At 33.7% G+C, this 72089-nt stretch overlaps 1 protein-coding gene across 1 annotated transcript; it reads left to right on the forward strand.

Moving 5' to 3' along the window:
- Nucleotides 1-54368: 54368 nt before the first annotated feature.
- On the forward strand, nucleotides 54369-58333 carry LOC149551522 (uncharacterized). The gene is made up of 3 exons (XM_089787022.1): nucleotides 54369-54595; nucleotides 55943-57777; nucleotides 57909-58333. Exons 1-3 carry the CDS (start codon nucleotides 54538-54540, stop codon nucleotides 58017-58019), a joined length of 2004 nt encoding a protein of 667 aa, XP_089643148.1. The 5' UTR covers nucleotides 54369-54537; the 3' UTR covers nucleotides 58020-58333.
- Nucleotides 58334-72089: the final 13756 nt, after the last annotated feature.

Genomic DNA, 72089 nt, shown 5'->3' on the forward strand with positions numbered 1-72089 from the left:
GAAAATACAAAGGTAAAGTTCCTCTAATCTATTTTTCTTGTGAAGAAATTGGTCATATTGCAGCAAGGTGTCCAAACAAGAAAAATAATGATGAAAAGAAAGATTACAAATGGAATGGCAAGAAAGACTTCAAATCATCCAAGAACAAAGGTAAGAAATCATGCTTCATGGCTGAAAATTCTAAAGATTCTGGCAATAGTGAGGATGAAATTGTTTATATTGTCATTAAAGATGATTCTGACAGTGATGAGGAAGATAAAATGGAACTTGTTTCTCATATAAGTAAGAATGATACATGGATTATAGACAGTGGTTGCTCACATCATATGACTGGTGATAAAACTAAGTTTGATCAGTTTGAAGACTATGATGGTGGCAGTGTAAGGTTTGGTAATAATGAACCTCGTTTCATAAAAGGAAGAGGAAGAATCTATCTAACCAAAGAACTTTTATGTAATAATGCCTATTGGGTTGAAGGTCTTAAACATAATTTGCTAAGTGTGGCATAGTTAATCAATACTGGATTCAAGGTGGAATTCATGCATGGAAAGGAAAGACTATTGAATGAGCAAGGAAAGCTGATAGGATCTGGCACCCAAACTAAAGGTAACTTGTTCTATCTAGAACTTGGTGAATGCTCATGTTTTATTGCTCAAATTGAAGAAAGTTGGTTATGGCATAAAAGGTTGTGTCATGTCAATTTTGATAATTTGGTAAAAATAAGAAAATTCAAGAAAGTGAGAGGCATTCCTAACATTAAGAAACCTGAGGTTGGTCTATGCAAGAATTGTCAGATTGGTAAAATGGGAAAGACTAGTTTTAAAAGTAAGAACTATCAGTCTGAAGATATATTAGAAATTGTGCATACTGATTTATGTGGACCCATTGGAATAGAAAGCTATACTGGAGAAAAGTTTTTCATTCTTTTTGTTGATGACTACTCAAGAATGATGACTATCATGTATCTAAGGAATAAATCAGAAGCATTTGAGAAATTCAAATGGTATTTGGCAAGAGTAGAAAAAGAAACAGGAAAAAGACTAAAATGTTTAAGGTCAGATAGAGGTGGTGAATTCATCTCACATGAATTCAACAACTTCTGGTTTGAAAAAGGTATTAAAAGATAGGTCTCAACACCAGGAACTCCTGAACAAAATGGAATAGCTGAAAGAAGAAACAGATCCATCATGGATTGTGCAAGAACCCTGATGATAGAAAAGAACATTGCTATCAAATACTGGAAGGAAGCCATCAGCACTGTAGTTCATACCTTAAACTGAGTACAGTTGAAGAAGGACTCATTCAAAACTCCCTATGAATTATGGTATGGTTACAAACCCAATGTAAGTTATCTGAAAGTATTTGGAAGCAAATGTTATATTTTGAAAGAATCTAGAAAAGGAAAATTTGATGTAAAAGGTGATGAAGCAATATTTTTAGGATATTCTTGCAAAAGCAAAGCATATAGATGTTTAAATCTATCCACTCACAAAGTCATAGAAAGTGCACATGTGAAAGTTGATGAGTTTGCTGACAAATCTGAAGAAGAAAGCAAAAAGGCACCTGAAGATTACAAAAGATTTGTTTACATTGAACCAGATACTATACCAAGCATACCGTTCACTCAAGAATCCTCAACTCCTGAGTCATCAGTAACCAAGTTGCAAAAAGTTCAAACTGAGCCACAACAACATTTAGACATTACCGAGCAAGTGTTTACCGAGTCTGAAGCGCCCGAGCCAATTCTTACTAAGCCAGAATACCCTGAACATGAAATTGAATCACAAGGAGATAGCAATGAAACTCATTCAAGAGGCAAAGAACCTGTATTAGCTAAATATGTCAGAAGACATCATGCATCAGATCACATCATTAGAGACAAATCTGAAGGAACCTTGACAAGAAGCAAGCTGAAAATACTTGTTTACTTGCTGATTTTGAACCTAGAAGCATTAAAGATGCATTGGCAAATGATAGTTGGATTGAGGCAATGAACAAGGAAATATAACAGATAGAGAAGAACAAGACATGGACTCTTGTATCCAGGCCTAAAAATAAGAATGTAATTGGAACCAAGTGGGTATTCAGAAACAAGTTGACTAAAGATCGTAAGGTATCCAGAAACAAAGCCAAATTGGTATGCAAAGGGTACTCTCAAGAAGAAGGCATAGATTATGGAGAAACCTTTGCTCCTATTGCAAGATTGGAAGGAGTTAGAACCTTACTTGCATATGCTGCTCACAAAGGATTCAAGGTTTATCAGATGGATGTCAAGTCAGCATTCCTCAATGGAATACTGGATGAAGAGATTTACATTGAACAACCTAAAGGTTTTGTTGATCCAGATAAAAAGAACATGGTTTGCAAATTACACAAGGCACTGTATGGTCTGAAACAAGCCCCTAGAGCATGGTATGAAAGATTGCATAACTATCTTATTCAGATTGGTTTTCAAAGAACTAATGATAATAGTAGCTTGTATATAAAGGAAGGACCAGATAATAAGATTTTCTTGGCAGAAATATTTGTAGATGATACTGTTTTCACAGGGCATGATGATCTTTGCAAAGAATTTTCAAAACAAATGAACAACGAATTTGAAATGTCTATGTTTGGTGAAATAAAATTCTTTGTTGGTCTTCAAATTCAACAAAATAAGAATGGCATTTACATCACTCAATCAAAATACATCAAGGAGATATTGAAAAAGTTTGGTATGGAGGACTGTAAACCTGTTGGAACTCCTATGTGTATTGGATTGAAACTCACCAAAGATGATGAATCCAAAGAGGTAGATCAAACATTGTATAGATCTATGATTGGAAAGTTACAATATGTAGTTCATACCAGGCCAAATATTGCCCTTGCAGTTGGTATTGTTGCAAGATTTTCAGCAAAGCCAAGAGAAACTCACCTAATGGCAATCAAAAGAATAATGAGATATTTGAAAGGAATTGAAGATTATGGCTTATGGTACAAATTTGGAGGTAATTTGGATTTGAAAGTGTTTACTGATGCTGATTGGGCAGGAAACCTTGATGATAGAAAAAGCACAAGTGGAGGAGCATTCTTTCTTGGAAAAAGATTGGTTTCTTGGATAAGAAAAAAGCAGAATTGTACATCCCAATCTATAGCAGAGGCAAAGTATGTTGCTGCAGTAGTAAACTATTCAAATATTGTTTGGTTTAAGCAGTTATTGCAAGGAATGAAGATGGAAATCAAAGAACCAGTTGTCATGTTCTGTGACAATACTAGTGCAATCAACATATCTAAGAATCTAGTGATGCATTCCAAGACCAAGCATATTGCAATAAAATATCATTTTGTCAGAGAATTGGTGCAAGACAAGGAGATCAAATTGGAATATGTCCATACAAAGGAAGAAATTGCTGACATATTCACAACGCCTTTAACTAAGGATGCATTTTTGTATCTCAGAGGTAAGTTAGGGGTCATTCCCCTATCTGAAGTCCACTAAAAATAAGTTCTAGTGATGCTTCAATGCATACAAGATTGAAGATCTATTTGTTGATGCAGTTTAGTCAGAAATCATTGCATATGAATCAGTACTAAAGGTACATTACAATTCACTTAACTTCTATTGTCTTTGGCATGTGCTGTCAAAGAGGGAGAGATTTACTGTCATATCCTTTTAAAATTTGTGAGATTTGAAAAGTTTTCCATGAAGTCCCTTAACAGAGGGAGATTATTGAAGGAGGGAGAAGTCTGTTATCTTGTTGGACTTGTTTTCAAAATTTCATTTTGTTATGACATGTTGTGTTGCCATCAATGCCAAAGAGGGAGATTGTTGGATAATGTTGTCCTTGATGTCACACAAATGTCATATCAGTCATTAGTCTCAAGTTCATCGAGCTCAGACAATCTGCAATGCAATCTACAGTGCCAACCGAGCTCACTCGGTCATCAAAAGAAATGTGGAAGACAGTGTTAACCGAGCTAACTCGGTCAACAAAGGAAAGGTGAAAGACAGTGATCATCGAGCTCACTCGATCAATGAAGGAAATGTGGAAGTCATTGTTAACCGAGCTTCACTCGGTCTCCAAAGGGTAGTTTCCACTGAGCTCACTCGGTCATCAAAGGAATCATGGAGAAGTCAGTGTTAATCGAGCTTCACTCAGTCTCCAAAGGGTAGTTTCCACCAAGCTCACTCGGTTATCTCAGGAAACTCAGTACTTACCGAGTTCCTCGACGATTGAAGGATTGTCACAAAGTTTGTTGTATTAATCGAGCTCAGTCGGTTAACACAAAAATTATTTTCTGAACAAAGTTCACTGTGCAGGGTCGGCCAGTATAGGGATCTGCTAATTAATTACTTCTAGCTGACTGTTGTAATTATTTTTCTAGTCAGTGATTTGAGCTGACTAAGATAATCTGAAAGGTATATATGGTCATTCAAGTTATGAATTAAAAGGTGTGTGATTGTGAAAAAGAAGTTATGAATGTGAATTATAGTATGAAATGAAAAGGCGAATGTTGATCAAAGTCTGATGAAGGATCAGATGTGTTGAAGGAGCTGTAAAGTTGTATTTGATCAGTAAGGATCCAGTCAAGCATAATAGAGATCTGTAATCAGCAAAGATAAGTTGCACATTATATCAGGTCACTTCATTGTTGCTTTCTAACCATTGTAACAGTGAATTCAAAATCTCTTAATAGAGTTGGTTTAACAACCATTGAATAAATCCTCTAACAAGGTGACAATTCAGTTGAATTGTTCTAAAGACCTCTAGCAAGGCCGCTCCTAACAGGGTGATTAAATCCTTTAATAGGGTTACACCTAACAGTGTGTTTTTGTAACCTTTAATAGGGTTGGCTCCTAACAGGGCTCACTTCAGAAGAGTGAAAAATAGTATCTAGTTACATTGGTGGTTTTTCCCATATTGGGTTTCCATGTTAAATCTGGTGTCTCTTGTGTTCTTAATTTCTGAATTGCTTTGTGCATGATAACATATCAGTTCTTAATATTTATCATTTGATGCATTATCAAGTTTTAGCATTTTATATTAATCAGATCAAGGGTATATTCAGACATCTTAGGGATTGTGGAAAGTTTTGTAGTAACTGATTCACCCCCTCCCCCTCTCAGTTACTCTATTCTCATTTCCAATAGTATGTATGTATATAACTTCAAAAAAATGTGTAGACTCAATTAACAAGAGACACCAACCTCAAATCCTGCAATGCAGAAGGAACTGACCTTTGAAATGCAAAGTGTTTATAATGTAGGTAGATTTGCCTTAGATCTCCTTCAAGGTCTTCAACAAATCTGCCTTGTACTTATGAATAATCCACCAAGATTCGAAATATTATTTTTCAATAAATGCTCTAAACTTGGAATATACCTTCATAAAAATTCTACCTTAGATATGCTCATCATATTCAAAATAAGCCTTCACATGTCTGTTCACTTAGGTTTGATTTAGGTCTTCCACAAATTTGGCTTATAATTATGCTCTTGAATCTCTTAAAATCTTCTTTATATTCAAATGATATTTAATGAATTGATTGATACAAATTTCCTCATACTTGAATCCAAATATCATTGTCATTGTCAAACATAACATAGACATAAAATCATTTTGGTTATTCACTTGCTATACAAGTTAGTCTTATCTTTTTGGTTTTCACAAGTCGTGCACTTATGCATCTTTGGGATATCCACAAGCTATTAGAGATGTTTGGATGGTTCATGTCCTTATTTTTTTTGTGTGTTTTTTGTAGGGTTTTTGCCATGAAGTCTAAGGACAGACATGTCCACCTATAAGAAAAGTATCAAATGTAGAAAAAATGCAAAGAAAAGCTTGCAAGGGTTTTAGGTGTCTTTAGGCCTAGTACAGCTCGTAAGGGTTTTAGGTGTCTTTGGAAGGGTTAGTGAAGTTATAAAACCTTTGAAAAGGTTAGTGAAATATATTAAAGGCATATATGATTGTAAGTTGTCAAAGTTGGCACTTTGTGTCAACTAGACAACAAATTTCAGTTTATAACTAACTGGTAATAGTCAGATAGTTAGACAGTAGTGGTTGTTTACTGTTGTTTGGTTATTTAGGAGGGATTTGTTGAGTGTTTGGGGGAGAAGTAGAGTTTGGGTGGTGAGACAAGGCATTGTGAAAAAATTATAATCAATAAAATAATCTTGTTCTCTGCAATTCAGTCTTTGTCCCATGGAATAGTGAGTTCCTATGATGTATCAAATGCATTTTGACTAATATTTAATGTGAGAACATTTTATTATTATTTTTATCTTGTCCATGCATTCTTTTAATTTTCATTGCGGGTTGAGTAAGGAATAATAGACTAGTGCATTCAAACCAGTGACTAGTTAGGCACAATGAACTGTACTTATTCTGAAGTTTCCAATGTAGATTCTCTCCTACCACCTATAGTCACTGTTATTGGTGGGAGACAATGAGGTTGTGATAATTTATTTGTACTATATTAACCAAATTCAAGAGAGTGGGAAAACTTGGTGCAAGTGCAGTGTTGGATGGTAATTGCTGATGGAGGTTTAGCCTAGATTAGACACTAGTCTAATAGACAGTAAATCATTTCATGTTTGAAGATGTTTGGGGGGTGTCTCTGTTACCAAAAATGAGACAGTAGAGCATTGCTAGTGTTATGATGGGCAAAATATGTCTTTCATTGTGATAGACTATTTCTAAGTCATCTGTGTTGTTTCTTGCTATTGTCAAGTAATCTTTGTTTTCCTTGAGACCATGAACAAAATTATCTACCATTTTTGCTAATGATAAACTTTTGAATTGAACAATGATAAAATTTATTAGTAATCATTATAGTGGAACAAGTTTTGACTTGTTCAAAAATTTTAGTCAAAGGTGTTGGAATTGATAGTGAACCCCAAGCTCCTGGAAATCAACTGCAACCAAAATGCATGTTACATCTGTGTCTGAGAGAGAATATGATCCAAAAAGCATGCCTACTTTGGTGATTTGGCTATTATTGCAGCACTACAAAGTGTCTTATAGTGTTTCTCATTTTCTTAAATAATAGGCAATTAGTTCATGATTTCATCATATCTTATAGTGGAACAACTCCAAGAATCTTGGGTAAATTGCTTGCTATAAGACTTTCTTGTATAGGACACTCAATAATGTGGGCTAAATGGTGGGCACAAAGAGGAACAAGAAGGGATCTGTACAAGTGTACGGTGCAGTAGAATTCAAAAATGAAATTATCTTAGTTTCATTCTGATTCTCCTCTGTTACCCTCACATACATACACAGCTCACTTCAATTCTTCAATGCTCTCAAACTTATACACATCCCTTATCAGCAGATCTGGTCATAATTCTCCTAAAATTTACAAATATTCCTACAAATAGCAGCTACCTAAGACTCAAGAATTAGATATAAATGAGTTGAGACTAGCATTTATAATTCTTGAACATGATTGAAAATAATTTTGATTTTGTAAGATGATTTGATATGCAGTAGCAGAATTCATCCTTGTTTACTTCTGATTTATAGGACCAGTGCCTTATCCATTAGGCAAGAAATTGACTATTGGTGAGAGATCTAATTCAAATAACTTGTATAAGAATTAATCAAGTACAATCACCCATCTCCAATCTTATGCAATATCCCTTTTATGAACTCATAAACCCTACTAATTTACTGAAGCATTTATATAATTGCTTGAATTAAAAGCAACAATAAAACCAACATACAACCCATCCAGACTACATTCAGCCAAATAAACCTTATTTAAATGACTTCAAAGTAAACAAACCCATAAACTAGAGACAGAAATTGATGATCCACAGATATAGTGTAAATACCCCTTTGTATTATCCTTTTCATATGACTAATACAATAACCAATAGAAAACCAATTGAATGCCTAGAATAGATTGTCATTTCTGTCATTTCAATTTACTTATCAAAAAGTACAATGAAAGAAAACTCAAAACCTTTGCATACTATTGGACTGACTGAATATGTACTCTTCTTGAAAGAAACAAAAAATTGCACAAGTCTCGGACCATCACAATGCCTTGAAAACTCATTTATATAGCATGAGTTGCAACAAGCAAAGGGCAATTATGATCTGACAAGTGTCCAAGGAACAAAGTATCATACAAAAGACAAAAAAAATCACAACAGAATGCCAGGCGTATCAAATATTCCTTCAGGTAGGCCCGTTCTAGTTTCTATTATGAATCATCAACTTTTGATTCATCTCTCATTATTCTGGCTCCTCAGAATACGTGGCTACCAAGCTGGCCAAAGAAGGATGATCTTGTGATACCTCCAAATCGATTTTCTCCTGTGAGTTCTCACTGCTTTCACCCTAAGCAACCATTATTACATTTTCCCCTTCTTCTTTTTTCAGTTCTAGTGCAGAGGTGTCAATAACCTGCACCTCACCTTCTAGTTTCTCATCATGATTTGAACTGTCCTCCTCTAACTGCTTGTCCAACAAAATATCTTCCATCCAAGTGTCAAATTGTATATCATCCAACCAGCTGAACTGTAGGATATCATTTTGCTTTTTAAAAATATAACCAGCCTCCTTTTCAAAACCAACAAATTCTTGCTTCAAAGAATTAAAAAATAATTGGACTTTAACCAATTCCTCTGTCGTGGTGGCCCACCAGGCATGCCCCTTTTCATTAATAACTTTATTTATCCTTGTGCAGAAAAGGTCATCCAATTCTTTACTCCACTCTTCCTTATTTTTCAATTTCTTTTTTCTATCCAAGGCACAAGGAAATAGATCAATTTTTTTATTCTTGTACTTATTCAAATAAGAAACAATTTTTAGTTGCAGAGCAACTCTCCTATTATCAAAATCTGACAGGTCATTAGCAATATCATACAATTTTTCAACATGGTCATGGGAAGACTTTATAATTGAATAACATAGAAGAGTGATTTCCTTTTCCCTTCTTCCCCATTTATTAACAATAGGCTTTAGGGTATCACTCAATTTTGTCCACTAAATACACTAGAGCCTTTCTAAGCTTATCCTCATATTGCATATTTAACTCTACATGTAAGGCCCATAGTTTGCTCTTCTCTTCTTCAAATTCCTCAGCTATATATAATTCAGGCCTTTGAGGTGTGTTTGGTATCTCTACAAGGGGGGTGGATTTTAAAGGTTCCACTGGAGGATGGGGGTATGTTATTCTTGGCCTTGTGGATTTCCCCATTGCCTTGTTTTCAAGTTCAATTCTCCTCTTTACCTCCCTATTATAGGCCTCAAGAAGTGTTTCATATTTATTCTATAACTCAGACATAATCTATTCCTCCTTCTTAGCAGTGGCCAACACAAACTTAGAAGAATCCACATTCCAATATGTTGCCTGTACATGTGAAGTGCTAGCAACCCTTCTTACAAGTATATTTCCCATCAACCTAGACTCATCTGATTGTGATGGTGTGGCTCTAGATCCCTTTCTCAATGACCAACTGACCAATGCAGCTTGATCTTCAATGAATGAAGTGCCTTGGAAGTCTCTTCTATTTGGGTCTTGCAACTCCAATCTACTTGAAACAAAATTGAAAATTAATGCACCTGCAATATCCCAATTGGGCAATAATAAAATGTTAGATTCCTTTATTATTTTCCTCCCCTCCTCAGGGCTTATATTCTACAATTCCTTCATCATTTCTTCTTTAATTTGGTTTTGCATGGAAGATTCATCCATCTCTGGATGCTTTGTTTTCATCTTTTTACATTTCTCCTCGAAAACGTTCATGTTTGTCCTCCATGCAAACTGCTGAAAAGCCCTTGATTTCACAAAACTGTCATCAGTCAAAAATTGATGACTTGCCTACTCTAATATAGGGTCCAACTCCCTGCCTCTATAATCAGCTATTGTTAGATCCAAACTTGGGAGAGGAAGTTATGGAGGGTTACCCTCATCTAATTTTGCTTGAGTAATAAAAATATCTCCCTATGATCCCATTTGTTCAACCTGTTCACCAGTGAGCTGCTCTTCTCCAATCTTCAAAGGGGATTGGGTGGGTGAATATTCCTCATCTTGAGGCCTTTCTTTTGTCATTACCATTTTCCTCTTAGGACTAGGCTCTTCAAGTCTCTCCTCTTGGGCTATACTAGTAGATCCTATTATTTGTTTGCCCTTGTCTATACAAACCCTTTTATTCTGAATTATATTATATCCAGGCCTCTTTTGTACAATTATTTTATTAGTTCTCACATTTGGAGTGAAAGCCAACCTCCTCATGACCTCTCTGGCCTTATCAGGATATGAATCAATTAAAAAAAAATTATTTTCATTCATGACCTCCATTATTTCAGGGAAGGTATTCATGACCTTACTTATTTTGTCAGCCTCTGTAATAGGATTATCCAAAGGATCATATTTATTATCAAAACAATGAATGAATTCTAAGACCTGGGAATAAACTCTCCATTTTTCCTTTTTAGTTTCTTGCTCCTGCAATGAGAATTCATTCCTTATAATATCCTCTAGATAATAAGAATCATTCTTGACCAGTCCCAACTTGATTCTATGCCTCAATATCTTATTGAAAAATCCCTCAGAATCACAAAAACGGGGATGAGAGATAGCCATCATATACTGCTCCAAAATTTTATGCAAAAAGATCCATCCCCCTTTTGTAATCACAAACTGATGGGCCACTGTGTAGGTAGGGAAAATTGACCCTAATTTCCTTTTCAACAAAAACATTTCTTCCACTCTCCCTGACTTCCATCAAACTTCAACCATTCCCACCTTCAAAGGAGCTTGGTAAGGCAAAACATGAGGATTCCCCTTGAAACCATAGATTCTAAAAATAGTAGAAACAGGGTAGGGGATGATATCTCCCCAATTATGTGAAACTTTCAAGTCATGGGGGTTATCCATAGGCCTGATGAGACTCATTAGTACCCTAGGGATTTTGGGATTGTCACTCAATATGAGGCATCTCAATTTAGCAGCAAAATATCTATCAAATCTGACAAAACTAGCATTACTTGCATCCTAGGTCATATCTGCACTCCACAACTGGACTGGCAGTATTTCCCCATTCTCCTCTCTGTTTAGTTCCATCTCATTACCAAAATATGTCACTCCTTTGAACAAAAACATGTGCATTAATAGAGAGTAGTGACCAAAAGTTTTTTCCATCTTGCCCTTTGCAATCCCAACTAAACCAATGTGAATTTCTTCAGCCAAAAAGGAAGAAAAATAAAAAATAACATCTACACCAAAGGAAGCAATTTGAACAATCATGTACATGAAACCAATGGGCATAAATTCTTCCTCATCTTCACCAAAAACTCGGCATAAGGTCTTGTATATCTCTACAGCCCGGGAAGTGAAAAGACTCTTCTTAAAAGGCTCTCTAGAGGCTACAATAATTACTGGCAAAGTTCCTATTGTACCAATATGTGCCCTTAGTACACCTCCCCTAATTACATCCTTCTTTGCTTTATATTCATTCTCTAATTCTATCAGATTGATTTGCACATGGTAGTCTAATAATGGTTCCAGGTGAAAAACCTCTCTAATTTCTTCAAGAGTAATCGAGACCAGAGGCACACCATCCTTTCTTCTTACAACCCTAATGGCTTGGTCATAATTCTTAGCAATGGCTTCAAGCAAATCATAATCCATGAAAACACTTGGGACTACTAACTTTCCCAAACCAAAATTCCAGACATTAGCATGTGGGGCAAACAACTTTCTTTCCGAAAACCACTTTTTAAACAAGATAAGGCCAGTTTGAGTAGTTGTTGCATCCCTAACCCAGTTCCCCTTGTCATATAGGCCATCACCAATTTTAAGCCTAGGGTTTAAGGAAATTAACTTTTTAACTTTTGCAGGCTGTACAGTAGATTCTGGGAGTAATTCTAATAAATCATCGTGGACATTCCTATCCATATAATTAATTTTCCCAGAGAATGGTTTCTTAGGAGGCATTTTGATAGTATTGAGAGAATTGGAATGCCACAGAGGTTATAATATGAGTACTTACTTGACTTGCTGAACTTGTTCTTCTCTGAACTTCTAAAATTTCTCTCAAATGACAGAAGAATAGTTTCATGTCTTTATCAGGCTTAACACGACACATTCAATCAAGCTCTTGTGCTCAGAAAATTTGCAATCTCTGTTCATGTGGGACTGGAATTAATGAAAATATCTGTGTTATACTCTGTTTCTCCCACACGCGAAGATTTCACTTATCATAAATGTGTTGAATAGAAAAATAGAGTGGCGTTGCACTTTATTTTTTAAACTTGTGTCATTGATCCTTGAAAAATCCTACTATCTGGGAATGACAACTAAGCTAACTCAGCTTTCTTCTTAACACATTGGTAGTCAAGCCAATAAAACACCTCCACCTCTACCTTTCCTTCAAGGTTGGCGCTTCAAACCGGGCCCATGCATGACTACACACACATGTCATCAACTCACTAACTCGTTATACATAATTCTTGAGCACCTTTTCATAGCGAGCTAGCGATGATCACTGATCTTACTTCAATCGTGTGGTAGAAAATTGAAACAACCTTTAAGAACATGATGGTGGGTCCATTTCTCATTAACTTGCTATACCTAATTTTTGCACATCTCTTTATAGTGAGTCATTGAGCGTCGTCGATCTAGACTTGATCTTGTGGACAGCAATTTTACTTCAACAGTAGTGGGCCACACTCGCTAACTCACTATACTTAACTTCCGAGCACTTCTTCATAGTGAGTCAATGCCACCCTTTGATCTTGGCTAGATCTCATGATTAGAAATCTTCATACCTAGTACACGGGAAGTGGGTCCATGATATCACTATCCATGATATGGGCCCTACAGATTTCTACCAAGCATTGGTCGAAAGTTCGACCAATGAATATCAGAAAATGTGCTGACAATGCCAACATTTTTCGACCACCGTATTCATCAAAGTTTCGACCAACCTACTGGATGGTCAAATTTTTGAACAAAAAGTTTTCAACCAATGCCATCTAGTTTTCTACCATGCATTGATCAAAATTTTGACCAATGCCCCATAGATTTCTACCAAGCATTGGTCAAAAGTTTGACTAATGAATGGCAAAAAATGGCTCAACAACCTAGACATTTTTTGACCAACGTATTGGTCAAAATTTTGACCATCTAGTAGGTTCGTTGAATTTTCAACCAGAAAATTATTGACCAGTTCGTTGGTAAAATTTTGTCGAAGATTGGTCAAAAATGGGTCAAATTTTTGACCAATAAAGGTCAAAAAATGAGCCCAAATGTACTAGTGGGAATGGATACACTTTAATAGGATGTAGATCTTTGCTTTCCCAACCCCTAAAACATAAAAAAAAGGATAGGATAAATGAAAAGAGATAATTCCCAGCTATGATTCCTCTTTATAACCCAAATTAGATTGGCAACTAGGACCCAAAGGAGAAAGGTGCCAATTCTAAAGTTGAATTATAAAAGAGAATGGAATTCAAGAAAATGCACTCTTTGGACCTTATATGATAATGTGTAAAAATTAAACTAATTCATTAAATAATGTAGATCTAGATGCTAAGTGTATACAATCAGCCCAATTAAGATATAGATCTAGGATAAAGATATGAAATGAAATATAATAGAAAATAACTACCTTGAAATATGTAGTAGGAGAGGTATTTTAGCTTTGAACATCATAGATCTAAGTATATTTATGAATATCTAAATGTGGATTCCTAAATGAAATGACAAAATTGACAAAATCCATAAATAATTTTTCCACAAAAGTAGTAGGGTCCAAGTCAACTTAGAGAGTCAAATTCCTATGGGGTTGACATGTACTAGGGGCACTACAACAAAGTTGAACCAACTTTAACTATTGTGGAATAATTTCTAGATCCATGTGAAAAATCCTATTGTCCCATTCCTATGCACAGAAAGTGAAGGGTTTTTATTGTTTGTTGGATGAGGGCCTTCCTTGGTCAAGCCCTAGATTGTGGAATCAACTTTAAAAAGATAAATCTAAATTTAAATGAATGAAACAAGTTAAATGTTAGGATTCACCTTTTATTAAAACCTTTTTCAATAAGGATTATGCTTTGTAGTGTGTTTTAGATCTTGAATTAAATGTATGAATGTAGGGTATCTCCACAATTTGGAATGGATCTACCATAATCCCATCATAGTGCCATGGATGTAAGTGTGTTTCAATGTAGAAGATAATGAATTTTTCAATATAGATCTCCTCCCTTGATGTAAAAAAATAAACTATATCTTAAAGAGTAGATGTCCATAATGGATCTTTCAATGCTTGATACAAATCTCCTTTTCTTGAATGCTTTAAATGGTTGAACTCCTTGAATGAAAAGGAAAAATTTTGGTTCTTGTAGAAGTATGCTATGAGATATGATCTTATCTTATGAAAATAAAGCTTCCAAGTCTCCTTATATATGAGTTTTTGTGTGGGAAGAGAATACAAGCTCACCAGAGAACAAGATTAAAATAATTAAACCCTTGAGGCTCTTCGAGTTTTGGGCCCTGCAAAACTTAGGGTCAAGGTCAACTTAGATCGATCTTGACTACTCCAAGTTGACTTAGGTTGACCTAGTCCCAAAGGAGAGGAGAGGAGAGACACATAAATCTTAGGTGGAAATATAAGGAATAAGGAAGAAAGGGGAAGGAAAGAGAGAAAAAGGAGGATTGAGCATAGTTCCATCCATGGTCAGGGAAGACATTATGAAACAAGTACTAAAAGTCCTTAAAATGAAAGTGTGTCCATTTTAAGATGGTACAAATTAAATGTAGAATTACTATATAGGAATAAGGATAAGTAGGAAGCATAATGAGGTCATGCATAGGCACACAAGTGCTTCCATGTTGGAGGAAAAGAGAAAAATGATAGTACAAATGTATTCTAATCACTTTTATTTGTTAATAATGCATACTTGCCCCCTCTTCTTGATGATTTTTCTTTGCAAGGTTTTGCCCATGTAGAACTTGTGCTATGTAATTCTCTTATGTTTTTGATTTGTGTCTCTTTTTTTCAATCTTATTGTGATGTGATGCTTTATTGTTTGTAAAGTTCATAAGACGTCATGATAAGTATGATATGAAAGATAATTATTAGAATCACAAAGAATATAAGGATCTAAGTATGGTTATTCCACTTTAGTAACTTAATTTTAGTTTTGCATTTAGGTTTCAAGTTTTCATATAGTAGTTGTTCAGGCCTTGAATCTCATCCTTTGGTTATTTTGATAGAGGAAAAATTTCACAACCTTTGATATTATAACATGTATATTGCTCAACATTTGATATCATAGTTGAATGTTAGCTAGTTCTAGGTATTCCTTTTTAAAAAAAAATCTTAGCTCACTGAGCTTGGAGGAATCTAACAAAAGGAATTAATTATTGTTGAGGGCTTATGGGGTTGCAATAAATATTCTATAAGTTTTTTTTTGTAGAGATGTGATACTTGAAGCCATCAATTTTGTCAAAATGATCCTTTTTGGGAATTTGAAGCTCATGATTGTGGATATTTATGGAGTTGATAGATATATGTGTACCAAGTTAACTCATAATTATTGTTTCAAGGGTTGTGAAACTTATACTTTTAATTAAAAAGGTTTATTCTTGTCTTTATGATTAGAATGAATTAGTCTTGGTTGATGTGAAGCTAAACCTAGAACAAATACAATAATATTAAAAATTTAAAATCAATTTATAAAATGAAATACAATAATGAACAAAATGCTAAATAAATAAATTTAAAGGCAAGATATTTATGAATAAAAGTGAGAGTATAGACTAAACCCTTGATATATCAATGATCACTATATTATCATATTGAACATATTTGTATGAAACATATTCTAATGTGTGGCCACAAAACTTAGCCAATTACTATAAGGAAACTCAGGTGTGAAAACAACTTCCTACACTAATCCCTTAAGAAAAGTATTGTGAAAATTCTATTTAAATCCTTACAATTTCAGGTTCCATATTATGTAAACAACAATATTGCAATCAACCACGAAAACAAAAAATAGATAGAGAAAGAAAACACAAACACAAAGATATGTTGGTTTCAGTAAAACAACCCCACCCCTCCAAAACCTGCATAATGTATTATCTTCAACACAAAGGTTACAACACACTTGCAATGAAAGTTCTTTTAGGACGTGGAAGAAAAATCCAGTCACAACAAAACACTACCAACAACACACCTTTTCTTTCTCCTATTTGCAACCCTAAAGTTGCTTATATCATGCACTTTTCATTTTAGGGAAATTTCCAAAGAAGAACCGTATTAGGGTTTTACCATTCTTCAGAAAAGTAGGAACCCAAAAAAGTTATGGGGTGATGCCCTGAACCCCATGCGCTAGATGGTGATTCGAGTGTACAATACTTAATGCCAATTGTCACATGTCTTCACATCTTCACCCATCATCAAATCTTCCAAAGATAGCTCTTACACATCATAGGAATCCATCATAACCATTTTAGTCATGATCTCCTTACACACAATTCAAGATGCTGACACATACAAGTGGATTGACACATCAACATGCCAATTAGACATGTACCCTCACACTTAATTACATTATTTGCAAAAAATACATTTACAAGACAAATAATAAGAATAGGAATTATCCAAGGTTGACACACCTTATTCCTAACATTCTCCCACTTGTTGAACACCTTGTAAGAGCAATAGGAGCATAACGGGAACTAAACGCTATAGGTCAAAAGGCCCATAGACTTCAAATACCATCTAAACTTCTCTGTGCCCACTAGTTTCATCAATGCATCTGCAACATTCTTTATAGTATCTACCTTCTCCAAATTTACATTTCCATCTTCCACCATATCCCTTACAAAGTGAAACTACACATCAATGTGCTTTGTTCTGGCATGAAAAGTTGGATTCTTTGCAAGGAAAATAGCACTCTGACTATCACACCAAATAGTGATATGTCCTATATCAACACCAATATCAAAACACAATCTCCTAAGCCAAATGGCTTCCTTACAAGCATGAGTAGAAGCCATTTACTCAGCTTCTATAGTGGACAAAGCAACCACAAGTTATTGCTTACTCATCCAACTAATGGCACCAACAAATATAGTGAACACATGAGCACTAGTGAATCTCCTGCTGTCAATATCACCTACCCAATCTAAATCCACAAACCCATGAATACAAACTGAATGCAAAGCTCCAAAAGAGTTACAATGATAAAAAAAATGGAGAAATTTGATGTACCCCTCAAATATTTGAATACTCACTTAACTACATCCTAATGTACCCATCCAAGATTAGCCATAAATTGGCTTAGAACTCCCAGTGCTTGGGCAATGTCTAGTCTAGTACAAACCATAGCATACATAAGACTCCCAACTACACTAGCATAAGGCACTCCACTCATGTCCTCCACCTCACTAGGAGATTCTGGACAATCATCTATAGGTAAATTTGTTCCCATAGAAACATGAACATGCAATGGTCTACAATTTTCCATGTTGAACCTGTCCAACATAGACTTCACATACTTACTTTAACTCAACCAAAGCTTTTTGTTAGACCTATCTCTACTAATTTCCATACCCAAGATGTACTTTTTTTCTCTAAGATCTTTCATCTCAAATTGTGCTAATAACTAAGATTTAAAATCAAAAATCATACCCTTACCCTTCCCAAACAACAATATATCATCAAAATATAATGCAAAAAATAAGAAGGTGATCATTTTTAACTCTAAAATAAACACGATCTAATTTTGATCTTACAAATCCAATTGACAACACAAAGGCATCAAACTTAAGGTACCACATCTTAGGAGATTGTTTCAAACCATACATAGATTTCTTTAATCTAAAAACCAAAGATTCTTTACCATTAACAATGTGGTGCTCAAGATGTGACATATAAATCTCTTCCTCCAAATCACCATGAAGGAAAATTGTCTTCACATCCATCTGTTCTATCTTTAAATCATATGATGTAGCAATAGATAACATAAATCTAATGGATGTCAAATTTACAATAAGAAAGAATATTTCACCATAATCTATTCCCTCTACCTATGAGTACCTCTTCGTAACCAATCTAGCTTTGTACCTTTCAACACTGCCATCTACACAAAATTTCTTCTTGAACACCCATTTGCTACCAATAGGTTTCTACCCTTTAGGGAAAGGTACAAGGTCCCAAGTTTTGTTTTTATCCAGTGAAGCCATCTCATCATCCATGGCCTCAATCCAAGAACCTGCATCTTCCATACCCAAAGCTTCTTTCACAAATCTAGGCTCATTAGTGTTAGTAATCAAAGTGAAGGCACAAATGGAATCTAACATAGAATAACCAAACCTTTCTGGCTGCTTTCTTACTCTCATGGATCTCCTCAAGGGTTGGGGTTGAGGTTGTTCTTCCTCTTCTTCTAAACTATCAGAGCTACCAGAGCTCTCCTCATCATTAGACCTAACATGGTCTTTCTGTTCAGTCTTCTTAGGGGTAGGAAGCAACTAAACAATATCTTCTTTATTTTCTTTTTCATTTGGTTGTAGCATAATAGGAGAAGATGTTATCTCTAAAAATAACATTTCTACTCTACAACACCTTACTAGTCATAGGGTCCCAAAGCTTGTATCCCTTCACACGAACACTGTATCTAATGAAAATACATTTGATAGCTTTGCTTTCCAACTTAGATCTTTTCTCCTTTGGAACATATGCATAAGCTTCATAGCAAAAAAAAAAAAGATGTCTAATTGAAGGCTTCTTACCAGACCACGCCTCCATGGGTGTCTTACAAACAAGGGTTGATGTAGGAGATTTGTTAACTGGATAGCAAGTAGTGGCCATAGCTTTAGCCCAAAACCTTTTTTTAAGACATGCTCCACAAAGCATACTCCTAGACTTCTCCATTAGTGTCCTGTTCATTATTTCTACAATTCCATTTTGTTGTGGGGTATATGGAGTTATCTTATGCCTCTTGATACATTTTTCTTTATAGAACTATTTGAACTTTGATGAGAAAAACTCACCACCATTGTCACTTCTCACACACTTAATCTTCTTACTAGTTTGATTCTCTACAAGAGCTTTAAATTCCTTGAACCAACTAAAGACTTGTGTCTTATGTTTTAGGAAATAAATCCATTTCCTTCTACTTTAATCATCTATGGAAGATACAAAAAATACAAACTTGGAGATTGAAGGAACTTTTACAGGACTAAATACATCAGAATGAATAAGATTCAAAACATCAGAAGATTTGTGAGAACTAGAGTAAAATTGAACACGATTTTTTTTACCATAGACACAATATTCACAGAAGTTGAACTTGAGATTACAATCATTTAACCCCTCAACAAGGTTCTTTTTTTTAAGGTTCTGAGACCCTTCTCACCAATGTGGTCAAATCTCATATGCCACAATATTGTCTTTTCTATAGGAAGCTTGCCTTCCAATGTGTTTGCACCCTTTGGTACACATGTTGCATTACCATCAGAACCAATAACTACAATCTTCTTTACTACTCATTTAGATGGCGGGGATGAAGTGATAACTACTCTCTTCTTTGAAATAGAAGAACTATTGCACTGACAAATACATCCATCAAGCTGAAATAAAGTACCTCTCCTAGTACCCTTAGCAAGCACCATAGCTCCTCTCATAATCTTACATCCATCTTTAGAAAAAAAAACTTGCACACCTACATCATTCAACATACTTATAGATAATAGGTTTCATGCTAAACCAGGGATGTGCATTACCCCATTGATCCCTTTTACTTGTCCATCAAGGAATTTGATAGTGACCCATCCTCATCCAACTATCTTTAGGTGAGAATCATCATCCAAGTACACCTTTCCACCATCAAAAACTTCATACTTTGAGAACCAACTTCAATGATAGGTCATGTGGAAAGAAGCACCCGAGTCTATCAACCATAGATCATCACATGCATGTGCTACCAAGGCTACAATTAAAGCATCCCAATCTTCTTGAGATTTTTTTGAACCCGAATATAAGGCCTTCTTCTTCTTCTTTGGCTCTTTGCAGTCTTTATGAAAGTGCCCAGTCTTATTACAGTTCCAACATTTAGCCTTGGACTTTCCAGGAGTCTTTGATTTTCCATAGGATTTGGATCTACCCTTTCCTGACTTGCTATCATTTTGCTTCCCTCTATTGTTCGATCCACTACAAACAACAAGAGCTTCCTTAGCTGAATCTAAAGACTTTCTCTACATCTCCTTAAATAACAATGAAGAAACCACATCATTCATTTCAAAAGTGACTAAAGTACTTCCAAGAGCCATCACAAGATGGTCCCATGAAACCAACAAGGAACATAATAGGGTTAGACATCAATCCTCCTCCTCTATCTTGACACCAAATGATGTCAACTGTGCAATTAGTAAATTAAAAGCATTTATATGATCTATAACAGATCCTCCTTCCTCGATTCTTAGATAATACAACTTCTTCCTTAGGAACAACTCGTGTACCAAAGATTTGGCCTAATACACAAACCCAAGCTATGTCCACAAACTATTTCTTGTCTTCTCATCAAGAACATTTAGGAGAAATGAATTAGCTAGACAGAGTTTAATGAGAGTCTTAACTTTCCAATCCTTGAGATCCCAATCCACTTGAGATATTATTGTGTGTCTCACATCAAGTGAAGTTTCCTCCCATAAATCATGATCTTCAAGCAATTCTTCCATCTTGAGTTTCCACAACTTGAAATTATTGCCATTAAATCTCTCCACCTCCATTTTTCCATATGATGAACTAGCCATCTTAATCTACAAATAAGATTCAAAATGCTCTACAAAAGACTCCCACTCAACTTGAGATTAGCTCAAAAAACCCTACCCAAAAACTAGGATCAAACGTTGATCAAGCTCTAATACCACTTGAAAGGAAACTCAGGTGCAAAAACAACTTCCTACACTAATCCCTTAAGGAAAGTATTTTGCAAATTCTATTTAAATCCTTAAAATTTTAGATTTGATATTATGTAGACAACAATATTGCAGTTAATCAAGAAAAAAAAAATGGATAGAGAAAGAAAACACAAACACAAAGATATGCTAGTGGGAAAAACCTTTCGGTAAAACAACCCCACCCCTCCAAAACATGCACAATGTATTATCTTCAACACAAAGGTTACAACACACTTTCAATGCAAGTTCTTTTAGGACACAGAAGACTAATCTAGTCACAATAAAACACTACCAACAATATACTTTTTCTCTCTCCTATCTGCAACCCTAAAGTCACTTATATCATGCACTTTCCATTTTAGGGAAACTTCTAAAGAAGAATTGTATTAGGGTTTTACCATTCTCTAGAAAAGTAGGAACCCCGCTCGCTAAATGGAGACTTGAGTGTACAATACTCAATGATCAATTGTCACATGTCTTCACCCATCATCAAATCTTCCAAAGATAGCTCTTACACATCATAGGAATCCATCATAACCATTTCAGTCATGATCTCTTTACACACAATACAAGATGCTAACACGTACAAGTGGAGTGACACATCAACATGCCAACTAGACATATACACTCACACTTAATTACATTATTTGAAAAAAAATGCATTTACAAGATAAATAATAAGAATAGGAATCATCCAAGGTTGAGACACCTTATTCCTAACAATTACATCATGATAAAGCTCTAGGACCATATTGTTTTCCAACTAGCTTCTTCCAAAAGTACTAGCACACATTAGGAACAAAAATAATTGAGACCTTAAAATTTGCAAGAAATTCAAAAAGACTTTTAGAGAAATCAAAAAAACTTTCATGTGCATTGAATTTCAGGAATTAGACCAATATATTTGTGTAATACAATTTATAAGATTCTAGTAAAAGACCTTGCAAATAAATTGAAAACCAAAAACTCTCTGTCATTATTTTAGAGGAAAAACCAAGATGTGTGCCAAGAATATATATCTTTGATAGAGTTGTCATAGCTATATCAGCCATTCATTAAATCTACAATAATAATCATATGATAAGGTCAATTGGATTACATGTCTAGAAGCATTTGGCTTTTGTAAATCTTAGATAAATCTTGTGTTATATTGCAAATCTAGTCCAAATGTTTCAATTTTGATAAATGACATAACAAAAGGTATTTCCAAGATTTCCAGAGGGATTCAAAAAGTAGATCCGATCTCCCTATTTCTCTTTATTATTATGAAATAAACCTTAGGTAAGTCCCTAATTAAAGTACAAGAAAATGGTAAAATGAAAGGGATCAAGATTGCTGATATTATGGTGATTGATCATGTAGTGGGTGTTGATGTATAATGCATTGTAATAAGTGGCTGAGATGTTTAATGCATTGTAATGTTGGTGTACATTTTTGTTGGATAATAGAAAGGTTGAAGGTTGCGTAGGTAGATGTAGTCTAGTTTTTGGGTGAACCATGTTAAATCTATGCGTTATCTATGTTCTTTGTGTATTCTTCTTTTGTTTATGCATATAATTGTTTATTCTTATATTGTGTGGGATCTATCAAACCCTAACAAAGATAACCAACTTAGTTGGTGCAATCACTCAATAATTTATAGATGGCATGATGTTGTTTGGCCAGACAAATAATTATGAAGCTAAAGAATTCAAAAATATCCTAAGAAACTACTCTAAGGCCTTTGGTCAAAATATCAGCCAAAATAATTCAAAAGTAATTTCCTTCTTTGTTGAGCCAAAGGTTCAAAGATAAATTTTAGATTGTTTAGGATTTAAGGAGGGGAGACTCCCATGCATGGGGGGGGTTGGATCCATTATGTAGTTAGATCAAATCTCAATATCCTTATTAATCTTGAAACATATAAATAATAGATTCAACAATGATAGAAAATTAACCATACATAATAACACTAGATCTGTTAACTAGGGAAACCCTTGATCATAGGGAAAGCCCTATTGGGGATGGTACCTATTGTCACAAAAGTTTCCACCCTTTCCTAAATTTTTTACCTAAAGGAAACCTTGTGAAACATGGAAACAACCTCCAAACTATGGGACTTGAACTATGAGGTTGACTCTCTAGAGAAGGCTAACTTCCTTTCCCTAAACTACACTTTGAGAGGAAAAGGGAGATGTAATGCATGAAAGCAAGCTACCTAATCTATTCTAAGGAGGCGATGCACCAAAATAGGGTGTTTGATCTTATCTTTGCACATAAATGCACAATTAACCCATTATGATCTAAAAGAATATAGATTCAGACCTTGCTTAATCCAACAACCACATGTATATTAGACAAAAAAAGAATGCTATAGGAATAAAATTCACTCAATATTATTCTTATGTCAAAATTGATACAATCATATGGTTGCAAAACATAGACATAACATTAACTAGAGGTAAAAAAGTCTTCCACATACTATTAATGGTTGAAAGAGATACAACAGAGAATTACAATGGCTTAGAGGCATAGGAAATTATAGTAGCAAGCATAGAATACAATAATAGAGAATCAAAAAAAGATCAATCCTTAAAAAGATTACAAAATGTTCTTTTATAGCTCAAGCATAGCTCATAGATTGCTTTAGAACTTCATTCATGCATTCAAGACTGTCAGAGGGCAATTAGATGAAATCTGGATCATAGATCTGATCTAGTACACCTTCAGAGGCATGTAAATTGTCAACCCTAACTAGAAGAAACCTTGATCCTGACATAATCAATGTCATTGATGAAAAAATCCCTCAAATGGATAACGAGGAAAAAAACATGTCTTTCACGATCTTTTAGCATGGCCATAACTCAAGAGTGGTTGAGATTGATCATGGAGATAAGATCATGCAGAAAATACTTACTTCTCCTAATCTTGGCTCAACAAATTAGAGAAATCAACAGGTCAATTGGGTCAAGCAACCAGGATAAGCACATGGACCAATAGTCTTATTTCTTTTTTCCAACTCATAAAGTCTTTGAGTGTTGACCATCCTACTAGCTTTACTAACTATCCACCCCATGAAACCATGAAATTAACTACAACTGTTACTACCAAGACCTAATAGGACATGTTTCCTCATGTTGCTTCTCTACATTTTCTAAGATCCTCACAACTTCAAAATGAGGGAATGAGACGATTGTCAATCATCGAATAATCAATGATCATGAAAGATACTAGTTATTATGACACCTGCCTTTAAAACTTTCAGGCCCACTAAACACTCAACATCCACCTTCATAGACACATAGACTCCTAGTGAATCAACATAAAGAAAATGCCATGAAGTCCATCTCAGCATCACCTGAAACCCCTTGGAACAATAGACCCCACATGCCCATGCGTCAAAATGTTGCTTCCTCACATTGTTTAAAGTTTGTTCATCTTCAAAATGTGAAAAAATGACAACCATTGATCCATCAAGATTTGACGGCCTAGGTAAATCACTGAAAACTACATGCAAGACTTACCATATAGCCAACAAGGCTAGGCCACATATTGTTAGGATAAACCATGGACAGACATAAAAACTACATGCAAATATAACCAATAACATAAAATAATAGATCACATAGAAATGAACACAAGGCACCAAGATTTAACATGGTTCACCCAATCCCTGGGCTACGTCCACCAAATAGAAAGTCTGATCTTATTACAATCCAGTGATTACAACTTGATTACAATCTGTAATCCCTTACAGCTCAATATCGCCACAAGAAGAAATTTCGCATCACAACATAATGAAAATACCTAACCCTAAACCCTTTTATACAAGTATTTTATCCACTTTAAGGTTACAACATGTCAGCTACAACGTCGACCACTAATTATGAAGTATGTACAGTACTTTCTTGATCAATCACCATAATCTAACAATCTCCCACTTGGGGACTAATCAGGCTCCACATTAAACAACAATCTCCCACTTGGAGATTGATCCTGTGGCAATACCACTACCACATGGGGCTCCCACTAGATCAAACCACCCTAGACTCTATTGTTCTTTGATTCATGTTCAGTCTAAAAGACCAACCGAAGCTAAAGAGGAGTTCAACTTCTCCCTTGTTACAACCTTTGTCAACATATCTACTGGATTATCATTTGTCTGTATCTTCTCTAGCTTTAACTGTCCATCCTCCAAAACTGACCGAATGAAATGGTAATGCAATTGTATGTGTTTGGTCTTTGAATGCAGAGCTAAATTCTTTGCAAGATGAATGGCACTCTGACTATCTGTGAACAAATAATTATCCTTCTAAGGATGTCCCAATTCTTCCAAGAAGAATTGAAGCCATATCGTCTCCTTGGCTGCCTCTGTAGCAGCAACATACTCTGCCTCTATAGTAGATAGAGCATTAATCTTCTATAACCTAGAAACCCAGCTCACAGCTACTGCACCAACAGTAAAGACATAACCTATAGTACTCTGCCTAGTATCGATATCCCCTACCAAATCTAAGTCAACGTAGCCTTGTAAATCAGTAGTAGAGCCCCCAAAGTGTAAACAGTTATTGGATGTTCCTATAATATCTCAGAATCCACTTGACAGCATTCCAATGCTCAAATCCTGGATGACTAATATATCTGCTAACAACTCCCACTGCATGTGCAATATCAGGTCTTGTACATATCATAACATATATTAAACTTCCTATAGCTAAATCATAGGGTACCTTGGACATCTTATCCTCCTCTTCCTATATCTTAGGACACATCTCCTTAGTCAACTTCAAAGGACCAAGTAAAGGTGTGCTGACAACTTTAGCATTCTCCATAGAGAAACGTTGTAACACCTTCTCAACATAATTAGCTTGAGATAGCATCAATGTTTTGTTCTTCATATCTCTACAAATCTTCATACCAAGGATTTGTTTTGCTGCCCCCAAATCCTTCATAGAAAATGCATGTGCTAATTGGCATTTTAGCCCCTTAATATGATCCATGTTAGACCCAGCTACAAGCATATCATCAATATATAAACATAAAATAATGTAGCTATCATCATCCAACCTCTTAAAATAAACATAGTAATTTGAATGACACCTATTATATCCATGCTCATGCATAAAATTGTCAAATTTTAGATACCATTGCCGAGGTGCTTGCTTCAAGCCATATAAACTTTTCTTCAATTTGCACACTAAGTTCTCCTTACCTTTGACCTCAAAACCCTGTGGCTAAGCCATATATATGTCTTCATCCAAATCACCATGAAGAAAGGTTGTTTTAACATCCAACTACTCTAAATGCAAATCTTCAGTAGCCACAAGACTTAAAACAGTACGAATAGAAGTCATTTTAACAACAGGAGAAAATATCTCATCAAAATCAATTCCCTTTTTCTGTGCAAATCCTTTTACAACTAACCTGGCCTTAAATCTTTTCTAACCTCCTTCCTCTTCTTTCAACCTGTAAACCCACTTATTTTGTAAAGCCTTTTTACCTGCAGGCAACTTACATAGATCCCATGTCTTATTCTTTAGCAAAGAGTCCATTTCATCTTTCATTGCAAACTCCCACTGAATCTTAGTATCCACCTACATAGCTTCATCATAACTTTCAGGTTCACCAGCATCAGTAATCTAAAAGAAACATTTCTTTGATTTAGCTTCTAGCTTGGTTCTATTTTTAGAGTCTATATGAGCAAAAGCTTCACAACCGAAGGTCTTGAGAAAAGAATAACTCACCTTCTTACCAGTCCATGCCTCCTTTGGAATACCACAGCCCAAAGGAGTAGAGGGACCTCTATTAATCAAATATACTATAGTATTGACAACCTCCACCCACATGTGTAAGGGCAACCCAGCATGCAACCTCATGCTCCTTGCACACTCCATTATAGTCTTATTCATGCATTCAATGACTCCATTTTCCTATGGAGTCCTTCGAATAATTTTTTGTCTACGAATACCATTAGAGGAGCAATAATCTTCAAATTCATGACTGCAATACTCACCACCATTATCAGATCTAAGACATTTTAATTTCTTACCAGTCTCATTTTCAACCAAGCATTTCCATTTCTTAAAAGTTTGAAATACATCAAATTTCTTTCAAAGGGAATAAACCCATACTTTTCTAGTTGCATCATCAATAAATGTAACATAATAATGAGACCCACCAAGGGAAGATACCTGAGCTAGTCCCCATACATCTGTATGTACAAGCTCTAATTTCTCCTTCTTATTTTCCTTCCTAGTCTTTACAAAACTCACTCTCTTTTGTTTTCCATACACACAACTTTCACAAAAATTCATATTAACACATTTCAGACTTGGTAGAAATTTCTTTGAATGAAGTACTTTCATACATTTCTCACTCATGTGCCCAAGTCTATTGTGCCACAGTGCTGTATCAGAATCTACAATAGCTATTTGTTCTTCCTGCTCAACTACAGTAATTGTTCCTGAACATTCATTTTTCTCTGAAACAATCAAAGTAGAAGGAACAATATGACCTGTACAAAGATATAAGGTGTCTACTTTCACACCTTTTTCCACTACAAGGGAACCTTTTGAAACCTTCCAATTTTTATCATTAAAAGTAACTACACAACCCTCATCACTAAGTTGCCCCACCGAAATTAAATTCCTACTCAGCCTTGGAACATGTCTTATCTCATGTAGTAGCCAATGATTCCCATTCTGCAACTTAATCTTAATTTTTCCCTTTCCAACAATTTGACAGGGTTCATTATCCCCCAAATAAACAAGCCCAAAATCTCCTTGGACATAATCAATGAAATAACCTCTATGAGGTGTAGCATGAAATGAAGCACCAAAATCTAAAACCCATGAATCATCTACACTTTCTAAAGATGGAAGCAAAGCATCCTCTTCAGATTTATTACTTACTACATTTGCCTCCTTGTCTCCATCTGATTTATCTCCTTCATTTTTCTTTCGATTCTAGCAATCTTTCTTTTTGTGCCCTGGTTTCCCATAGTACCAGCAATCATTTGGTCCTCTTGATTGAGACCTCCTCCCCTTTGACTTTCCTCTTGATTTCCCACAATTTCCAGAGTTACTTCCTCTCTCAGTCGTTTTGCCCTTGCTTTGTGCATTCAAAGAACTTCCTGATGTAGATCCACCTAAGGATTTCCTAAGAGTTTTCTCACTCAAAACAACACTAATCACATCATCATATTTTAGGGTACTAGATCCATGAACATAATTACTCACCGCCATTACCAAGCCATTCCAGCTTTCAGGCAAAGAACACAAAATCAAGAGAGTCCTAATTTCTTCATCAAAATTGATACCCATAGAAGATAATTGACTAGTAATAATATTAAACTCATTTAAATGATCTACAATAGATCCACCTTCTGCCATTTTCATACTAAATAAACGCTTCATGAGAAATACTTTGTTTGAAGTGGAGGGCTTTTCATACAGTCTCACTAGGGTTTTCATCAAATCTTCTGTCGTCTTTGCTTTTGTAATATTAAATGCCACTGATGGTGCCAAGCATAACCAAATGCTTCCAAGTGCCTTTCTATCCAAAAGATCCCATTCAGCCTCTAACATAGTTCCCTGATTCTTGGCTTTGCCTTCCAATGGCTTCCATAAATCCTTCTAATATAGATAGTCTTCCATTTGCATCTTCCATAACTAGAAGTTCTGCCCATTAAACCTATCAACCCTCAACTTACCCTCATCTATCATTGCTACCACTCAACTGTGAAACTTTCCTACAGAGGATAACTGAAAAACAACTAGGCTTTGATACCACTTGTTAGGATAAACTACAGATAGAAATAAAAACTACATGCAAATATAACCAATAACAGAAAATAATAGATCACACAAAAATGAACATAAGGCACCAAGATTTAACATGGTTCACCCAATCCTTAGGCTACATCCACCAAATAGCAAGTCTGATTTTATTACAATCCGTAATCCCTTATAGCTCAATACTGCCACAAGAAGCAATTTCGCATCACAACATAATGAAAATACCTAACCCTAAACCCTTTTATACAAGTATTTTATCCATTTTAGGGTTACAACATGTCGGCCATATGTTGGCTACAACGTTGTCCACGGCCCAAATTTTTTTTTTGAGGCGACGCCTCGCAACCCACTAATTATGAAGTATGTATAGTACTTTCCTGATAAGTCACCATAATCTAACACATATGTTACCTCTAACACACCCAAAAGTTATCATAGCCCACAAAGATAAACTAGACCCATAGATACATGTGTCACAAAGTTGCTTCCCCGTATTCTCTAGAAACCTTGCAAGTTCATAAAGTGGGGTAGTGACAACCATCGATCTCCACAAGATCGATAGTCATGCAAGATCTGCATTATGAATTGGTCTATTCATTAACTCTACCTAATGAGGTAACACAAAACTACCAACATGCCCTAACATGTCTCTGAGGTATTCTGACAAGCTCAACTTTTGCAGCCCACAAGGGAGATGATATCATGAAAATCCATGTGTCAGGACCTCGCTTCCCCACATTCTATAAATTTTGAGTAGTTCCATAAAGGGGGAAGTGACGATTGTCTATCCTCTTACATCTGATGACTTGGAAACATGCAACCAACTTTATTCTTCATGTTAGTACCTTGTCCAATTAGAGCCTACCCTTATGCCAACTCATTTGACAAGTCTCTAACTTGTCTGTGGCCTACATGTCCATGCATCAACTTGTCACTTTCCTGCATTGTCTAAAGATAGAGTAGTGTCAGAATGTGAGAAACTGACGACTGTAGATCTATGCAAGATTTGACACTAGAGAAAGTTGTGAGGCCTAAGAAATAAACTTATGGGAATAAGGAAATACATTAAAGTTTTATTTCATTTATTTTTATATTTCCATTTGGCTTTTAATATTTAAATATTGGGAAGTGATCTTTGGATGGGCCTAGGCATTTGAATTTAAATTTTTGGCAGGAAGACATTTCTCGATTAACAGTACCCACAAAATGATGTACTAATAGAAAATTCTTAGGAGTCAATTAAATGCATTTAGTACATATCAGTCCTTGTTAAGAGACTTTGAATCCCTGTTAGGAGTTAAATATGAAGATCACTAAACCCACTATCTACATAGCCTTAGTACTATCCTCACTGAATAATACAAGTGCACAATAACTACTATCCAAAAATAACTTCTTTGCTAGATACAACATGTTGTCATGTCACTACGCCTCAATCACACCAATTACTTCTCTAATCCAAAAGATGTTTGTATGTAAGTACGCACAATACAATTTACACTATATCTCATCCACAAGTTTGCATATCACAAAAATGATCTCATTGATGATTACAACCAAGGAAAACATTTTTTCTTTATGCCAAGTCATAATTTTTTTAATTAATTCAGCTTTGAGGCTTTCTTGATTTACACTAATAATATAGGTCCACCTTAAGATATTACATTTACATGTTACATTACAATATTACATCATTTCACAATTATACTCAAACTATTGGCTCACAATCTTCACATCTCTTCACTCGATGTTGATCAGGATGTGCACATTTTACCACAACATCTTCATCATGCCTTCTATCTCTATCCAAGTCTTCTTAACCAAATTCTATATCTATTAGGAGATATAACCAAAACATCAACAACTTCTTCCTAGTAACTTTGTCTGAATGTTGCCTTCACTAAAATCATCATAACTCTATCCAATCTTTATATTTGTATGTATGAGATCTTAACTATAGAATCTATACACTCTTAAGTGTTGAAGTTGATGAAATATCAACCCCATAGCACCCAAGAATCTCCTACATGCAAATATGTCTCAAAAAAAGAGAGAAACAAAAGCTATGGAGGATAGAATTCCCAAATCCACAGATGAGACATTCTCCATTAGCAAAAAGAGAAATTTCTATTATCAAAAGTGAATTAATGAATTACAAAGAGATCAATCCTTATAAAAGGAGATCAAAACCCTTACAATAATCTAACCTAGGTTGCATGACAATAATTAGTAGAAGAATTAATTATCATATGCCCAAAGCTTAGCTTAAGTAAACTAGAGATAATAAGTGACTTAATAATTAAATCAATAAGAAAATTTTGTATTACTCTAACATTAAGATCATCATCCCAATTCCACATAAGTCACTTATTATCTCTAGAAAATAAATTTGGGAACTTGCAGCAAGGCATGATGAGGTACCCAAACACAACTAAATCTCTTAAATGAAGAGAAATAGAGAAAACCAAATGGGGAAAACCCTACTCTAAAAATAGATAGAAATAATGTTGAAAATAACTAGTGAAGGAATGAAGAAGCCTCCAAACTAGAGAATGTCCGAAAAGATAGAAACAAAAGATGATGATGAAGAACACTACTGAAGCATGAAGCTGCAAACACTATCGAATTGTTGATCTTAAGAACCTCCACTGTATAGAACATGACCAAGTAGAGAAGGCTAAGTTTGAAGAGTTGATCAATCAAACATGGAAGGTATCTTCATGGCCTCCAAAAATAGGAATGAAAGAATGTCTATATGGTAAATGATCCATCTCACTGAAATGCATAGGTATCTAGCCACTGTAATCACCTAGTACATAGGATCAAATACTAAATATACATAGCTCACTCCATCAAACCAAGAAAGCAATAGAACCAACATAATACCCCTATAGTACTAAGAGGTAAGACATGAACACTGAAATTGAATGCAATATCTCATGTAGGAAGAAGAACTAGGAGCATCGAGAGTGCAAAATAAGTACAAACACCTATAATGGCACATGTAATCGACACATCATGAGGCTAATGTTGTGGAAGGAACAATCACTTGACAAAGGAAGATGAAAAATATGGTCAACATGAAATCCCCCAAGGCACTTTATAATGTAGTGCGAGTACGAAAAAACACAAAGATTTGCAAGATCCTGAAATGCAATAGAGTGACACTTTATTTCAATTCATTTGCAAAAATAATACAAAAGGATGCCAACAAATATTGAAAGAGACGTAAGGCTGATACATAAGATAGTATAAAACCTATGAATATCATATGAAACAACAAAATTGATCCCCAGACCTAAAACAACCAAGATATCTTCCAGAATGCAAAACACAAAAAATTGAATGGGATGTGCTTGGAGTAGAATTTGGAAAATAGAATGTCTCAAGATATGTCTCTCGAAGTGCAAAATATAACTCCTAAATTTGACAGCAAAAATAACCAACAAAACAACATAAAAAATCCAAATCAATTGCACCATCACAAAGGGCTCGAAATCAACTTTACGATGATATCTTATTTTTAAACAAAAGAGTCCAAATAAGAAAGTTGTGACAAAAAAACCACAAGTAGGTCAAAAAAGCACTAAAAGGGAAAAAAATCACTGCCTCGGGATATGCCCCAAAATGCATCAAGAAGTGTGCCCACTAGTAGCCAAAAATACCTTAGGATTTGTACCAAACCACTTTAATTTCCATACCAAACTATCTCAATTTTGCATACAAAATTTTGATTTACGCATAAAAATCTTGAAATGCATGCCAAAAAATATTAATTTTCATAACAAAAAATCTTGATTTGCATGCCAAAAATCTCAATATGTGTGCAAAATTCTTGATTTTCATGACCAAAAATCTCAATTTTTGTGTCAAAATTACAAAATTACTACATTGAGAAATGTGCCTAATTTGGGAGCAATATGTTTTTGGTTGTGTCAAAATTGGACAGATTTAATATGAAAATAAGGATTTTTGTGTGCTCTAAGTGCAACAGTGATGTCCATTTGGGTTCAAAGTGAGCCAAAATTAGTGACCCCCCAGATCCGAAAAAATCATTCTGAAGAACCAAAACTCTGTGAAAAAAATACATAGATCTGAAAACCAAGAAAAACTTCTCATAAATAGAATAGGGGCATGAAGATCTAGAGGTCTGATACCATGTTGAAGTTGATGAAAGATCAACCCCACAACTCACAAGAATCATGCACATGCAAACACTATTGGAAATCTGATTGAAAATATCATTGTTGAAGAGAGAAGATTATTTGCAAAGAGGGAGATTGTTAATAAAGAATGTTTTCAATCATTGTTTTGTCATTGATGTCAAACTTGCTATTTGCTAGAATGACAATTACTTATAAGATCCAATTACTATCACTTAGTTGATTGATAAAGATGATTTAATCAACAAGATGTAACAAAAGTACCTAAGGGAAAGGTTGAGTTATGGCTTTGTAATAATGTGCAAGGATCAGTTAAGACAATGGCAAAATGATGTATTGATAATATACTTGAAGATATAGAGGTTGGCCACACTTAGAAACTTTAGAAGTATGAGTTGTAACAAGGCTGTCTGTAAAGCTTGACTAAGTTCATTAGTGAGTGTCGAGCAAGCTAGTTCATGTTGAGTAGATTTTGAGTTAGTGTCGAGAAAATGCAAAATCTAGTGTATGCCGAGTGATACAGAAGGTGTTGAGCATCAGAAAAAACTTAGTCGATGCCGAGTGAATCCATAGTAGGTGTCAAGCATCAGTTAATGTAGTTGGTATCGAGTAACACAGTATGTGTTGAGCACTAGAATTTCAATAGTGTTGAGTTGCTACATTATTTGAAAAGTCAAAGATTCACCAAAACTAAGCTAACAAGTTTGTTACCTTGAATTTTGTGAACTAGATCGAGGATAAGGATAATGAGCTGGTGGCAGAGAATTTAGGTAAACCATTTTTGGGCAAATTCATGAGGATTCTTCATGATGTTTCTAGAAAGAACAAGATATGGGTTAGATTCATTGAATCCTACCTAATCCATTCGATCTAAAATTAAAAGTAGGAAGAGTCGAGAAGGAAAAGTATTCCAGACTTCTATTTAAGGAGTTACAGGCCAAGAAGCTAGAGTGGTTGGGTCAAAGTTGTTGAAGGGTGTCAAGGAGAAGGCATCGAGGAGAAGGAAGAACATAGCACAGAGACTCTACTTCAATAAGTGGCCATTTAGGAGATTGCATTGGTACATCAAGAATGGAGACTCAAGGAGACAAAGCTTGTAAGGAGGACAAATTGTCAGAGCTATAGAGACTAAAAGCTAGGCAATGTTGTGAGCTGAACAGAGATATGAAATCTGAAAGTTAAGTAGTGAGTTGTATCAAGTCAAAAGTCCTTATTGTTACTCTCTAACAATTATATTAGTTAGGATAAAAATCCTATGGACTTAGGTTGGTTTAACAACCATTTTTAAATCCTTTAATAGGGTGGCATTCCAAGTGAATGTTATAAAGTCCTCGAACCAGGCCCACTTCTAATAGGGTGGTTAATTCCTTTAACTAGGTCACATTTAATAGTGTGTTGTAGCTTTTAACAGGGTAGGCCTTTCATAGGGCATCACTTCAAAAGAGTGAGAATTGAGTAGCATGTTACTAGTGATTTTTCCCAAATTTTGTTTTCACATAAATCACTGTGTTATGTGTTGATCTTTCATGTGTTATTCTTGCATGTTAATGTTTCAGTAACTTGTTAATTAGGAAAGTTTAAGCTTAGATGCATGAATAGTTCAATGGGCTCACTTTACTTGATAAAAATGTTTTATTAGGACATTTGGACCTTGAATAACTAATTCACCCCCCCTCTCAATTATTGTAAAGCATTTTTAGCAATTAGTATCAGAGCCATCTGCTGATTTAGTTTAAAGGTACTAGAAGTAGGAAGATCAAATATGTCCAAGAGAGAAGTTCCCAAGCTCAATAGAGATAACTTCACTACATGGAAAAAGTTGATGAAGCTACACCTTGGATCAATAAGTGATCATGCACAAACCTCAATTGAAGTGGAACATGTTGATCTAGTTGTACCCACTACAGAAGATATGAAGAAAAAGAAGGAGCACAATTAAAGAATGTTGGAGATTGCATCTGCTCTCAATTATGCTGAATTTGATGACAACAAGGGATGTGACTCTACATTCAAGATGTAGAAAGCCCTAAATGATATCTATTGAGGAGATCAGAATGTTCAAAGAGCAAAAAGAGAAAGTCTCAGAGGAAAGTTTGATGATATGAAAATGGAGGAAGGGGAGGATGTTTCTCAATATGCCTCTAGAATGAGAAGTAGTAAGTGCAATAAGAAGTTTGGGTGGTCCTTTAGAAGATGACACTGTTAATAGAAAATACTTAAGAACCTTGCTCCCCATCTATGCTATTAGAGTTTCAACCATACAAGAATTAAGATGTGTACTAGGAAATAGACTAACTTTTGAAGGAATAGTAGGAAGACTCACTGCATTTGAGTTGTTCAATTTTGATAACTATAGACCTGAGAATCTTGAATCTGCTTTCAAGGCCAAGATATCATTGAAAGACACTGAGGAGGTGAAACCAAAGAAGAAGAAAAAGGTAAAATATGCATCTAGTGACAACAACACAGATGAAGAAGATGTGGAACAATTGGAAGCATTGCTCGCTAGAAGATTTCACAAAGGGAAAGATAAATTCAAAGGTAAGCTTCCTATCATTTGTTTTAATTGCAATTAAGGACATATTGCTCCAAGATGCAGACAGAAGAAGAATTATAGAGAAGGCAACAAGAACAAGAGTAGAAGAGAAGATGATAGCAGAGATTACAAAGAAAAAGGAAAAAAGTGCTACATTGTTGAAGAAGAGGATTTTGAAGAAAATGATGATGAGGTAGTCTATGTAGCCATGAAGGATGAATCAGATGAAGATGAGGCAACATCACTGGTAACCTATGTGAAAAAAAATGACAAGTGAATCGTAGATAGTAGATGCTCACATCACATGATAGGAGACAAAATTAAGTTTATTACCTTTACTTAGTATGATGGAAATAGTGTTAGATTTGGAAATGATGCTCCATGCCAAATCAAAGGAAAAGGTTCTATTAAAATTACACACAAAATTTCATGTGATAGTGCATATTATGTTGAAGGATTGGACTAAAATCTACTGAGTGTGTCACAATTAGGCAATATAGGTTGCAAAGTAGAATTTGGAAACAAATTTGCCAAAATCTATGACATTGATGAAAATCTAACAGGAAAAGGAGAACACTAGGAGTAATTTGTTTTACCTAGATATGGAAGATGAATCCTATTTTTTTGTTAGATTTGATGATGTGTGGTTATGGCATAAAAGACTATGTCATGTTAACTTTGATAACCTGATTAGCATCAACAAAATGATGAAAGTCAGAGGTTTGCCTAAGTTGAAGAATCCTGAAAATACAATGTGCAAACAATTTCAACTAGGAAAGATGACCAAATCAAGTTTCAAAAGAAAAACCTACACTTCCAAAGAAGTACTAGAGTTAGTGCATACTGATTTATGTGGCCCAATAGAAGTGCAAAGTTAACAAGGAGACATATACATAATGTTGTTTGTGGATGACTACTCTAGGATGATGACTACCATGTTCTTAAAACAAAAATTTGATGCATTTCAAATGTTTAAGTCGTATTTGGCTAGGGTTGAGAAGGAAACAAGAAAGAGTCTAAAGTGCCTATGATCAGACAGGGGAGGAGAGTTTACATCAAAAGAGTTTGAGACATTTTGCAATGACAAAGGAATTAAAAGACAAACTTCAGCACCAAGAACTCCACCTCAGAATGGCATTGCAAAAAGAAGGAATAGATCAATGATAGATTGTGCCAGAACATTAATGATGGAGACAAATGTTGCTCTGAAATACTAGAGAGAAGTTGTAAGTACATTTGTCTACACCTTGAATCATGTACAAGTCAAGAAAGGTACAAATGCAACATCTTTTGAATTATGGTATGGTCACTCACCCAATGTAAAACATTTCAAAGTGTTTGGTTGTAAATGTTATATTCTTAAATATTCTAAAAATGGCAAGTTTGATGCAAAGAGTGATGAAGGCATATTCCTTGGATATTCCACTAGAAGTAAGGCATATAAGTGTTTGAATACTAACATTAAAAAGATTGTGAAGAGTGCAAATGTAAATTTTGATGAGCATGGAAAAGCTCAGGTTGATGAAATCAAGAAACCAGAAGAATACAAATCCCTTGTATACTTCTATGAAGGGATGCCTACTAAAAAAGAAGCTACCAATCAAGTTGGGAATCAACAACAAATTTCAGTATCAGCCAAATCATAACCAATGAATGTCGAGCTGCACTCAAAAGTCGAGTTGCAAAATGAAGATAATACACATTCTAATTTTGAAATCAATACACATGAAAGATATGATGAAATATTTGAAAGAAATGTGCACAATGACTCTGAAACTAAAAAATCAAACATGGAAAGAAGGATAGAACCAAGACTATCCAAGTATGTGAGAAGCAATCACCCTACAAAAAAAATCATTGGTGACAAGGAGGCCAAAGTAATGACAAGGAACAAACTAAGAAATGAATCATGTCTACTAAGCAAGATTGAGCCTAAAATAGTGAAAGATGCACTACAAGATGATAATTGACATAGAGCTATGGAGGAAGAAATAGATCAGATATAGAAGAACAAAACCTAGACTTTAGTTCCAAGACTAGTTGATAAGAATGTGATTGATACCAAATGGGTATTTAGAAACAAGCTAGATGAGAATGGTGAGATTACAAGAAATAAGGCTAGACTAGTTTGCAAAGGCTATGCATAAGAAGAAGGATTGGACTATGGGGAAACATTTTCCCTTGTTGCAAGGATGGAAGGAGTGAGAACATTACTTGTATATGCTGCCTACAAGGGTTTCAAAGTCTACCAAATGGATATAAAATCTTCCTTTCTGAATGGTATAATGGAAGAGGTAGTCTACATAGAACAACCAGAGGGATTTGCTGATTACAACAACGAGAATATGGTTTGCAAACTGCATAAAACACTCTATGGTTTGAAGCAAGCATCTAGAGCATGGTATGAGAGACTGCACAAATATTTTGTGAAGACTAGATTTGAGAGAACAGATGGCAACAACAACCTATATATCAAAGTAGAAAAAGGTAATGCTATTATGATATTTGAAATCTTTGTTGATGACATAATATTTGGAGGAAAAGATGCCCTATGCAAAGACTTTTCTGATCAAATGAAACATGAGTTTGAGATGTCAATCTTTGGAGAAATCAAATTCTTTATTGGATTGCAAGTACATTAATTGAAGCATGACATATTTGTGACCCAATCAAAATATATCAAGGAGATACTCAAGACATTTGGCTTATAAGATTCAAAACCAGTTAGTACACCAATGGTAACAAGACATAAGTTATCCAAGAATGATGAGTCAGCTGAAGTAAATCAGACAATGTATAGATCAATGATTGGAAAGTTACAATATGTTGTGCATAGTAGACCAGACATTGCATTAGCTATTAGAATAGTGGCAAGATTTTCTACTAATGCAAGAGAAAATCATCTGATGGCAGTAAAAAAAATATTGAGGTACCTAAAAGGAATTGATGACTTTGGATTATACAACAAGAGGAGTGAAAAGTTTGAGTTAAAAGCCTACAATGATGCAGACTAGGGAGGTAATATTGATGACCAAAAAAATGCCAATGGAGGAGCACTTTTCTTAGGTAAAAGATTGGTTACTTGGACCAGCAAAAAGCAAAGTTGTACCTCACAGTCCACAAAAGAAGTTGAATATGTTGTTGCTACTATCAACTGCACCAATACTATATGGATCAAACATTCGTTGCAAGGTATGAAGGAAGAGATAACTAAACTTGTGATACTCTATTGTGATAACACAAGTGCCATCAACATATCAAAGAATAATGTGATGCATGCCAAAACAAAGCATATTGCAATTAAGTATCACTATGTAAGAGAATTGGTGGAAGACAAGCAAGTAAGGATGGAATATGTTAGCTCAAAGGAACAAATTGCTGACATCTTCATAAAAGCACTACCTAAAGATGCATTTGAGTATCTTAGAAGTAAATTAGGGGTGATACTGCTATCCAAGGCTATTTGAACAACACCAAAACCACCTTTTATCAAGTGAGTTGAATGTTGAAATATTACAAATTGATGCAAAGGATACTTACTTTAGGTTTATGCTTGAAGTAATCAAAGTACTGAAATTCCAAACAAGTCATAAACAAGGTGATAGAGGGAAAAATTGGAGTACCTATAAATGCTACACGTGCATGTTAAGATGTTGAAATAGTATGTCTTTGGCATTATTGTCAAAGAGGGAGAAATGGTAACTAATCAAATCTACAAAATCAAATGGACAAAGGGAGAAGTAGCTAATACCATAATAGCATAAATTGATCAATGCATATAGAGGATGAAATAATGTGTAGAAGGAGAAATGACATGGCACATTTAAAGGAACAAAATGTAAGAGGGAGAAATAGTAGAAGAGTAGAATTGATCAAAGTAGTAAACTATAGAAAAGAGGGAGTCATATAAGAACTGATTAGACATGTAGAGGAAGAAGAAATAGCAAAAAGGAAATAACAACTAAGAGGGAGATGTGAAAGCTGATCAAAATAGAAATGGTAACAACATTTCTTTTTGACATTTGATTTATTGTTTTAACCTAGTTAGCATTTTGATAACTTGGTTGATCAGTTTGGTTTGCCATCAATGTCAAAGAGGGAGATTATTGGAAATTTGATTGAAAATATCATTATTGAAGAGAGAAGATTGTTTGCAAAGAGGGAGATTGTTAATAAAGAATATTTTCAATCATTATTTTATCACTGATGTCAAATCTGCTATTTGCTAGAGTGACAATTGCTTATAAGATCCAAGTACTATCACTTAGTTGATTGATGAAGAGGATTTAATCAACAGGATGTAACAAAAGTACCTAAGGGAAAGGTTGAGTTATGGTTTTCTAATAAAGTGCAAGGATCAGTTAAGACAATGGTAAAATGATGTATTGATAATATAATTGAAGATATAGAGGTTGGCCACACTTAGAAACTTTAGAAGTATGAGTTGTAACAAGGCTGTCTGCAAAGCTTAACTAAGTTCATTAGTGAGTGCCAAGCAAGCAAGTTCTTGTCGAGCAAATTTTCAGTTAGTGTCGAGAAAATGAAAAATCTAGTGTGTGCCAAGTGATACAAAAGGTTTCAAGCATAAAAAAAATTTAGTGGATGCTGAGTGAATCCACAGTAGGTGTCGAGCATCAGTAAAACGTAGTTGGTGCCGAGTAACACAGTATGTGTCGAGTACCAGAATTTTAATAGTGTCGAGCTGTTGCATTATTTGAAAAGTCAAAGAATCACCAAAACTGAGCCGACAATTTTGTTACCTTGAATTTTGTGAACTAGATGGAGGATAAGGATGATGAGCTGGTGTCACATAATTTTAGGTAAACCATTTTTGGGTGAATTTAGGAGGATTCTTCATGATGTTTCTATAAGGAACAAGATATGGGGTAGATTCATTAAATCCTACCTAGTCCATTCAATCTAAAATTAAAAGTGGAAAGATTTGAGAAGAAAAAGTATTTCAGACTTCTATTTAAGGAGTCACAAGACAAGAAGCTAGAGTGGTTGGGTCGAAGTTGTTGAAGGGTGTCAAGGAGAAGGAAGAATAGAGCACAAAGACTCTGCTTCGATAAGTGGCCATATAGGAGATTGTATTGGTACATCGAGCATGGAGACTCAAGGAGACAAAGCTTGGAAGGAGGAAAAGTTGTCAGAGTTGCAAAGATTGAAAGTCAGGAAATGTTGTGAGCTGAATAGAGATCTAAAATTTGCAAGTTGTGATTTGTATCAGGTCAAAAGTCCTTATTGTTACTCTCTAAAAATTGTATTAGTTAGGATAAAAATATTATGGACTTAGGTTGGTTTAATAGCCATTTGTAAATCCTTTAATAGGGTGGCATTCCGAGTGAATGTTCTAAAGTCCTCTAACCAAGCCCACTTCTAATAGGGTGTTTAAATCCTTTAACCAAGTCACATTTAACAGTGTGTTGTAGCCTTTAACAGGGCATGCCTTTCACAAGGCATCACTTTAGAAGAGTGAGAATTAAGTAGCATGTTACTAGTGGTTTTTCCCAAATTGGGTTTCCACGTAAATCACTATGTTATGTGTTGATCTTTCATGTGTTATTCTTGCATGTTGATGTTTCAGTAACTTGCTAATTAGGAAAGTTTAAGCTTGGATGCATGAACAGTTTGATGGGCTCACTTTACTTGATGAAAAAGTTTTATTAGGACATTTGGACCTTGAATAAATGATTCACCCCCCCTCTTAGTCATTCTAAAGAATTTCTAACAAACACATGTCACAAAAAGAGAGAAGAAAAATCTATAGAGGCTAGAATTCTCAAATCCACAGATGAGACATTCTTGATGAGAAAAAAGAGAAATTGCTATTATCAAAAGTGAATTAATGAATTACAAAGAGATCAATCCTTATAAAAGGAGATCAAAACCCTAACAAGAATCTAACCTAGGTTGTATGATAATAAGTAATAAAAGAATTAGTTATTATATGCCCAAAGCTAAGCTTTAGTAAACTAGAGATAATGAGTGACTTAATAATTAAATCGATATGATTTAATTAATAAGAAAAAACTTTATTACTCTAACATTAAGATCATCATCCCAAGTCCACATAAGATCATTTGCATTCCTTGAATCTTGAAAAGACAAACTCTATCTATTGCTTTGCCAATCTTCACAAAATAACCAATATGTTGACATCAATGATAAACTCTATCATGACTGGAACACACAACCTCTGAATCATGTCTCCAACACTGTTAGGATACTCCCCATAAGAATACCATCAACATTCATGCTAACATATATTTGTGCCTTCCATTGGATAAGGGATTAATTTCTACTAAGGTTTGGGATCCAATAAGGGAAAAGATGGATAAGAAGATGGTATCATTTAAAATTAAATGATTATCATGGGCTAGTAGACTAACCCTGCTTAAGGAAACTATCTCAATAATTCCTTTTTATCTAATGTATTTCTTATCATTTTTGATAGATGTAGATGAAAAAATAATTAAAAAGAAGAAATGATTTTTTTGGTAGGGGATAGATGTAAAGAAAAACACAAATTCTTATAATATGGTACAAGATTTGTAGGCCCATAGAAGATGGATGAGTTGGGATAAGAAATCAAATATGGAAAAAGAGCTCTAGGAGCAAAACATTTTTGGAAATTGTATAGAGAGCCACATTTGAAATGGGTAAATGTAATTAAAGGTAAATATTTGGATGACATAGAATAACTAGGGATATTTAGAATCTCAAACTATCCAAAATGATCATGAATTTGGAACTTCCTAATCAAATGCAAATATCTGATTATAGATAAAATTTCATGGAATGTTAGATATGGTAGAAGATTTTTATTTGGGAAGGACTCATGCTGGGGATATCGAATCATAGACAACATGACAAAAATTATTAGAATAAGAGCTAGCTGTGAACAATTACATGGGGCTCGTATGGAAGGGATTATGTAGAAAGTATTTATAGATCCTCTTTTAGATGGAAATGCAAACCATTTGAAAATCTCCTCTTCCAAAATGAGATGTGGTCCAACTTAGAAGAATATTCAATGAAAGGACAATCACACTTCAAGAATGGGGGGATAAAATTATTTGAAATGGTTCCAAAATTAATTCTTATAACACCAAATATGGGTATAGAGAAATTATGAGGAAACATAGATTCTAGAAAATAAAGATTCCTATTCAACTTTGCTAGAATAATATGTTTTTCCCAAAGGTACATCTTTTCATGGACAACTCTCTAGGGTTGGATTCTTAGAACAAAATGGTTCAAAAAAATTGATTTCAAAGACCATCAATACGACCTCTATGTGAAAGTGATGAAGAGACAATAAACCATATCTGATCCAACTAACCTTATTTTCAAAAATTATGGTGGTGGTTATGTGCTAAATTGGGGTGGTTCTTAGACTTAATTACTGACATTTTTGTCTTATTTCAAGAATGATCAAATTTATGTCTAACAAGTTTGTATGAATTCCTTTGGATTACTTCACCATCTCTAACATTATAGGAATTATGAAAGGATAGAGATTAAAAAAATCAAAGAAAAGAAAATGGACCAAAAAAGTCTTATGATAAAAGTGAGATTAATATAGTAAAGGTAGATAATAGCTGGACACATTCAACAAGTTCTAAAGAAAGGAAGTTTACCAATTATGATGATAAAGTTAAGAATATCTAGCACAATTTATTTTTCCCCATTTTATTGGTAAGGAGAGTGATCCAAGCAATAATAGAAGAAACCAATGTAGTTGGATACCACTAAAATATAGATAGTTCAATCTCAACTTTAATGGTGGCTCTAGAGGTAACCCACAAGCATCAACAATAGGTTATGTGATCCATTCTTCTAGTGGCAATCTAGAAGAAAAAATGACTAAACACTGTAAGAGGATATCAATAACACTACATAATTTAAAGCTTTAATGGATGTGTTCATATTATGCATAGTAAGGGTATTTGATGATCACAATCAATTTGGAAGCACAAAAAATTATAGGTTGATTTCTTTTTTGGGGAAAGTTGAGGACATACTCAAGAACTTTGCTAACATAGCTTTTAATCACATAGAATAAATAACGCAATGCATTGGCTAATGAAATGCAAAATCCAAGAATTGATAGGAAAGGCTTCAAATAAGTGAATATGATCTAAATACAAAGTAAGAAGGGTTCGAGGGAATTATAAGCAATAGATTGGAAAATTTATTAACTCTAATCTAGTTCAAATAGAAGGGTTAAATGCAAGGTATGCCAAAAATGATGGTAGAGAGGTGAAAGATGAATTTTTTATATTAAAGATGTAGATATAACAAGGGTTCTTGGGGAAGAGATAGGAGTGATATTAAATGAATCAAAGGATTGGGTGATCAAATAAATATAAACATGATGAAAAGTTGGATGACATGGGTAGTGAAAGCTCCTTTGAGAACACTCGGAAGCAGGGCCTTGCCCTCTATTCTAAATGGATTATCAGAGCTATTTCTAGAGATGAAGCCTAGAAAATTCTTGTTAGGCATTGCATCTCTTCAGGCTTCCCTGCTAACAGACCGGCGTGGAAGGGGATTGGTTTTCAGACCCTTCTCACTATGCGTGAACCAGTGGTCATATAGGGCTCTTTTGTTATTAAGAGCATCTGGAAAGCCTGGGAAGCTGTTAAACCTTGGCTTCATTGGGCTGGTGATGAGTTTTGCAATGGGCTGTCCTTAAATCAACAGAACATTTGGTGGTCTCCCCTGTTTGCCTTCCAGGGTACTCCTCTTGCCAAGACTCAAGGTGCCAGTGCTCTGCGTTTCTTTAAACGTGGCATCCGCACTACCAAGGACATTTTTTCAAGAGTCACCATGAATTTCAGGTCATGGGAGGATATGCAAGTTCAATACCACCTTGTTCATGTCGATCGCCAGACTTATGACCTTCTGTTGTCTTCCATCCCTGTGCACTTACTTCATAAAGTGGGGATTCAGTCTGTTCATCCTTGGTGGTATGATTGGAAGTGGTTTCCTGCCAATCCATTTACCAATTATAAGCCCAATATGGGATATAGATGGCTTTCGCCCCACCTTCCGATGGTGGACACGCTTAATCAACGGTGGCATTTGCACTCTTCACTTTCTCAATGGAGAAAACGGTTCAACACCATTTGGAGTGCCATTACAGAACCTAAGATTGCACACTTTGCTTGGTGCCTTGCCTTCCAAGGTCTTCCCCTGGGGCCTTAGCTCAAGCACATTGGGGTTCCTAATCCCAGATGCCCCTTCTATGGCCAACCTAAGTCCTTTTTGCATATTTTTTGGTTTTGCAAGCGTGCTCAGAATTATTGGTACTGGATTCATGATTTTTTCAAGCCTTTTAGGCCCGAACCTTTTTTCATGGCACATGATCCTGCTGGGTGATTCCCCCAGATTTTCTCAGAAGTTCTCCCAGATTTGGCATACTTTTAGGATGGAAATTTTGTTTTCTCTATGGAAAGATAGGAATGCAGTTTTATTCACTCACAGTTTTTTGGATGTTAACATTGCAATGTACACTAAGGCATGCATTTGTAACAATTTCATTATGCAGATACAGGTGCAAGCTAATAAAGTTTCCCTGGAGATTGCACACTTATAGGAATTGTTAAATCATTGGGGCAATGCTCCTTGCACCATTGCTAGAGTGCCTCCGGATGCCTCGGTCGATGCCTCCTCGTCTCGCGGTCGTCGTTCCTGATGCCAGTCCTCTGGCCGCCATTCACACATGCCGCGCTCCCAGGGTCCTCGTCACTGCTCTCCTAGCGGTGGTCATGGTGGTTGGAGGCGCCACTCCGCTTCCCCACCACGTGATGGTTCTGGTTGGTCCCTGGTTCCCCCCCCTGGGCGAGCTTCTGGCCGATCTCCGGCTCCTCCCCCTGGACGGGCGCACTCTAGCAAGTTTCCTCGGTTGGCCTTGGCAATTTCTCCTTCACGGCCAGACAAGAAGGATGCGAAGACTGCGACTACCCCAGACCTTGCTGATGCTGCTGATGGTTGGACTGTTCCCAGCCCGCCTCACAATCCCACCAATGCGTGGGGATTTCCTAATAAAGATGATCCTCCTCCCTCTGCTGGTACTGCCTTGGCAGCTTAAAAATGTTTTTTTTTTTATGAATAGTTTATAGTTTCTGGCTGAGGCCATGTTGTTTATTCCGGCTTCGGCCGTTTGAACTCATTCGCGGGGTGGTCCTATATCCCCCGGCCCCTTTTTTGTGAATTGTAATCTTAGTAAATTTTATTAATTGAAAAGGACTATTCATAAAAAAAAAAAAAGCTCCTTTGAGACACAAGATTCATAAGATAAAGAAGAGGTGGAAGAAGCATGAAGAATGAGGAATACAACATCAATTGTTGTTGCATTGAAAATTGATGAACCATGATCTTCTTCCAGGACATAAATGGAGGTTGTGTTCTCTACGAGAAATGCAACCATACTGTGAGCACCACATGTTCTTCTGGGTTCAATTCAACCCTTTTTTTTTTTGATATTGTAGGCAATCAATATATGTGTTATAGTCTTTAGTGGGTTGATGTGATATTCGTTTATATGTTGCATCTTGATAGTTTTAGCAAATACTTGGTAATGTACTTATATGTGGTTTTTTGAGCTTCTAGTTTTTTGCCTTTTGATGCTTCTATGTTTCTAATTATGATACGTATTAACATCAATATCGTTTGATTTGATTCTCACTTTTTGCTAAATTAGTTGTTATCAATATTTAAATTTGATATAATTGTTAATATTATCAATATATAATCTACAACCCTAAAATATTAAAAAAACAAAACAAATCAATTTAAACAATTTAAATGAACAAACCTATGTCAAACTTTTATAAAGGACGTGTAATAATAAGCCATGTGATCCATTTGCATCTAAACACTTATTAAAAAACAAAATCAATATTATAATAAATATAAAAAAATATTGAAGATTAAATAATATAGTCAAAAATGTGATAAAGGCTTAAATCATTAAAGGTCGATCATAAAATATGACAATTTAAACATTGAACGTATTTTCTACTTAAACATAATAATATACTTGTAACTATATTTATTACGCCGAGAGGTGTTCTATACAATGGCAGCACAAATGCCCAGCACGGGAATATGCCAAGATTCCTTGTCAATAAAAAAGAATTGGGAGCAGTTACAAACTTCCAAATTAAATATTAAAAAAGAATTCTCGAAATAATAGCTGGCCGAAATAATAGGAAGCCAAATGGAGGCCGAAATAATAGGCTCGAAAAAGTAGGGCCCGAAAAAGTAGGACCCGAAAAAATAGGGCCCGAAAAAATAGGGGCGAAATAATTTCAACATGATTTTTTTTTTTTGTTAAATATAATTTTGCATGCACATTCATGCTTTTTTTTTTTGCGGGGAGTGGGGGAATTTGAAACAAATTCGTGGAATGTGAAGAGACGTCTGTTGGGGGATATGAGGAGCCTCTCAGAAGTTATAAAACCAAGGCTCCTCATTTCATTTTCATTTTATGTTTTTGCAGGAAGGAAGAGGTGGAGGTTATTGGAGGATTAGATTGGAGTTTTTGAATAGGAGTAAATTGAAGTTTTGGAGTAACATTTTTGCAGGTGAGATTTCTATTTTTTATTTACATTTTCATTTAGATTTAGATGTAGAAGTAAATTGAAATTCAAAATTAGTTATAATATTCTACTTTGATTTATATTTCAATTTTAATTAATTTCATTTAGATTTAGAATTCTGTTCATATGACCGAAATTGAGGCCACTGGAGGACCTGTGCAGAGTTTTTCGTGGAGATAAGCATGTGGGTACTGAATCAAGGCACATTAGGCCTCTTGGAGATGTAATTGCGGTGACTTCCATGGCTTTTTGAATCGAATAGGGCAATCTAAACAATCTCAGATCTGAAATTCTTTTTTTCCTTTTCAGCCAAAGACAGAACAAAGATTGCTTGCAAGAAATTTTGCAGAGTTTAAGATTTGATTGCTTATGGCTGACTATTCTTGGTAACTGATATTTCTATTGTATATTCCCGTGCCCAGCACGAGAAGTTTTAATCTATACAATTTATTTTGTGCATTTAGTGCACAAACTAAAGAATGCATATGCAATCAATTTTTTTATCAATCTTTATGATAGCTTTTTTTTTAAAATAGAAAATAGAAATTATTCTTTTGTGTATGTAGAAAAAAATTAGAAAGATTTTATCTATGTAAAAAATTAAAAGAATTCTATATACATCTAGATTTATTGAAAAGAATTCTATTTACATCTAGATATTTTGATTGAAATAACCATAATGTAAAAACAAAATATAAAATAGAAATGTTAATATATGTATGTAGAAAAAATTAGAAAGATTGCATGCATTTAAAAAAATTCTATTTACATCTAGATTTTTTTAGAATGGAAAAAAATGGATAATAGAAATATCAGTTGCATGTTTGTAGAAATAAATTAGAAAAACATGTATCTAGAAATTAAAAAGAGTCTATATGTGTCTAATTTTTAGATTTTACTTTATTCTAAACTAATTATTGATGGATATATATTTTAAAAATATTTATGTAGTTTAAAGTTTAGATTTTAATTAATTAATTTGTATGCAAATAGGAAAAAGAATAAATATTTTATATATATGTAGATTAATTTCTATTTTTAAAATTTACAAGTAAATGAGTACTTTATTCATTTAAAGTAAACAAGTTTTTAAGTAATATATTTTTATTTTAGAAATATATTAATCATAATGTTCATTTATTATTACTTATTTAATATACTTACTCTCAAATCTAAGACAATAGAAATGATATTTTATTAACTTTGAAATAGGGAAGTGTTAAGCAAGTTCGTTTACAAAAATACCAAAAATATATTTGGTCTTTGATCAAATTGGAGTTAATATTAGAAATATAAATATGATCATTAACAATTAAGCTAAATTCAGTTCAAAACAATAATGTTATTTAAATTTAAATAAATTTTTTTGAAAAGAATTCTATTTACATCTACATATTTTGATTGAAATAACCATAATGTAAAAACAAAATATAAAATAGAAATGTTAATATATGTATCTAGAAAAAATTAGAAAGATTGCATGCATCTAAAAAAATTCTATTTACATCTAGATTTTTTTAGAATGGAAAAAAATGGATAATAGAAATATCAGTTGCATGTTTGTAGAAATAAATTAGAAAAACATGTATATAGAAATTAAAAAGATTCTATATGTGTCTAATTTTTAGATTTTACTTTATTCTAAACTATTTATTGATGGATATATATTTTAAAAATATTTATGTAGTTTAAAGTTTAGATTTTAATTAATTTGTATGCAAATAGGAAAAAGAATAAATATTTTATATATATGTAGATTAATTTCTATTTTTAAAATTTACAAGTAAGTGAGTACTTTATTCATTTAAAGTAAACAAATTTTTAAGTAATATATTTTTATTTTAGAAATATATTAATCATAATGTTCACTTATTATTACTTATTTAATATACTTACTCTCAAATCTAAGACAATAGAAATGATATTTTATTAACTTTGAAATAGGGAAGTGTTAAGCAAGCTCGTTTACAAAAATACCAAAAATATATTTGGTCTTTGATCAAATTGGAGTTAATATTAGAAATATAAATATGATCATTAACAATTAAGCTAAATTCAGTTCAAAACAATAATGTTATTTAAATTTAAATAAATTTTTTTGGGAAGAATTCTATTTACATCTACATATTTTGATTGAAATAACCATAATGTAAAAACAAAATATAAAATAGAAATGTTAATATATGTATGTAGAAAAAATTAGAAAGATTGCATGCATCTAAAAAAATTCTATTTACATCTAGATTTTTTTAGAATGGAAAAAAATGGATAATAGAAATATCAGTTGCATGTTTGTAGAAATAAATTAGAAAAACATGTATATAGAAATTAAAAAGATTCTATATGTGTCTAATTTTTAGATTTTACTTTATTCTAAACTATTTATTGATGGATATATTTTTTAAAAATATTTATGTAGTTTAAAGTTTAGATTTTAATTAATTTGTATGCAAATAGGAAAAAGAATAAATATTTTATATATATGTAGATTAATTTCTATTTTTAAAATTTACAAGTAAGTGAGTACTTTATTCATTTAAAGTAAACAAGTTTTTAAGTAATATATTTTTATTTTAGAAATATATTAATCATAATGTTCACTTATTATTACTTATTTAATATGCTTACTCTCAAATCTAAGACAATAGAAATGATATTTTATTAACTTTGAAATAGGGAAGTGTTAAGCAAGTTCGTTTACAAAAATACCAAAAATATATTTGGTCTTTGATCAAATTGGAGTTAATATTAGAAATATAAATATGATCATTAACAATTAAGCTAAATTCAATTCAAAACAATAATATTATTTAAATTTAAATAAAATAAGCCATGTTTACTTTGAAACATCAAACAACTAATTAACTAATACAATAATTAAAATAAATGAATCTATTATGACATAGAAAAATATTTTCGAAGTATAATTTCTTTGTTTTTGAATCAATATGAGTTTTTTTTTCTACTTGAAAAGATAAACCATCCTAATTGTCATCCTTAGTTAACCCTAACAACAACCCCTACCTTAGCCCTAGCCCCAACAATGATGTACAATATAACTATAATCCAACATTAAACTATAATTATAGCACTAAAACATATCCCTATTGATATAACGAAAATCTCAGTCCAAACCATAATCTAAACCAAAAACCTACACACTAATATTGGTTATAGTCCTAACCCTAAAATCTAACCCTTAACCATAATGTAAAAAAAAACTCCAAAATATTGATCAAAATCCTAAACCTACCTATATGGATAACCATGATATTAAACTCTAAATCCAGTCCCAAGGTCCTAACCATGGTGTAAACCTATAACCGAACTCTTAAAAAATTTACTAATCCCTGATCCTAATCACATTCCCAACTTTAAACTTGAACCATAAACCATAGTTGTAACCATAATCATAAACTTAAACAAAACCCTAACCCTAAAGGTACAATCATAAAATTAATCATAGCTTAGACCCTAATCCTAGCACAAACCACAATCATGACCAAATATAAATCTTCACCTTACCCCTAATCATAATTTTAATGTTAACCCTAACATTAGTTTCAATCCTACCATGATATGAACCCTAATATAGACTTCACCTTGATCCTCACCCTAATCTTAAGTCTAATTAAACCCTAACTAAAACCTAATCTAAATGATATATCTAACTATAATCCTAACTGTAATTATCATACAACCCAATGCTAACCCTCATGTATATTTAATCCCTAATCTTAACTCTAAATATTCTATAAACTCTAGAATTGACCTTGATTCTAACCATAACCCTAAAATCTAAATTGTAACCATAGCACGAAAGGTGGGGACCCCCGCTACATGGCACAATTCTGGGTCTTGGAGCCTTGCGAAAGCACTACAGAGTGAGGAAATGTCATAAAGGTGACATGTAGTAGCATGATGCAATTTTGGGCTTTAGAGCATTGCAGAAACAATGCAGCTTAAGGAGGCACTAGAATGGAGACTCATGGAAAGAAGAGGAAAGAAATTCATGTCGCTGGCAAAAAACTATGAAAAGAGATAACATGATGTCTTAACCTCCCACAAAAAATGCAAGGTTGATCCCAAGGGGGAATTTGGTTTCCCCAAAAATGAATGATGGTCATCGATGAAGGTCTTCCTCTCAAAATAGATGGCATAGATGCATCGTGAATCCTCACCAATGAAGGATTAAGTCGCAACCGTCGATGTAGATTCTCCCCTCAAAAAGGATGACTGAGATGCAATGAGGAAACTCCTCCCAATGAAGGATTAAGTCACATTCGTCGATCAAGATTGGCTTTATTTCCAATGGATGACTAAGATGTAGTGAAGAGATTCCTCCCAACAAACGAAGCAGATAGCACAAAAGGTGTGAACCCCCTCCATGTGGCACAATTTTGGGTCTTAAAGACTCATGAAAGCATTGTGGAGTGAGGAAATGTTGGAAAGGCAATGCGTGGTAGCATGATGCAATTTTGGGCTTCAGAGAATTGAAGAAACAATGTAGCATGACGATGCATCAGAATGGAGATGCATGGCAGCATCTTGTGCAATTCTAAGCTTTAGAGTGTTTTGAAGACACTAGCATATAAAGAAACGTTAGAATGGGAATGCATGGCAACATCTTGCACTTTTGGGAAGATGGGAAGATAGCTCGCGAAGAAATAAGAGTTATCGAATCTCGCAGCATGAATCAACCCGACCAAGAAAAAATGATCCAGTGTGGTCAATGAAGAAACTGAGCCAACACAAAATGTTAGCCGCCAACTTTAGCGATGTTAACCCTCTGCAAAGAACCTATCCCATTTAAGGTCTCTCAGATCAGACATCAGTGATGGGTTGAATAGGGGGAAAAAATAGCACACAATGCCCTCCTAAATGAAATTATAAATGTAACACTAATAACCAGAGTCCTACTTCTTTCCCTAACCTTATCCATGAGCGTGGGAATATACATATTATTATATAGGGAACCTTATATAATAATAAATATAATCTAAAATCCCAACCCTTACTCCCCTCCTAACTATAACTGTGACCATAAGAAAACTTCTAAATATAACCCTTCCTCTAACTCTAACCCTAACCCTAACCCTAACTATAATTGTAACCCTATCCCTACCACTAACTGTAACCCTGAATCCAACTCTACCATAATTGGACTTTAACCCTAACTATAACTATAACCCTAAACCTAACTCTAACCTTAACTGTAACCATAACCGTAACCCAAAACCTAACCCTAATTGTAGCTAGGATTCTAATACTCTGTCTACCCCTAACTCAAATTATAGCCCTAACTATACCTCAAACTCTAACCGTAACTCATATTCTAACCCTAAACCTAACCCTAACCTTGACCCTAACCCTAACCCTAAGCCTAAGCCTAACCCTTTGTCTACTCCTATCTCTAACCCTAACCCTAACCCTAACCCTACCCCTAACTCTAACCCTAAATCTAACTCTTTCTATAAATCTAACTCTACCATAATTAGACTCTAACCCTAACCCTAACTCTAACCTTAACCCTGACTCAATCCCCTTACCCTAACCTTAACATTGATATAACTCTCTCTATATATAACCCTAACTCTAAATATAAACCTAACCCTAACCCTAACCCTAACCCTAAATCTAACTCTAACCCTAACTATAAGCGTAACCCTACCCCTACCCATAACTCTAACTGTAAATCTAACTCTACCATAATTGGATTTTAATTTTAACCCTAACCCTAACTCTAACCCTAACCTTGACTCAAAACTCTAACCCTAACCCTAACTCTAACATTAACCCAACTGTAAAATTAACTCTATTGGTAACTCAAACCCTAAAACTAACCCTAATTCTAACCCTAACTCTAACTCTAGCTCTAGCTCTAACCCTAACTCTAACCATAACTCAAACTCAAACCCTAAACCTAACCCTAATCCTAACCCGAATTATAATGCTCTGTCTACCCCTAACTCAAATTATAACCCTAACCCTAACTCAAACTCTAACCCTAACTCATACTCTAACCCTAAACCTGACCCTAGCCCTAACCCTAACCTAGAACCTTACCCTAACCCTAACCCTAACCCTATCTATAACCCTAATCCTAACCCTAACTCTAATCCTAATCTTAACCCTAATTCTAATCCTAACACTAACCTTAACCCTACCCCTAACTCTAACCATAAATCTAACTCTACCATAATTAGAATCTAACCTTAACCCTAACCTTAACCCTAGCTCAAACCCTTACCCTAACTTTGTCCCTAACCATATATCTACGTATGACTATAACATTTTACATTACAATATCCCAAAAATAAAATATATATTTTTATCTAAATTAAACTCCTTATATTAAATTTAAAATAATATTTGACTCAAACCTTAACCGTAACCCTAACCTTAACCATGAGCATTACTCTAACCCTAACCTTAACCATAAACATAACTCTACACCTAACTCTAACCCTAATTCTAACTCTACCATAATTGGACTCTAATCCTATCCCTAACCCTAACTATAAGCATAACTCTAACCCTAGCCTTAACCATGAGCATAACTCTAATGTTAGCCTTACTATAACCCTAACACTAACCCTAATCATAACCATAACCATAACTCTAACCCTAACCTTAACCATGACCATAACATTAACCCTAACCTTAACCATAAACATAACTCTAATCTAAACCATAACCATAACTCTAACAATAACCATAACCATAACTCTATCCCTAACCTTAACCATAGCTCAAACCCTAACCCTAATTCCAACCCTAACTCTAATGCTAACCCTAACCCTAATTCTATCCCTAAGGTTAACATTAACTATAATGGTAACTTTGTCCCTAACCATATATCTATGTATGACTATAACATTTTACATTACAATATCCCAAAAATAAAAAATATATTTTTAATCTATATTAAACTCCTTATATTAAATTTTTTAAAATATTTTGAAGCATAATTTTATACTAATTTCATACAACTCTAATTAAAAATTTTATAGTAACCTTATCAAAATAAAAAATAAAAAGTAAATATTTTTCCTATTGCGCCGTGACTGCCACTAGCTATATATACCTCTATATATATTACGCCGAGAGTAATCGTTCTCGAGGCGCCTATTTTTATTTTCATTAATCCCAACTTCGATTAAAATAACTTTGGGATTAAATAAAAATAGGCGCCTCGAGAACGATTACTCTCGGCGTAATATATATAGAAGTATATATAGCTAGTTATTGACATTAATAACAATCAGAGTATCGCCAAATATCAGAGCACATTATAATATTATTATATACATGAAAAGTTTGTTGGAAATCTTTCTTGGTACTATAAAACAGCAAACCGCATAAGATTTTGGTTACAATTCATTCTTGTTATTTTCATACGACCAGAGTTCACAGCCTGTAATACAGTATTGATACCATTCATATCGTGATTTCTTACGAAGATCGATCATTTTAGTCACCTGCAAATCTGGAGAATCGAAAAGTTATCCAGCTTTTAATTCTGTTCAAGACAGATTACTGAGATGGATGATAATGCTGCACATGTTCATGATAATCCCCTGTTTTCTCCCACTTTCCGAGGTAAGATTTCTCTGTTCTATAATTTTTTAAGTGAAAATAATTGTTAGTGTAGCTAGCTCTTCATGATAATCCTCCGTTTCTTTGTACACTCGTTTATTCTTTTTCCCTGTTCGGTGAAAAGAATTGTTGGCGTAGCTCTTCATGAATATCTCTGACAGGAAAAATTCTAATTAGGGTTAAACAAGAAGTCGTGTTTAATCTCTCAATTACAGTTGTTTTTAGTAGCAAGTTTGTTGAAGAGAGAAATCAACATGAATATCAAGATTTTACTCTCTGTATTCTTTGTTCTACTTCCTATTATTCTGGGAATCCGCATGTCATTGTACTTGTATGCTGCAGGGTATCGCCAAATCTGCTATAATTTATTCTTGATTTGTTTGAATGATGTAGAAGTGTTTGTCTGATTCGCAGGCTGTGCAGGCATTCTTTATCAGCTGCACTGCATCCTGAAGTTTTTAGTAGTCCGTTGTTCATTTGTTACAACCAAGGATCTATGTTCCATAAAGATTTTCTCATGTTGTTTTTGTTGAAGAAAGAAATTAACATGAATGTCGAGATTTTGCTCTCTGTATTCTTTGTTCTACTCCCAAATATCTGGGAATCCGCACGTCATTGTACTTGTATGCTGCAGGGTATCACCAAATCTGCTATAATCTATTCTTGATTTGTTTGAATGATGTAGAAAACTAAAGAGAGTTTGTCTGATTAGCAGGCTGTGCAGGCATTCTTTATCAGCTGCATTGCATCCTGAAGTTTTTAGTTGTCTGTTGGTCATTTGGTTCAGCCAAGGATCTATGTTCCATGAAGATTTTCTCATGTTGTTGCTCTTGTATGTGCACTTTCTATGCTGCAGGGTATCACCAAATCTGCTATAATCTATTCTTGATTTGTTTGAATGATGTAGAAAATCTAAAGAGTGTTTGTCTGATTAGCAGGCTGTGCAGGCATTCTTTATCAGCTGCACTGCATCCTGAAGTTTTTATTAGTCTGTTGGTCATTTGGTTCAGCCAAGGATCTATGTTCCATGAAGATTTTCTCATGTTGTTGTTCTTGTATGTACACTTTCTATGTTAAATCTCAGTCTTCCATGAAGATTTTCTCGTGCTGTTGTTCTTGTATGTGCACTTTCTATGTTAAATCTCAGTATTACGGTTCTCGGGTTTTAGTTACAGGTCCTCTTAAGTTATTGAAGTTAAATCTCAGTCTTAGGGCTATCAGGTTGTCGCTATTTTACATTTTAGTCTTAGGGTTATTAGGTTGTAGCTATGAGCATGGATATTTCTAGCGTCTATACAGGTCTTGTTAAAGAGAATGCATTGACATCTCATGGTGGGTTATTATATGCAGTGAGGTGTTGGGATGCCCGTGAAGAAAAAGGTGAATCGAACAAGAAAACTCCCAAGAATACTCCAAAGAAAACTCCCAAGAAATCTCCAAAGAAACTTGAAAAGAATGCTTCTTCAATTGAGATAGAGATGGACTTGAGTTCAAATTTATCAATATCATCTGGCATGACCAAGGACAGTAATTCTGGTAGTGAGAGACATACCAGGCGTCCGTCTGTAATTGAAGATGACAGAGAATGGGAAGGTCTGGATGAATTGAGGATGAAGGTCAGAAGATATGTGGAGATACAAGAAGAAGAAAACAACGAAATCTCTTATCCAGGAAGTCCGGTAATCATTCAAGCTGGAGGAGTGGCTTCCTATCATCCACTCTACTCCCCATCTGCTCCCCGGCCTAGATTTTTAAGGTATGGAGTGAGCCCTCCCGAATCTCCCATGCATAAACAAAGATCAGAGAATAAGTCCAGGTTAAAGGCAGAGTTGAAGGACGAGGCAGAGAAAGAGGCAGAAAAAGATGCATATGCAGAGAAAGAGGTAGAAAAAGAGGCAGAAAAAGATGCATGTGCAAAGAAAGGGGTAGAAAAAGAGGCAGAACAATGTCATAATGGGGAAAAATCTGAAGTCATTGAAGAATATCCCGAAGAACCACCAAGTTTAGAGGATCCGAGAAGTGAAATCACCACAGGAGATAAAGAACAACCTCAAGAAGGATTTACAAAACCAGATGATACATCAAAGCCCAATACCAATTCTCTGTCCGCTCACAGAAGCACAAATGGGTTAAAAAACCCTAAGACTGGAATTTGCCTCCCAAAGATGTTACCTCTGCTTTTAATCTTTCTATTGACCGTGGCGGCCTCTGACATTGTTCTGGTGGATAATAATTATATGAAACCTCTGCCGCTTACTGAAAGAGTGAATCTATCACAGAAAATGAAAGGGTTCTTCTTCTTGCTATGGGAACCGGTGCCTTCTGAACACATGGGTCGAATAAAAAATTCATCAAGTGCATTTGTGGGCAAGCTTGCGGATTCCTTCTATCATTGCTCTTGTTCTTCTATTTCCTATCTTAAATCCTACAAAGGATCAACGACAGAGAAAATCTGGGCCAAGTTTATCAATTTTTGCAGAAGGCTAATGGACATTTTCTTGAGTTTCTGCCATGATAAATTGTTCAGCACGAGGGCTGCTGCAGGGGAGAATCAGGAATTCTGCAAATGCTTCAACTCAAATCAGTCTGCAGACCCCATGAATCTTACCAGCCATCTGGACTCCAGTACGAGCGAGAATACCACTGTAGATACTCATCAAGCCAGTAAAGATGAAACAAACCAGAGAATTCAGGACAATTCATCTACCAGTCCCATTCAAGAAGAGGCTACCAGTTTTACCATTGATGTAAACCATGTCCATCCAGAATACGACGATCAATATTTTGAACAGATTTCAGAAGTTTATGAAACGGATGAATCACAGGGCTCCGAATGCTCATCTCCAAAAGTGAGTAAAGCAAAAAGAGTTCATTTCAATCCTGTGCCACTAGAGTTTCCTGTTGCTGAAGAGGCTTTCAAAACCACCTCGCCAGGCGTTGTTGAAAGGTTGAGTGTGGATAAAAAATCCCCAGGTATTGAATGGAAGCGTTTTATACTTGTGTCTACTGCAATGGCAATTTTGTTGATTTTCATTTGTGGAATTCTCTACTTGGGGTGGTGTATGGCCCAAAAAATGGAGGTGAGAAACCCTAGACAGAGAAACAACCCTAGACAGAGGAGGCAGCAGAATGAACAAAGTTCAACTCCTTCAATATTTGGAAGCTTTGTCCAATATTCCAGTAAGGTACGCATTCATCTAAGCATTTCATTACATTTTATCAAATAACACATTCCAGGAAGGATCTTGTTACATTTTGTACCGTGTTTTATTTTTCTGTTATTAACTTGGGTGTTTTTGTCTTTGTATTAATTCAGCCTGTTCCAAATGCTGTCAGAAGATCTGTGCGAATTCGGAATAAAAGTCTTTCACCATTATCTGCACAGCCAACTTTAACACCTCCAAGTTCAGGACATTCTTTCTCGTGATATCTCTGTTCAGAAGATCATATAACATGTGATTCTTACTGACTGGATATGTACTGCTACTCTTCTTTTTCATCTCTTTTTGAGTTTCTGTGAAAGCCACTGAAGCAAAGAAGTTTGTTTACCTATGAACAGAGGACTGATAGAGAAGTTTGCTTACCCATCAAAAGGGGTCCATTTTATCTACAAGTATACATTGAAAACTGCATCATGTTCTGGAATAATGCTTTTTCAATCAAATGAACTGTACAGAAGATGCAAATGGCTACATTGGTCTGTGAGATATATATACATATTACTTTGATGATTCCTTTGTATTTCGTTGTTTTTGTGCATCTTAAATTACACCAGTCCAATGGGTTTCTTGTCAACTGCAGTAGTTTGAAGTGTTCATTTATTTTTTCGAACTCTAAAGATTTGGTGAATCATTATTCCTCCTCTCATAGTTTCTAAACCTCCTCATGACTAATCTACCATGAATAGTATTCCTCTTCTTAATGTTAAAACACCCACAAATCACATTGAGCAAGTTGAATTTAGATCTTCTTATGAGTAATCTACCATGAATAATGTTCCTCTTCTTAATGTTAAAACTCCCAGAAATCACATTGAGCAAGTTGAATTTAGATCTTCTTGATTCTTATTACTAATAGTTTTGAGCCCCTAATTTATGAAAAAACACTATGATTAATTACAGCCTTAGCTGCAGTAGTTTTTAAATGTTCATTTTTATTTTTTTGGAACTCTACAGATTCGGTGAGCTTATGATTGGTTACAGGCTTAGCTGCAGTAGTTTTTAAGTGTTCAATTTTTTTTTTGGAACTCTACAGATTTGGTGAGCTTATGGATTGTCTTTAATGCAATTGCAACTATGCTTTGATAACATTTTAAAGATTTCTAATTTTGAGTTATATTTGGAATGTAGCTTTTATAATTGTTGCGCCACAATCTTGACTGGTATGCTGGAGACGTAGGCCATCATAATGTGCCTAAAGAACCGTGTTACAATCTTCTTTGCAACTGTTAAACAAATAATCTGAAAGTGGGCATTCGGTATCTTTTAGGTACATATTAATCACATGTATACGTCCATATGGAACTCATTTTTTAAGGTAATATCTAAAGATCTTCTAAAACCATTTTAATTAGGTTTCCAAACAATGACCTACCTCTATTTTTAGATGCACAAATGCTTAGTGACCCTGCGATAGCTTAAAATCTCAGTTCTCTGCACCAGAGAATAAAATGTCAGCATAGCATAAACCTTTTCCAGATAAACATGCAAATATTTTTAAAATGTCATAGAAAAAAAGTTCTATCGGCTTAATAAAATGTACCTGCATATTATTATTATTATTATTTTAATTTGTTTGAAAATATTTTATTTTTAAGTACTCTACTATGAGATTTTTTTTATATTAAAAATATTTATTTTAATAAATAAATGTCTTGTTTTTAGAAAATAAAACAACTCTGATATTGTATATTTTATATTTACAAACATATTGGTGGATATAGTTTTTAATAAATTAATCTATTCAAAACTATTAGTGGCGCACATATCTTTATTTTTAATTTAAATCAATTATTAAATGAGATGGTAAAAAAAATATTTCATTCATTTTTATTTTATTTTATTTAAAAGATTGATATCTTTTATTGTTGGAATGTAACAATGCATCTATTATATGTCGTCCTTTCATTTTTGTTTTTTGGTTTGTAGTACAATGAATAGCATAAAAACTCTATTTCTATATTGAAATTAACAAATGACTTAGATCTCATGTATGCACATCCAAAACTACATTTCCTACTATATTGAAATTAACAAATGACTTAGATCTCATTTATGCACATCCAAAACTACATTTCCTATGTAATATTAGCATAGCATAAACCTTTGTACAAATAAACATACAAATATTTCAAAAAAACATCATAGAATAGTTTTATTGGCTTGATAAACTGTGTGTTTAAAAAAAATAAAAAAATGAAATTATTTTATTTTTAAAGTACCACTTTAATAGATTAATTTTTAATTTTTATTTAAATAGTATAAATATCTTGCTTCTAGAAAATAAAACATTTCTATATTGTATTTTAAATTTTATATTTACTAACATATTGGTGAATATAGTTTTTAATAAAATTAATCTATTATAAAATAAAGATAAATCAATTATTGAATGAGATGGTAAAAAAATATTTCATTCATTTTTATTTTATTTTATTTATATCTTTTATTTTTAGAATGTAACAATGTATCTATTATATGTTCTCCTTTCATTTTTGTTTCTTTGTTTGTAGTACTATGAATAGCATAAAAATTCTATTTCTACCTTGTTCGAAAATACCTATGGGAGGAGTTACATAATTGTTTACAGTCTTTCCCTTCTTACAATCACTTGTTCGGAGGGGACTTCAACTCCCCTCTCTTCCTTTCTGAGAAAGTGGGGGGACTTGTTGGCTATAGTGATAGCATGGGGGACCTTGTGAGCTTCGTTAATAATTCCAATCTAGTGGATATTAGTCTCATTGGCAATCCCTTCACGTGAACTAATAATAGAAGAGGACCTCATTTGATCTAGGTTAGATTGGGTAGATTATTTACTTCCTCTTCTTGGGTGGCTTCCAATTATTCCCTTCTGAAGTCTCTACCTTGTACTATTTCTAATCACAACCTACTAATGTTTCAATGGAAGGATACCCCATTGTGTGGCCCTCCCCCATTTAGATATGAAATCATGTGGTGTCCCCACCCGTCCTTCAGGGAGATGGTTAAATGGCGGTGGAACACCCCCATAATGGGCACTACTATACTTTAGAGTATCTTTTAAATTGGATTTTGACTAGCACTTGCACCCAACAAAGGTGCAAGGGATACACTAATAGGTGGTTGATTTAAAATATAATTTACATAAAATAAAATGTCATTCTTCAAACAAGTTTAAAGTATATAAGCCATTCTTGTACATAGTAGCATCCACTTTGAAAGAGCTAAAGTTATAATAGTGTCCTATTGTGCATGAGAAGAAATAAAAAATTGTTATATTTGTAATTATAAATCCTCTCTAGTTTAATCTTCTTAATCATTAGGTGTGAACCTATAGAAAATAAAATGCTATAATTGATAAGAAATAGAAAAATTCACAAATTGATGAAAGGGGATAATTTAGTTTGTATTTTTTTGAAATTGGGTGTATTAGTAACTTCACATACCTAGAATTATTGCAAGATCAAATGTAAGTGAGCATCTTTTTTCTATCTAATAATGTTGTATGGATTTTTGTCCTTCTTTTATAGCAGTGATCCAAAGAGAAGACATTCTCTATATGGAGGCCTTTTAGGGATTTGACTCTTCAAATTGTTTTAAAGATGGGGGCTTGTCTTTCAATTTCACCTATATCAATTGTGGCTTTTTTTAGTGTCAATTTTTTTAAATTTGTGTATGGTTCAATTTTATTACATATATAGTTCACTTTTCTTAAATGAATATATTATTTTCAAAATATAAAGACATTACAAAAGAATTTTCAAACATGCATTTACTGTCATTGAAGAGTAAAGAATATAAGAATTCAACATGTCTCGAACTTTATCTGCTTGTGCAATCTTATACATCATCTACCACATTAATTATTTTGGGAAGATATTTGAAATGTCATAAGAAAAAAAAGATATTTTCAATCTTAGAGAGGTGGATAAATCCTTGCAATCTTTGGATAAATTTTGCATATATGTATGACAATCCCTAATAGTTGGTTTTGAGTCCTTTCCTATACTACTTAATGGAACTAACCTATTCATTTGATCTAATTGTGTATTGGTTGTTTTTCGGCAGTGTGTCTAGTGTCTATGAAAAATGTTGAGATTTTAGAATGTTTTATAATCATGTGTGAAAGGCTTATTTTAGTTTGGAGACTCCTACTTAGCTTCGACAAGTTCCTCTTCTCACCACACATTTGTATATAATGAAGTGAGTGTGGTCTTGAGCATTACATGGAAATGGAAATGGTTGTTCAATTAATTAGTGATAGGGCTTGTGTGGGGGATTTCATTATGGTATTATAGGAATAATGTGTTTGATGGCTTCATGACCTTTAAATTTGAATATATTTTTAAGTTTAGGAGCTCTATGATTTTATTTAATGTTCATAAGGGACTGGAAGTTTATCTTCAAAGCATTGATTATTTATAGAATTCTCTTCTTTTATGTAACCATTTCTTTAGAATTTCAATAGAAACTATAATATTCAGCTCTTGTTGCTCTAATTTAATATTTATTTAGTGGATACGTTTAGTGCATACAAGATATGGTTGAAATTGCATGTCTTTATAACGGTGCTCCTACACTTATTCTCAAGATATCTTGGTAGTTGTAAGATGTTGCGCAGGTAAACGATAGCCACTATGATGGCATGGAAGTTTCTTAGTTGGGTCTCTTTGGATGAGACATTGTTCTAGATATGAGTCTCATCTTGGAGATGGATCGGAAGGAAAATTTCTTCTTAAATTAGGGATCTCGTACAGGGAGATCAGATATTTTAAAGGATAGGTTAATAACCTATTGCAAGACCATTGTAACTAATGTATTATTATAACAACAACATGTATGTGGTTTTTGTATCATCTGTTAGATCTGTATATTCTGTATTTGGGCATGGCTATGGGCCATATCAATTATAGGTTGAAGTGAGTTACAACCAAAGGTGATCTTCCTGATTCTTTCCTATCAATTTGCTCGATTGAGTTAGGATTTTAATCTTTCAAAATTAGTAAATAGAATATTTTGGCTACAATCCGTTATATAAGAAAAATTATAGGCAAATTAAAATAATGTATTAAGTTAAAAATAATACTAGGAAGATTGATAAGATTATAGCCAATTACAAATATAGTATATGTTAGAGTAATACAAATTTTTTATTAATTAAATCATATTGATTTAATCATTAAATCATTTATTATCTCTGGTTTACTTAAGCTAAACTTTGGGCATATAATAATCAATTCTTTTACTAATTATTATCATGCAACTTAGGTTAGTTATCTATTAGGGTTTTGATCTCCTTTACAAGTGATATATCTCTTTGTAATTATTATTCATTCACTTTTGATAATAGCAATCTCTCATTTTGCTCATCAAGCATGTCCCAACTATAGATCTGGAAATTCCAACCTTTATAGCTTTTGCTTCTATCTTTTTGTGACACATGTTTGCATGTAGGTGATTCTTGGGAGCTATGGGGTTGATCTTTCATCAACTTCAACACAGTATAAGAGCTCCAGATCTTCATGCTCTTGTTCTATTTTTGAGAGATTTGGCATCAGTTTTCAAATTTGTGACTTTCAAATGATTTTGTATTGGATCTAGGGGGTCACCTTTTTTCGGTGCACTTTGAGCCCAAATAGACCTCATCGTTGATCTCAAAATGCTTGAAAACCCTCATTTCCATATAAAATATGTCAAGTTCAGACATTGTTGAAATTTGGGACAATTTTTTTTAACCCAAAGTCATAGAGACTTGGGCTTGAAAATTAAGAGAGTGATTTTTATTTTATTAAAAAGAAGTTTGCAAAATTTCATTTACAAGAAACTTTTATGGTTTTTATGAATTGTGTGTAATAAAAATGCATCGTGTAAGAGTTTTTGGAGTAAGACATTATTGGTGGTAGGTCTACCCATGCACTTTTATTCACCAGCATTGGGTGTAACTCCTACGCAGATATGCTCCACCTTTTAATTGGACTTGTCATTCAATGTCCAGACCCCCCTACACATTATGCAATTTTTTTTGGCTCATTTAGTACATTTTTGGGAGAATCAGTGGTTTGGGCATGATTTCTTGGTGAAGGCCAACTCAGCCTTGTACATAGACCTCTACCCTCATCATACACATCTCTACCAACAAGATGATTGGAGGCATTTTGGTTGAATGGGAGGCTTCAATGATTTAACTGGAGGAGGACATTTTGTTTTTGGGCAGTAATTTATTAATCAAATTAGCATGCCCAAGAGCTTTGTTGGACATTTTTCCTCACATAGATGATTATAGTGGATTTTAAAGTAGGTTTTGATACCCTTTTTAAAGCAAGTTCATGTGCATGTTAGCTTCCATACATCTTGGATTGCGCATTCATTTGTTTTTGGGGCCCATTTGCCATATTTTTCTGGGCCTCCTTGAATGGCGACCCAACTTTTGGGACAACACAAAAAGTAGTTTTTTGCTCATGCAAACCTTGATTTTTGCATGCTCTCTGATTGTCTTAAGGAAGGAATTGGTGTTAATGTTTTGGGTGAATATCTTATGAAATTTTTGTTAAGGTTGTAGCTTCTTTTAGATTAAGACACCGTGTTGATGGTAAATCATCTTTAAGATAAATATATTATATATATTATATATGTAATATAATATACGTATACACACACACACACACATATATACATATATATACATGTATGAATATATATATATATATATATATATATATATATATATATATATATATATATATATATATATATATATATATATATATATATATGGGGTTAACATATTAATATTACCTATATGTATAATATGAGTTATACATATGGTTATTTATATAATTAATATATTAATTAATAATGATTAACTATAGAGACATGTCTCCTCCTCTCATATTTATGACTCTTCAAATATACATTTGGAAGACATCAATCACATTGGCAATGTTAGTACATTTGTAAAAAATGATCCATGTTACTCAACATGGTATCAGAACCACCTACAAATTTAAACAAGTATTTGAAGAATGGAAGCTTGCAAACATGATATGAAATTAGGCCACCCCTTATACATTTACACTATTAGATCTAGCCTTAGTGAAGTTAAAAATAAGGAGTTTGAGTTCCTACTCAAAGAAGGAAAATCGGGTCACACGTTTTACCATGATCAGATATCTATCAAGTCTATATATATTGAATCAATGCTTCAATCCATTAGAATATTATGAGGATGACTTTAAAGACAGATCTTAGAGAGATAATGATTGCACTTGGTATTCCACGTATAGCAAAAATTAACACTTATACATAACATTGATAACAAATTTGGTGTAACGCCCAACCAGGGAACCCAAAATAAATTAACCTAAAGTTTCACTAAGTTTGTCAAAAATTTATTTTGAAAGACAATAACCAACAACATATAATACAAAAAAAGCAATAACAACAAGAGATAAAATAATGAAAGCAATACTCACCATACATATAGCTATCGTAAATAGATCACATCTCCTAAGGGTCCCATGACATTGAATCACATTTAAGTTTAATTAATACTAAATCTAACATGTAACAAAAATCCACATCAAGGAATAACTACAAGTACAATTCCAATTAAATAATATACAATTACATAGGATGCCACTTGGCATAATCAAAATGTTTAATCGTCCACTGTACAAGTCATAGGCTATGAAAAGCTCAAAGAATATGCATCATAAATAAAATACATCATCTAATAAGATCTCTGATAAAAAAATACAATACCACACAATATAACCATCCAATAGAAATATAAGATAAAAAAGAAAGGATCAAATGCAAAGGTACATCCAACAATGATATCCAACGGTTGGATCTCAATGGTATAAGAAAAATGCACTAGACCTGACCTCGTGGAACCTAAATGGCCCTCTCCCACCACATTGAGGAGATAAAGTGAAGTCTCCTACGAATATCAAAACACAAGTCATAACCAACATCTAGCTCAAGGAAACACCTGAAAGAAAACTATCTCAAAGGGTACCAAGACACAAGTATCAACTAATCCCAGAGGCAACAAGACATGTAAGAAATCTACTATGTAAATGGGCAAGTTTCATCACATGAGCCAACTTTAAGGTTACCCTAGCAACCTCTCTAGACTATGTCCCCTAGTGTCTCTATGCAACATCAGTATCCTTTCGTACAAACAAGGCATACTATCAAGTTAACTCTTAGGTTACCGTGGCAGTCTCTCTAGACTTTAGCCTCCTAGTGACTTTATCTGACACCATATCTTATTAATTCATTTTAAACCCATTTAATGAAATGTTATCACTTATTATAATAACCTACAATGGGTTACCTAGGAAACCACTTAGGGCTTCAACCTCCATTGCAAGCCACTTCCCCACATGACATAAATATAACCTACCCTAAGCTTAGTAAAAGGTCTCATATGACCATAAACCACCCATTAGTTATTAAACACGCAACTGAAAAGTATTGAAGCATCACTAATCAAAATCAAAGATTCCACTGATACAATCATCCTAATAGGACCGATCCAAAATCAAGTACACATTTACCAAACCATGACATAACATGACATCACCAAAACAAATCACATAATCACTTCGGTCCTATACAAGCAACTGGGAAGCAATTGAAATATAATTGAGTAAAGACTCATAGGTTACACTAGAAAAGTCATACCATTCACCTTAGTTTTACACAAGAAATTGGAAAGCACAACAAAACATCCAATCAAACTCATCATAGAACACACATGATACACACATGATACATCAACATGATCAGGTATAAAAGATCATATACATGAAAACATCTTAGAACAAAACCCCCAAGCCTTTGGTAAACATCTTGATTTGGTCAAAGCTAAGTCAACCTCAAAACCCCTAGCAATAAATCACACGTCATATAAAGAGTACATACAAAAGTAACTTTCATAATTCACTCACTTTTGAAAACACAAAGGTTCAATTTTCACTTATAGGTTCTCAAGTTTTCATTTTTATTTTGATTTCCAAGTGTTACAATTGATAGGGTTTTAGATTCCATTTTCTAGATCCCAGATTCATAAAGGTTTCTGAGTTCTCAAGAATCTCAAAAGATTCAACATTACATAAATAGTTGTTTTAAAAATAAAACTCCATTTTCAATTATCAAATTATCTTCCAATACATCTTAATAATAAAATTCTTCAATTTACATATTATTAAAACTCACAACAATCAATTAATTTATTAATGATAATAATTATTAATTTATTAATGATAATAATTATTAATTTATTAATAATTTATACTAAATGTTAATAAATAATTGCTATTCAATTAATAAAATACTAATTTAATAATATTTATAATATTTAATAACAATATAATTAGTAATTATTAATATTAAATATTATCAAAATAATATTATAAAATTAACTATATTAACCATTTATTAAATTATAAAATATAATAATTTTAATTTATAACAAAAAAAGTTATTATTTTATCTAAAAAACTATGTTTACAGCACAAAGGGCTCTCATGCTATGCAGGAGGCTTCTATGACAACACTCAACATTGCTATGGCAATGTGAGCCACTGCCAAGGAGTGCTCACGACTACTATGGTAGCGTAAGCTACTGCTAAGTAGCAAACCACATGCCAAGTAGGGGGGAGGTCATTGCCCCTCCTCACAAAATTATTTTTAAAAAATAATTTCCCTATTTTGTTTTGTTTTTTAAAAACCAGATTGCCTAAAAGCATACTAGACCCGTCCCTTCCAAAATTCTTATTCTTTATAAAATATTATTACCACAGTAATATATTATTACTGCAGTATTTAATATATTATATAAATCTTGATATATCTTTTTAAACTTAATTTCAACAATAGATTTGTTAGGGTAAAGATTCTGAAACAATTTAAAACCGGTATTCCTTTCACACCCCATCCCTAATTCACAATATTGAAGACAAACCTGTTTATCTAATTTGATTTCATTCACATACATTATCGAAATGAAGAACAACAATTACACAAACAAGGGTTTCAAAAGACAAAATTCATTCACAGATGATTTAGAAATGAAAAAATAATAGAACCACAACAAGGGTTTCAAATTCTCAATTCATATACAAAGGCTTCTCAAATGAAGAACGATAAAATCACATGCAAAGGTTTCAACCCAATTGAATTCTGAAAAATAGATTCACAAACATAGAGAAGATAGAGAAATCAAAGAATGAGCAACTATTGCACAAACCCACAAGATCCTACTTGGATACGATGATAAAACAACGAATGCACAAAACATACAAGAACTTTCCTTTTCCTTTGAAAACACCCTTTTCGAAAACTAGCTCCTCCAAGCCTACGTGTGGAGAAATGAGTTCTGATTTCCTAATAAAGAGCTCTCCCTAAATTAGGGCTTCGATCGTGCAATCACATCAAAATCCTTTTAACTTTATTAATTTATTATATTTTAATTTCATGCACAAGCTTTATACAATTTAACTAAAATAAACTTTATTAAAATTAGTGCTTTCTCTATCTTATTAAATCATGAGATTTTTTTAATATAATATTTATTAATTTAACTAATAATATTATTTAGATTTTATTATTAAAATAAAACTCCTAAATAATTATCATTAAATTAAATAAATATAAATATGCCAAAATTAAAACTTTAACTAAATCTTTAAATTTAATTCTTTTATTTAATTAATCTTTTAATTAATTAAATATAATTAAATATTGAATTTTCTTTATAAAATTTTCATTAAATTATCTTTTAATATGATTTAATTACAACTAAAAATCACACCAAACCCATCAAACTAAATACAAAAACCCATCATAAAGGACAAAGCATAGAATCAACTCCAAGGTCAAAATCATGAATTCACGTCACTTGACAAATTTAGATAGGTAAACAACTCAGATACTTGTCCCACTTTCTAGGGTAATTGACTTATATTAAGATTTGGACTCAAGAATTATCTCTCCAGCTATACCATTGAGATACTGTGATAGGGTATGCTCATCTTGGCAATTCAGGGAAGTCTATCTCAGGTACCTCCAATCTACATAAAATCCATGCATGTACATAGACATATATTCCAAACTAAATAGGCAATGGTGGGAAGTGGTGCATCGTGTAGATCCCTAGTAGTAGGTGACTACAACTCTCTCCCTCAACCACATCAAAAACATCATACATAAAGTAAAACATACAGGTACACCATACACATGCAAGTATGGGGTAAGTATCATATAAATTGTATATAAATAATCTATCTAACTATCAGGATGGGATAACTAAAAACACAATATACTAGCATCATCAACGAAAGAATAATCATGCATATATAAAATAACTAGTATCAACATAACTCGTCATATAATCAACTGAGTATGAAATAATATCAAAAAATCTAGAAACAAATGTTGCTAATCATCAAGCATGAACATAAAGCTGGCCTAAAAGAATTCAACAATATAATAGAAAAGTCAAGTAGGGGTAGGCATTACATTTTGACTAATATTGTGAAACATCCAATTTTCCCAGGTCTAAATTAACATCTAACGTACACAAAGAATACAATTATAACTTCAATTTCATAAGAAGGCAGTTACATCATTCATGTTTATGTGAAAAATATTATCGTTAAAATTATTTAGACAAAATTTCTTAACTAGAAACTTAAAACACCATCAAATGAAATTACTACAAAAATTGAAACTACTTACCTCAAAAAAAATGAGATTGAAATCAAACTAGGGATGCTTCTGCAACCACCCAGGTTAGTCCACAAATACACTATAACAATTTCACATGATGACTATCGTCTAAAATCCCTATCTCAAAATCAAATGATGATTGCAATTAAATACCACTATATTTAAAATTAAGGCATCACATACCACTGTAACAATTAGAGCACTATTTACCTTTGATTCATTTAGGGCATCTAATACCGCTATCTCACTTAGAGCTTCTACTACCACAGATTTAACTAGGGCTTCTGATACCATGGATTCAATTAGGGCTTCCAATACCATGGATTCAATTAGGGTTTTTGATACCACTGTATCATTTAGGGTTCTAGCTGTCACACAATCAATTAGGGCTTCATATTTCTTTTCTTTTCGATTACTTATCTATGACAGTAACTCAAGATTAGAAATATACTTATATTCGATATTCATATAAATGAAAAGTAATTTATGAATCTATCCTTTACATCTAGGTGTAAAATAATGGTAACAATGAATTAACTCAATTTAATCTTACCTCCTCATAACTAAAAATGATAATACTTGTTTTTGATAATTGAATATATGACTATCTCTGTCTAACACATGTCTGCCATCTTAAGGAAAAGTGAAACATTGTCAGGGGCTTAACCACCCAACCTTGGACCACAACATATCCCCACACGATCTCTAACTAGAAAGGCCCTCCCTACTTGGAATTGGTAGGGGTCATCTTGCCATCTACTAGACTTCTGGATAATTAACTCACCATACGACTTGGCAATAGGAGATCACAATAATAGTAATGTGCATGAGCTATTAAATAATTCATATTAAATGATAAATATTGATATGTCATATCTGATACTAATTCTTATTATTGATGATTTCTTTCTCACACCTCATCACCCATCTTTTTTGCTACATAGCTGAGTGAGTCCCAGGTATTCAGGATTCTCAGAGTAGATGGCTCTATCATTTAGTCAAGAAGATTACATACAACCATCATTTTATGATTATGTCCTTTAAAGATCTCAAAATTGACAAAAATCTTGACAATATTCTTCATGAGTGGAACATGTATGAGCTAATGTAATAATTAATTTAATATATATTTTTTTTCTGATATCATTCTTTTATTCTTATAGGTTCATCTACGCCTCCTCACCATAATCAGGCCATCAAGCAGATGATTCCTTGGTGTCTTCAAATTAGCTTTACTGAAATGCTTCCCACCTTCTTCACCATATTTTGGCTTTTAGCCTGGTGAATTCCTTGGTGCTCTGGTTTGTTATCTCATCTCAATTTTAAACATTATTTCAAATTTCATAATATATAATATCAAAGAAGATAGTCTTTTAAGAAAAATTTGGAGAAGTTGCCTATTCAGATATCAATCAGTTAATTGATTTGATTAGAAAACATGGTTAAAATAATCAACTGACCTTCAATAGGTTATAATGAAATTGAAAGGATTACTATGGATGACTTCTTCTAGGTCTTACATCATAGCAAGAAATAAAGGCACAATGAATTATGATTGGCTCTATGAAGAGTTTGATGACACAAAAGAAACAAAATATTCACTATGAGGTTTGCTTACAGGGATGATTGCATATTTATTATCAAACAAGGAAAGGAAGTGAAAATGTTTTTATGGAATACAAAAGATGTCTTACATGACTTGGCCCTATGATTATGTGACTCGAGTTGTTCAAATAGTTCTCTAACTTGCGACAATAAACTCAGTCGTATGCTCTGTATTTACTTGTTGTTTCCTCCGCACTAGATTTTGTAATCTAGCTAAAGGTTTTGAATGTGATATGGCTTGCAAGACTAAGAATAGTAATGGACGACAAAGGCTAGGAAAAAAATGGTGCTGAGTTACATTTGAAGTTCTTATATTATAGATGGGAGCTAGTCCTTATGGCTTCCATTAGTTACAAGATCATATTCAGATTCTTTATCAGATTGGATAAAAAGAAAGAAATAGAAAGGAGTGAAAATTGAAAAGAAAAAGAAGATGAAGAGTTTTATTATAATTATTAAAATCTAATATATACAAACAACATCACCTAATTGATTATTAACTTATAATGGTGCTAAATGATTTTACATTTATATGTACGTAATAAATAATTATTAAAAACAAAATAAAGAAAGATAAATTAAAATCCTTTAAGATAAATTTTACATTTTAACTCAATTATTTTTATTAAATTATTTATTAAATAACTCATGTGGGTCCTACAGATGTATTCTGTTCCAAGTCACTAGGTCCTCTACCTATCTGCCCAGCGATGGTGATGCCCTACCTAATTCTTTTTTGACAATGCTTCCACCCCTTCAACAAGCTCCTTGCAAGGAATTTCTCTATAATTAAATTATAAATTATTTAATCATAAATAATCATAATAGTTAACCTTTCAGCTTAATTCCATGAATTTGCAATTAATGATCAACTAACATGTCATCTTCACTTGAAACCATAATGATCAACTATCTTACCATTTCACCAGATTATATCAAATTAAACTGCCAACTAA

Source organism: Cupressus sempervirens, chromosome 6, assembly GCF_028749045.1.
Source record: "Cupressus sempervirens isolate cs-2001-9-10 chromosome 6, ASM2874904v1, whole genome shotgun sequence".
NCBI lineage: Eukaryota > Viridiplantae > Streptophyta > Pinopsida > Cupressales > Cupressaceae > Cupressus > Cupressus sempervirens.

Bases quoted from the DNA above. Each gene is read 5' to 3' on its own strand.
- LOC149551522 (XM_089787022.1), top strand. From the start codon at position 54,538: ATGGATGATAATGCTGCACATGTTCATGATAATCCCCTGTTTTCTCCC. The intron at 54,596-55,942 runs GTAAGATTTCTC...TATTATATGCAG, and splicing joins GTTTTCTCCCACTTTCCGAG to TGAGGTGTTGGGATGCCCGT. The intron at 57,778-57,908 runs GTACGCATTCAT...GTATTAATTCAG, and splicing joins TTGTCCAATATTCCAGTAAG to CCTGTTCCAAATGCTGTCAG.